The sequence below is a fragment of the Hemicordylus capensis genome, chromosome 4 (assembly GCF_027244095.1).
Source record: "Hemicordylus capensis ecotype Gifberg chromosome 4, rHemCap1.1.pri, whole genome shotgun sequence".
Lineage (NCBI taxonomy): Eukaryota > Metazoa > Chordata > Lepidosauria > Squamata > Cordylidae > Hemicordylus > Hemicordylus capensis.
Genome location: NC_069660.1, coordinates 319,846,159 through 319,914,869, shown reverse-complemented (window position 1 = coordinate 319,914,869; position 68,711 = coordinate 319,846,159). Strand labels below are relative to the sequence as shown.

Here is a 68,711-nt window from a genome sequence, read left to right as displayed (position 1 = left end):
CCATCACCCCAGCAGCCACCAAGGCCAGAGGGATGGTGGGAGTTGTAGTCCAACCACAGAGGGAGAGCCTTGGGTGGGCCACCCCTGACGAGGCCATGCAAAGCCACCCGAGCAATCCCTTGGAGAGTCAGGCAGAAGTGCAGCTGCAGCAGGCGGCAACCACTGGCCATGTCACCACAGAGGCTGCTGCTGGGTCTACCTAGCTCAGGACTGTCTACACAGACTGGCAGCGGCTCCTCCAAGGTTGCAGGCAAGAATCTCTCTTGCCCTATCTTGGAGATGCTGCCAGGGAGGGAACTTGGAAACGTACTGTATGCTTTGGTAGTTTGTTGGTTCAATTAAAAAATCTTGTCCTATTTAAAAAATATATATCTTGTCCTATCTTGGAGATGCTGCCAGGGAGGGAACCTAGATGCTCTTCCCAGAGTGGCTCCATCCCCTGCTGAGGGGAATCTCTTCCAGTGCTCACACTTCTAGTCTCCCATTCATATGCAACCAGGGTGGACCCTGCTTAGCTAAGGGGACAAGTCATGAGATTCCTATTAGAGGATGATATTGCCAGAAAGCTATGTTTCAGGGTCATGCTGCAAAGCACCCCTCTATCAGATGCCTCAAGAGAACTGGATCATGGAATCCTGCTCCTTTGTGAACTTTTCACCCTGCCCAGTCAAGAGGACTTGGCTTAAAACAGGTTGTTAGCACAGGCTATGCTGGTCTCATGCTCCTAGGTCCAGCGGACAGACAGACCAAAACCGGACCTGCTTGTGCCTTGTGAAAGATGTATGGCCAAAGCTAGGCAGACCCATTGAAACGGAAGGAACCTCCCCACTTAAAAAATAACATGAACAGCTCTAAGGCAAGAGCAAGATAGGTGGCACATTTCCCAACCCTTCTATGTGAACAAATTGGCTGATGAAGACAAGGAAAGGGCATCCTTAGCAAGCTATCTGAGCATCTCTCTGCACCTGGAAGGTGCGGGATAAGTCCACACACACAGGAGCCTACCAAGCTCATGCCCACATTTGCACAGCTACTGCTCAACTCCTGCCTGTGGCTTCCAGCGGCATCTGGTGGGTCACTGTGTGGAGCAGGATGCTGGACTAGATCGGCCTCCTTGGGCCTGATCCAGCAGGGCTGTTCTTATGTTCTTTCTCTTGCATTTGTTTGAGGAGATACTGTGTCAGAGTGATTGCATCCAGCCAGCCATAGACACTTTTGGTATGCAGAGGAACTCCTTGCCCTCCAGGGCAGGAGAAGACTCCTGAGTGAGTCAGTATTTGCCATTTCTGGATACAGAAGATATCCCAGCCAAGCCACAATGTCTAAGCTCAGAGGAAAGGCGAGAAAGGACTGCCGGATGCTGGAAGATTCGGGCTGTAACTTTACCTGGGCTCTACTGAGTCCCACAAACGAGCTGTGGTTGCTGCTGCCCACCTTGCTCTTTCTCCCCATTTCTATCCCACGCTACACCCCAGAAAGAGGCACATTTGCTCAGCCATTGCCCATCGAAACACGCCTAGGAAGGATCAGTAATAACTAGGAAAAGAGGAACACAGGAAGCTGTCGTATACTGAGTCAGACCACTGGTCTAGCTAGCTCAGTATTGTCTTCACAGACTGGCAGCGGCTTCTCCAAGGCTGCAGGCAGGAATCTCTCTCAGCCCGATCTTGGAGATGCTGCCAGGGAGGGAACCTGGAACCTTCTGCGCTTCCCAGAGCAGCTCCATCCCCTGAGGGGAATATGTTACAGTTCTGCTCACACCTCAAGTCTCCCATTCAGATGCAACCAGGGCGGACTCTGCTTAGCTAAGGGGACAAGTCATGCTTGCTACCACCAGACCTGCTCTCCTCTCCAACTCCTTGCCTCCCTCTAAGCTCTCCCTCACTTCTCTTTCTGCCTCTCTTCCTTTCTCTTCAGGCACTTTTGCATCGCAGGCCTTTAAGCAGGCTTTGATTTGGAACTCAAGCCAAATTGCTACAAGTCTTTACTACGGCTCTCATTTAGAACTTGAGCTAAATTGTTTATATTGCCTTGCTTAACCAAACTCTCCTTTTCCCTTCTGTAATCCCCATTTTACCTTTAATAGAGCTTTGAACTGCAACTACATATCCTCATTTCCCCCAATACACCAAACTGGCTTAAACTGATACACAAGCCAAACTGCTCCCCAAGCCAAGCTAATTTCCCCACTTTAAACAAAAAGCATCGTCAAGGTGTCTTGCCAGCACCTCGGGGGAGTTCTGATCCAAGCGATCTGTCCTGGGACCGGTGCTTTTTAATTTATTCATAAATGATCTAGAAACAGGGGTAAGAAGCGAGGTGGCCAAATTTGCAGATGATACCAAACTCTTTCGTGTAGCAAAATCCAAAACGGATTATGAGAAGCTCCAAAAGGATCTCTCCAAACTGGGGGAGTGGGCGACAAAGTGGCAAATGCAGTTCAGTGTTGGCAAGTGTCAAGTGATGCACATTGGGACGAAGAACCCAACTTCAAGTATATGCTGATGGGACCTGAACTGTCGGTGACTGACCAGGAGAGGGATCTTGGGGTCCTGGTGGACAGCTCGTTGAAAGTGTCGACTCAATGTGCGGCAGCTGTGAAAAAGGCCAATTCCATGCTAGGGATCATTAGGAAGGGGATGGAAAGTAAAACAGCTAATATTATAATGCCCTTATACAAAACTATGGTGCGGCCACACCGGGAGTACTGCGTACAATTCTGGTCACCACATCTAAAGAAGGACATTGTAGAACTGGAGAAGGTGCAGAAGAGGGCAACCAAGATGATCAGGGGCCTAGAGCACCTTCCTTATGAGGCAAGGCTACAACACCTGGGGCTTTTTAGTTTAGAAAAAAGATGACTGCGGGGAGACATGATAGAGGTCTATAAAATCATGCATGATGTGGAGAAAATGGACAGAGAGAAATTCTTCTCCCTCTCAAATAACAGTAAAACCAGGGGTCATCCCATGAAATTGATTGCCAGGAAATTTAGGACCAGCAAATGGAAGTACTTTTTCACACAAAGCATAATCAACTTGTGGAATTCTCTGCCACAAGATGTGGTGACAGCCAACAACTTGGATGGCTTTAAGAGGGGTTTGGACAACTTCACGGAGGAGAGGTCTATCAATGGCTACTAGTCAGAGGCCAGCCTCAGAGGCAGGATGCCTCTGAGTACCAGTTGCAGGGGAGTAACAGCAGGAGGGAGGGCATGCCCTCAACTCCTGCCTGTGCCTTCCTGCGGCATCTGGTGGGCCACTGTGTGAAACAGGATGCTGGACTAGATGGGCCTCCTTGAGCCTGATCCACCAGGGCTGTTCTTATGTTGGAAACAATGGGGCTGTTCTGGGAAGAGCACCTGCTTGCTCGCATGCAGAAGGTTCCAAGTTCCCTCCCTGGCAGCATCTCCAAGACATGGCTGAGAGAGATTCCTGCCTGCACCCTTGGAGAAGCCGCTGCCAGTCTGTGTAGACAATCCTGAGCTAGACGGACCGATGGACCAGTTCAGTAGAAGGCAGCTTCCTTTGTTCCAGGGGAGAGAAGTTTCGCTTGCCCAGATTCTCACTTCTCTTTGATGCCTTCAGTTCCAAGCAAGCTCACCTGCTGGCAGCCTCCTCCTCTCCTTCCTGCCCCCCATCTCAGCGCCTTCTGCCCCTCAGCCCCTTGCCCACACGCCTCCCCTGCCAGCGGACCCTCCCTCTCCCCTGCTCTCAGGAGTCTCGGGTCCCTTGCTTGCTCCTGGCCTCCATTCGCGTCCTGTCAGCCTAGCAGCATCCTATAGCCACTCCACCACGGCCACCCTGCCAAGTTGTGCACAGCGCCTGACACACTAAATCGGGGCTCAACCAGCAGCACGTGAGGAGTGAGGAGCAGCAGTGCGTCTGCCAACCACAGAGGATGGATGGCCATATGGAGGAGCCAATTCCGGCCCCAAAGTCAGGAGCCAGAGAAGGGGTTATGGCCTGGGGACATTTGCTGGGACCCGCTGAGAAGAAACGCCACCAGACGGAGCTCTCCAGCCACAGCCTGCTGTGCCCTGCCCACCCCACCACCACCACCACGTTCCCAGAGGGCATGCATGGGCGTCCCACCAGAGCGGCACCACTCACTTCATGTGCTTCTCGTGAGCAAGGAACTGCACCAGCCCCTCCTCGTCAGGCTCCCGCCACTCCAGCGCCACCTGGCTCGGGTCAGCCACCTCTGGCCGCAGGAAGAGCCGGCGGGTCTCCTCCAAGGGCCAGTGGTCAGGCCGTGGGTGTCTCTGCAAAGAGGAGGGCACGGGGGGGCCTTGAGTGGGAGCCTGCCCGAAGGAAGCCCCGTGCCCTTCACACACGCACACACACACACACACACACGCTCAGCAGCCCCCAAGGCTAGCCACGACCACCACGCACAAGGGCTGCACGGACGGGCAATGGGTCTCCCCACCACCACCACCACATTTCCACTCACAGCAAACGACGCTTTTTTCTGTGACAAGCACAGACTACGAAGCCTATGATGCTCTGGGTTGGCCTCTGGCAAGCTGTGTGCGTGAAGGAACAGGTGCAGAGTGGCCAGGGGCATTTGCAGGACCAGGGTCAGGGGAATCCGCCTCAGAGGGCATTAGAGACAAGGGGGGGGGGACAGGGGAGAAGAGTGGGATCCTGGGATCATGGCCGCGGAGGGGTCTCAGAAATGCCAGAAACCCTCCATAGCGGAACTGTGGAGTGGACTCCCTCTAAGGCAGGAGTCCTCAACCTCTTGTTGGATACAACAGCCTTCTTGCATGTAGGGATGGTGGGATTTGTAGTCTGAAGACCCCGGCTTCAAGGCCTTCCTGGGCATCATCGGGCCCTGTGCCCATGACCAGGAACCATGGCCAGTCCTGGTGCTGCTCTGGACATACCTGGGTGATCTCCACTTCCAAACAGGAGTCTGCCTCATTTTGACAATCACATTTTATCATATGATATATCCTGAAGGTTGTGGGGGGGTTTTCAGTGTACATTTAAAAAAAAGCAACGTCTGAATCAAGCCTTTGGCTCACACACTGAAAAAGGACTTATGGTGCCAGTATATTTAGAGCTGTAAGCTTTGGTGGTTGGTCCGTTTTATACATCATATTTTAATGTTCTGGTGCTGTGACTTGTTTTAAGGTGTTTTGCTTTCCCCCTTCCGTTTCATGCTCAGAGTTTTTAGCCTTGAAGGAAAACAGTCTAGAAGTCTTTCAAATTGATTGTTTACTAGCCCTGCTTTTATATGTTCACCCATAGCCCGACTGACACACTCAGCTGCCACGTTTCTGTGGGTCAGCCAAGCTGCTGCTAAAGCATGGGAATGGGTCAAACAAGGTGGGCGAGCATCCCAGACTTCCCCTTCACAGAGGGCCAGGGGAGAAGATGGCGGTAGAGGGGCTCATGAGGGACCAAAGAAGCAGCCCCAGCAGCATTACCTGAGGATTGACGCTCTTCAGGACCTGCTCGATGTTCCCGTGTTGCTGCAGCAGCTTCAGGGCCTTCTTGGGGCCAAGTCCCCGGATCTTCTCACAATAATCACAGCCCAGCATGATGCAGAGGTCCACAAACTACATTCAGGGAAAGGAGGAGGCCAAGCTGGTGGGATGAGGTGGGAGGGCATGGAGAGGAGAGAGAGAGAAAGCACTGCTCCTTTTCTCTCCACCTCTGTGTCTTGCTGCACCCTCCTCCCCCCACACTCAACCCAACCAGTGGGGGTTTGGGAGGAAACTACAGACCACACAGTTAAGTAATACTCAAAGAAGATGAAAAAACTGGATGTCATCTGCATAAATGCAATAATTCAGCCTGAAGGAAGGAATTCACCAGCAAGAAGGAAAGTGGAGAAAAAGAAAGACAGTTGACCCAGGAGTGAGTCCTTTGAATCACCAGGGCACTCTCTGATCCAGTTTCCCATCCACAAAAAGATGCACGGAAGGCAAATTGACCAGCCGGGTGTGTGAATTCCCCAGCCCATGTCAGCACTGCCATCAGGCCATGCAGCATTCTGGCCAGCCAGACCCACCTCCAGCTCTGCTTAAAAGGCCAGCCACTGCATCAAGGAATATAACAACAGAGAAAGGACAGCTGCCCCTGGGAGGCAAGAAGAAGAGAGAGCAACGGAACTGCGAGGGAATCAAGGGAAGAACCCCCAAACAGTGGGATTACCGCCTTGGACTGGGTCCTAGTCAACCCTGCGGGAGTCTAAAGGATCTTCTCTTTCCTTTCCCCAATTCAGTTGGGCTAACTGAATTGAGCAAGTGGAGCTCCCAAGAGGAAAGGAATCGCTTCCCCGGTTCCCCAACCAATGCCTCTCACCTGCTCCTGAGTCATATCCAGCTTCTGCAGAACTACAGGCAAGGAGATCTCTTCCAAGTCACTGGAGGAGAAAGAGCAAAGAGCACGGGGGCGATTTATGCCTTGGGAAGGGGCAGGCTGAGAACTGTCCCTCTTCCCTATCCCAGGACGTAAGCCAAAGAAACCCCCATCCAGCAGCACAGGGGTTCTCAAGCTTGGGTCCCCAGAGGTGGCTGGACTACAACTCCCATCATCCCCAGCCCCTCGGAAGGCCATTGTGGCTGGGAGTTGTAGCTCCACAGTACCTGGGGACCCAACTTTGAGAACTGCTGCTGCTGCAACAAGAGCGTATTCCACTGAAGGCTTCACTTAGAGCTGAGCTACCCAACATACGGCCCCGTGTAGCCAGATGTAAGCCATGCTCTGAAGGCTCAAAATACAAAGGGGGGCGGGGCGGGGAGTAACCACCCCATACAAGAAATATACAAATGAATAAACTTCTTAAATCGCTTCATAAATATAAGTCACCACTTATATTATATAGAACCACTTTCAAAATTTTTTTACTTAGTAAAGAATAATTCAGTCCCCATGTAATCCTGCATGGTATGGACTTATCTTTGGTCTGAAATAGACATCTCCTCCATCATATTTAAAAGATAATTTACCTTATGGGCAGTTCCTCAGATTAAAAAGAAACAACACCCTGGACTCTGATTAGAAGAAATCTGCCAGGACGCTTGAGGTACAATTGCTGAATAGGGATTGTCCTTGGCATATTATTAAGAGAGAGAGAGACAACGTGCAGACAGCATTCAGAGGAGATGTCTATTTCAGACCAAAGATATGTCCATACCACGCAGGATTACATGGGGACTGAATTATTCTTTACTAAGTAATAAAATTTAAAAAGTGGTTCTCAAATATTGGCCATTGGTTAATACTATTCCAGGTTGTGAGGAACCACCGCTGATTGGCTTCAGGAAAAATATAAGTTTGTTTAACTATTTGATACACTCTGATATGCCACAGGAGAGGTTAGTTATGTCAAGGGTTAAGGGCCATTTCAAATGTGGGATGTGTGCTGCGTGCAAGTTTTCATTGTCCACTAAAGTCTTTCCACATCCTACTGGCCAGCCTTTGGAAGAATTCTCCAACTGTAATTCTGCTTATGCCATATATGTTATTATATGCCCATGTTTAAAGTTATATGTTGGCTGCACCACACGTCCAGTTAAAAAACATATTTTAGAACATTACTACAAAATAAAAAATGGAGTATTAGAGGCACCACTCACTGAACACTTTTTGCTAGCTGGTCATCAGCCTGATGACTTTAAATTTGTGGTGATTTCCACCTTTAGAAAAGAAACATTTAGATACTGTAAGGTTGATGCAGTAAGATGGTTAAACAGACAAGAATTGTTTTATATACACAGATTAAATTCCCTGTCACATTATGGTTTAAACATGAATTTAGACTTATCTTGTTTTTTTGTAATTGTGGTGCCCTAATTAAGCATGAAGAGTGCCAGATAGTGGCTGATTAGGAGTTTAGCAGCTGAGAATGACTGAGAGTGTTATAAAGCTGTAGTAAGACAGCTTGATACGACTGGGTGTCAGCTTGGGCTGCAGTTTGTGAACTGTTGCACCTTTGGGGTAATTATCTTTGATGTTAACATATGAATTTCAGTATGTTGTATATGTTTTCTCTCATGTTTTGCAAATGTTTTCTTTTATGTATGGTTTGTGTTTTGTATTTAGAAGGACTCTGTCTAACTCCCTTGGAGAAATCTATGAATGTTGATACAACCTACACTCCCTTTGGAGGAGTTGAAGAAACATTTTTGAAGGATACTTTGAAGAACTCCATACACCAGGGAGGATGTAAAGTTTATCACGTTTGGGACATAACAATTCCACTTCTGAGGAAGCTCCTTGGGAAACAAGGACTTATCATCGTGAAACCTTGTCAAGTGATTCATGTATATTCAGTGTTTTATTATAAGTGACTTAAGTGATTCATGTATAATAAGTGACTTGTATTTATGAAGTGATTTAAGAAGTTCATTCATTTGTATATTTCTTGTATTGAGTGGTTACTTTTTCCCCCCTTTGTATTTTGAGTAGCACCACTCTCCATATATATGGATTCTGGAGACTCCACAGGCACACACACAAACAGTCATGGGCCACCAATTCCTCCCTCAAGGGCTTATCCATTTGCTTCTTATCTGTCTTGTTGGCCTAAGGCTAGCCCTGCAAACCTTTTCTGGTTAAAAACAACAGGATCTTTGGCATCTTAAAAACCATCAGAGTATTGTAACAGAATGCTGATTTCATTCATCAGATGACAAAGATCTGATAAAGTAAACCATAAGCTTCTGCTATCATTGCAAGAGTCCTTAAGGTGTGACAAGTCGCCTTGTTTTTTTTTCTGTCTTCGTTGTCCTTCAGCTAAGTCCATCAACAACCACAGAATCATTGTTGCCTGTCAATCATCCCCCTCGCACTATCAAGGGGAAATGAGCTCCAAAGCAGAGATAAGATAAGCACACACAGAAAGAGAGGCCTAGATCCCCTCAAGCTTTCTCTGTTTGTCTTGTGGGGAGGCTTCAGAGCTCTTAATAGTGTCAGATTTATTTGCACATCTATCTCTCTATTTAAACACATTTGTATACTGCCCAAAACGCAAGTCTCTGGGCAGTTTACAACAAAACAATAAAAACAACAAATAAAAAGTTTAAGACATTAAAACTATTAAAAACACAGTTAAAACAGTATCACATGGCTTCTTTTCACACAATGTCCAGTTACCCCCCAAAACTCTGGGCACTGTTACTCCTGCTAAGTGCTAGCTGGACAAAGCGGCACCTTTGAGAGGAGAGCTGGTCTTGTGGAAGCAAGCCTGACTTGTCCCCTTAGCTAAGCAGGGTCTGCCTGGTTGCATATGAAAGGGAGACCAGAAGTGTGAGCACTGTGAGAGATTCCCCTCAGGGGATGGAGCTGCTCTGGGAAGAGCACAAGGTTCCAAGTTCCCTCCCTGGCAGCATCTCCAAGATTGGGCTGAGAGAGAGACTCCTGCCTGCAACCTTGGAGAAGCCGCTGCCAGGCTGTGGAGACAATCCTGAGCTAGATGGGCCAAAGGTCTGGTTCAGTGAAGCAATTCTCACAGTCACTGGAAAGCTGGCTAAGGGAGCTTAGCCCGCTTTCCAGGGATCGTAGGAACCACCGGGCTCACGAACCCAGTGCGCCCAACGCAGCTAGCCCTTGAAGCCAGCATAGTGTAGTGGTTAGAGTGCTGGACTAGGACCGGGGAGACCCGAGTTCAAATCCCCATTCAGCCATGAGACTTGCTGGGTGACTCTGGGCCAGTCACATCTCTCTCCGCCTAACCTACTTCACAGGGTTGTTGTGAAAGAGAAACTCAAGTACGTAGTACACCGCTCTGGGCTCCTTGGAGGAAGAGCAGGATATAAATGTAACATAAATTAAAAAATAAAATAAATAAATAAAACAGCCCACCTAATTCCCCCTCCCCTTAAATGAGATTAACAGAGCGAGCGGTCCATTAACCTCATTTTCTTGCTCTTGTGTTGCCACGGTGCACGGCGACACACAGGTAGACCCCCAACCAGCAGGCTGCAAGCCGCCTCCTGGGCTCAGGGGTCTCTCCAGGATGCCCTGAGCGCTTGCCACGCAGCCCCCGATCCCTGCAGCCCCCGCCCGCTCCGTGACAGTGGTGGCAGTTGTGTGGGTGGCCAATCCAGCCGCCCAGGGCTGCCTTTTGATGGTCTGCAGGGAGAAGTGTGCCAAGCCCATGGCTAAGCCCTCTCTCCCCACAGAACCCCTTGAGGCACTTCACACCAGTTGTGTGAAGCACCTCATGATGTGGCAGCTTCCTATGTTCCTGCGTTTGTAAGTGGTGGCTTTCTTTATACTAATCAGAGGGAGAGCACTCACAGTACAGCGTCATAGGAAGACAGGCAGCTGCCTTCTACCGAGTCAGACCATCGGTCCATCTAGCTCAGTATTGGCTACCCAGGCTGGCAGTGGCTTCTCCAAGGCTGCAAGTGAGAGTCTCTCCCAGCCCTGCTTGGAGAAGCTGCCAGGGAAGGACCTTGGAATCTTCTGCATGCAAGCAGACAGGTGCTCTTCCCAGAACCGCCCCATCCCCTAAGGGGAATACCTGACAATGCTCACTTATGTAGTCTCCCATTCAAATGCAAGCCACGGCACACCCTGCTTAGCAAAGGGGGCAATTCTTGTTTGCGGCCACAAGCCCAGCTCTTCTATGCCTCCAGTGGCTGTTGCTGGTGTCACCCTTGTATTTATTTTTAAACTGTAAGCAGGCACTGGAGGGAACCCTCTTCTTATTTATTATTATGATTTTCCTAAGTAAACAGCTTTGAGAACTTTTTTGTTGAAAAGCAAGATATGATTTATTATACAGAAAGCAATATAATCATTACTAGGATTATAAATAAATCATATAAATAAACCCTAGCAATCGTAATTATAAATAATCCAAGTAATAGTAATTGTAGCAATAATGTGATGCATGCTATAAGTTGCCGGGCTCTTACAGGCCGTTCACACAACCCAGTTAACCCGCGAATGCCCACCTGAGCGGGAACCAGCTTTGGTCCCTCAGCGATGGAGGATCGGAAGCCAGCCCGTACCCGAAAGAGAGGCTGCTCTCCCTTCCCACCTCCCGGGGGGCTCCCACCACATCTGGCCTGGAGTGCTCACCCCCGCTTGGCGCTCAGATGCCGGAGAAGGCGCAGACTCCCAAAGGGCAGCGCGTCCAGGTCTTCCGTGGCCGTGCACCAGGCCACCCCGGACTTCACCAGCGCCGCACAAGTGGCTTCTGCCTCCGCTGGAGCCTAGTCCCAGAGAGAGAGAGGGAGCAGCAGGGGAGAGAGAGAGGGGGGCCCTCTGCAGTATAAAGACAACATCACATGGTATCAAGAGTTGCCCAGATATTGTTGGCGGACTACAACTCTCATCATCCCTGGCCACAGTGGCCAAAGAAGGGGACGATGGGCACTGTAGTCCAATGACATCTGCGGATCCAAGAGCGAGAACCCCGGCTGTATTCGATACGGCAATGGGTTTGGTTTTTATCAGTGTCCTTGGGTTTGTTCTGATCCTGGGACTCCCCCAGCAGAGAGGCGGGGGCAGAGAGCCGCCTGCTCCGAGGAGGCCTCAACCCCCCCACACGGTGGGCTCCAGCCACAGACTGACTTCTCCCCACAGGGACCTGGGAACAGGGGGGAAGAAGGAAGCCCCCCCCACCCTCAGAGGAGCATGGCTTCCCCCGGCAGCTCCCCTCCGGCTCTTACCTGCACACAGGGGACCCCCAGGTGGCCCAAAAGGGTCTCTGAGTCTCGTCTGGGGAGCCGCTGAGAAGCATCACCTCCTGTGGCAGAACCTGAAAGTGGGGCGGGGGGGGGACAGGGGTGGGTCCTCTCCTCCTCCTCCTCCTCCTCCTCCTCCTCCTCCTCCGAGCCGGGCCACATGCGGAGCCCTGGCCAGAGTGGGAAGCAGGTGACCCACCCGAGGGGCAAAGGGGGCCCCCACCAAAGGCTCTCACCTGCAGCTTCCCTCCTGGCTGAAGCGACTGCAGCCCGTTTGGCCAACTGCAGGGAGAGGGAGCAGAGTTGGGGGGGGGGAAGGGTTACGGAATCACCTTCCACTCTCAGTCCTTGTTGGCCCCACAGACCCCTGAGGGCAGCTGGAGCCCCTTCCTTGGGCGCAGGGTGGCCAACTGGAGGCTTCCAGCGGCTGTCGGACTACAACTCCCATGATCCCATCACCTACAGCTGCAATTATTGAGGCTGGGGGTGATGGGAGTTGTCGGTCAGCAGCAGCTGCAAGCCGCAGCTTGGCCTGAAGCGGAGCCTTCTGATGCTGCCCAACCCCACAGCGTCCTCTGTTGCTTGACAGGCTCCACTGCCTTACAGACAGCATCCCCACTTGTGCCCCCCCACATCCCTTGTGGCAGAAGCAGCCCTGGGGTTGGGGTTGGGGGGCTCCTCCTCCTCCCCAGGCACAGCAGGAGTTCCCACTTAGGCATCTCCCCCCCCATAGACGACTACGGGGAGACATGATAGACGGATATAAAATCATGCGTGGAGCTTGGATGGCTTTAAAAGGGGCTTAGACAAATTCATGGAGGCCAGGTCTATTAACGGCTACTAGTCTGGTGGCTATGGGCCCCCTCCAGCCTCAGAGGCAAGACGCCTCTCAGGACCAGATGCAGCAGGGGAGGCACAGCAGCAGGAGAGAGGGACTGCCCTCCCCTCTTGCCTGTGGGCTTCCCAGGGGCACCTGGTGGGCCACTGTGGGAAACCGGAGGCTGGACTGGGTGGGCCTCCTTGGGCCTGACCCCGCAGCAGGGCTGTTCTGATGTTCTGTTCTGAGCACGAACCAACGGCTGCTTGAGGTCCGGGGGCCGCCCGTCAAAGACAAAGACCGGTCTGATGCCATTTTCCAGGAGGTGCAGCGTCTGGTAAAAGAGCCCCTGCAAGGGACTGAAAGAGAAAGTGAAGCAGCCAGTGGAGCAGAGCCCGGCAGCGCAACACAGCCGGAACTCGGTTTGCGGGCAGGGCTGGTACCAGCGGGTGGAAACTCAGGAAGTTGACTTGGGCTAGACACGAAGGAGAATTCCCCGGCTGCAAGAGCTGCTAAGAGAGCAGAGCAGCCGGCCTCGTGCCGGAGTGGGCTCTCCTTCACTGCTGCTGGAGGAGTCCCAACAGAGGTTGGGCAGCCATCTGTCAGGGAAGGTGCAGCCGTGTCCTGCTCTGCGTGGCGGGCTGGATTAGCAGACCTCCCAGGTCCCTTCCGGCCACTGTCCCCTCTCACAGGGATTCCCAGATGTGGTTGACTACAACTCCCAGAATGCCCAGCTGCAATGGCTTTGGCTTGGGGATTCTGGACGTAAGAGCTAGCATGGTGCAGTGGTTAGAGTGCTGGACTAGGACTGGGGAGACTCGAGTTCAAATCTCCATTCAGCCAGGAGACTTGCTGGGTGACTCTGGGCCAGTCACTTCACTCTCTGCCTAGCCTACTTCACAGGGTTGTTGTGAAAGAGAAACTCAAGCATGTAGTACACCGCTCTGGGCTCCTTGGAGGAAGAGCGGGATATAAATGTAATAATAGTAATAATAACAACAACAACATCTGGGAATCCCTGTGAGAGGGGACACTGCTTCCGACTCTTAACATTCTACAGAAATACTGGGGCTGGAAGAGGGGTGCAGCATCACAGAGACAGGCAAAGTTCTGAAGAGTGGGCCAACAACCTGCCTAAGCACTGTGGAAACGGGCCAAGAGGAGGGAAGTGAAAAGGACCCTGCCTACCAGCGTTCCCTCTAACAGGGATTCCCAGATGTGGTTGACTACAACTCCCACAATCCCCAAGCCAAAGCCATTGCAGCTGGGCATTCTGGGAGTTGTAGTCAACCACATCTGGGGATCCCTGTGAGAGGGACCACAGCTGCCCACTCCCTGGGGCAACCTCCACGGCCCTGGAAGCCCACTTGCTAGCAGCCAGCCGCGGACAGAGCGAGCAGTTTTGCTCCTTTGCAAAGACTTGGCCTGTTCTTCAGCTGCCCACCTGATATTCTGCCCGTGGCGGTTGAAGAGCGTTGGCATACCCATGCGGAACTGGTAGACGGCCACAGAAGCATCCACGGCCACCACGCAATCTGAGCCAAGCCAGGAGAGAAAGAAAAGGCAAACCGTCATGATGGGAGGGGCTGGGTGGCGCTGGGAGGTGTCCTCCGACATCTTCTGGGGATCCAGTGTCCAGTGCTGACCTAGCCTGCTCCTCCTGCTGGGCAGACCCCTTGCCCTGCTCCCACTCCACCAGGTGGCCACGGTGGCCAGGAGGCCTCTTTGCCCAGCTCCAGCCTGCCAGGTCTCCAGCTGAGCTCCTCCTTCCTTGGGAAAGCAGAGCTGGCTGCAGCTACCTGTGCTTGGATCATCACATCAGGCCCGGGGAGTGCAGTGTGTGTGTGTGTGTGTGTGTGATTCTATAAGCCCTCCATGGCAAGGGCTGCAGCACTGTCTGGTGGCGGATCTGTTGCCGGATCCAGTCCACGGTGCCGCCGGCTGCCATCTTGACAGCCCTTCACGGCCTGCGTGCCAGAGCTGCCAACTGTGCGCTTTTCGCCCGGGACACGGAGCGGGAGCAGCAGCTGCTGCCCCTCAGAGCCCGGCCCTCTCTCGGGGAGGCTGCCGGGCAGGGCGCGTTCCCTTCCGCCCTGCGCCCTGCTCTTGCTGGGTCCTTGGGAGCGCCGCCGCCGCCGCCGCCGCCGCGGGTCCCCCCGAGCTGCGCAGCGGCGCAGGGCGCACAGCTGAGTCCGGGGAGGTCGCCTGCCCGCCTGCCCACTCGCCCTCACCGCGGTAGTGGCCAAGCGGGACGGAGCTGACGGCCTCGGGCGCCTCCTCCTTGATCAGCTCGGCCAGCTTGACGATGCCCATGGCGAGCGGCGCGCCCTCCCCCGCCGGCACCCACCCACCCACCCGCCGCGCCGCGCCGCGCCGCGCCCGCCTTCCTTTCGCCGGGCTGCAGCGGCGGGGAGCGCGGCTGGAGGAGGATCAGGAAGGAAGCGCACCGAGGCGGAGCCAGCCATCCTCCCGTCCCGCGGGGCCAGCCGGCCAGCCGGCCGACGCCCCACCCGGCTTCTCGCCCTCAGTGTCCGCGCCCCCGCTCCAAGGCGTGGAGTGGGGGGGCTTTGAATGTGTGCAAAATGCCGCGCGTTCCTATCAATATTTGCGGGCGGGGCGAGGGCAGGTCGCTTGGTGTGTCCCCCTCCCCCTGTAAGGTGACCGAGCGAGTAGCAGAAAGCAAGGCAGGGTAGCTCCCTTCCCCTTTTCCCTGGAGCAGGGAGTCCCCCAGATGGTGTGGACTCCGACTCCCAGCCTCCCCAGCTGCGAAGGCCTTTGGCCATAGGACATAAAACATAGCAAGCTGCCATCGACTGAGTCAGACCCTTGGTCCCTCTAGCTCAGTAATGTCTTCACAGACTGGCAGAGGCTTCTCCCAGGTTGCAGGCAGGAGTCTCTCTCAGCCCTCTCTTGGAGATGCTGCCAGGGAGGGGACTTGGAACCTTCTGCTCTTCCCAGAGCGGCTCCATCCCCTAAGGTGGGGAATAGCTTACCGTGCTCACACTTTTAGTCTCCCTTTCATATGCAACCAGAACAGACCCTGCTTAGCTGCTTGCTACCACAAGACCAGCTCTCCATAGGTAGATGTTGTTTGTACATGTTGATGGTGGTGTTGTTGGTGGTAGTGATAAAGGGAAGCAGGGTGCTTGTACTAAGGGGCTTTCCTTCACGTCACCACACCCACCTGTCCAGGTTTGCCCCTTCTCCACCCCTGCAGGTAAATATGCTCTGAAAAGGAAAAGAGAGGGCAGGAGAAAGAGGACTGGCAGACCTCTTTAGCATGAAGAAAGCAGAGAGCCCCCCTGTGACTCTGCCTGGGAAACTGGCAGCCACCTCCCCTGTTCCAAGCCTTCCATGTACATTTCTTTTTTGGCAAATAATGTTCTATTGTGGCACAGAGGATATATGTGCCACAGTTTTACTAAGCTTTTTGTTACCACTATTCAGCCTCATTTAAGATTTCTTTACTTCATGAGCTGAGCTTCAGTGAGGGGGGGCATTTTAAAATCTTGTCTCTGGGCCCACTCCAACCTTGCTATGCCCCAGATAATTACAGTGGTCCCTCGACTTACGAACTACTCGACATAAGTATTTTTCGAGTTACAAACGGCAGTTTTAGATCCGGTTTTAGATGCGGTTTTTTCGACTTACAAATTTTTAGATGGGGTTTCCTCGACTTACGAATTTTACATGCAGTTTCCTTGACTTGCCTGCCTGTTTACTGCCTGTTTATTCTTGAAAAGAAATGTTCCTGTGCAGTTTGCAAGCCTTACTGGGGGTCTGGGTCTTTTTTCTAGGCTCCGGAACGCATTAATCCGTTCCCAATGCATTCCTATGGGAAACCGCTTTTCGACTTACGAACTTTTCGACTTACAAATGTGCATTCGGAACGGATTAATTTCGTAAGTAGAGGGACCACTGTACCTAAATAAATGTATGCCAAATAACCTCAGATTTAACAAAAACCAAATCTTGGGTGTTGGTGTAAACCTTGTGCTACATTATAATTTATGAAAGGTGCCCAAGATGCCCAGAATGTTTCATCTGTGTTATTCCTAAAGTAAGCTGTGACTTTAGTCATTGAAGCATACACCCATATCTTTAATGTCCATTCATCCAGTGTCAGAAGTATCTGGGAGCGCCAATTTGCCGCATAAAGAATCCTTGCTGCCGTAATCATGTATAGAGATAACTCAGTGTATTTATGCGGTACGGAAGGTTTAGTCATATTTAACCAAAAAAGCCCAGGTAAGGATTTTCTGCATTGTAGCATGAATTTTTTCCCAGAATTGTTGCACTTTATCACAAGTCCACCACATATGATAACATTTCATGTAAGCGTGCTTTGAAAGCATGGCCAGCAGTTCAGCACCTGGCAGCTCCAGGAAGAGAAAATGCCGAGATTTTCTTGCTCCAAGGTAAAGTGTGCCTTCGAGTCAGTGTCGACTCCTGGAGCCCACAGAGCCTCGTGGTTGTTTTTGGTAGAATACAGGAGGGGTTTCCCATTGCCTCCTCCTGCACAGTATGAGATGATGCCTTTCAGCATCTTCCTATATCACTGCTGCTTGATATAGGTGCTTTCATAGTCTGGGAAGCACACCAGCAGGGATTCGAACCAGCAATCTCATGCTTGTATAAATAGTCACATTGGACTAGACAAGTAGTAGCCAAACTGAGGCTCTCCAGCTGTTGTTGGATTACAACTCCCAGCATCCACAGCTGTGATGTATTGTGCCTGGGGACGATGGGTCCTGTAGTACAACAGCTAGAGAGTCTGGGTTTGACTATCCTGGACTAGGATAGGGGGAAACCCCGGTTCAGATGCCTGCTCAGCCCTGAAGACAGGACTTTCCTTCAAGAACGTGGAGCCGAAGGCAAATCTCCCAGCTAATTTTTAATGGAGATTAAAAGAGCAGGGCAAAGTGGCCGCCCTACGTGCCCTGTCCTAAGGACAGCCCTGCCTGAAGCTGTCTAGGTGACCTTGGGCCAATTGTTCTCTCTCAACCTAGCTTACCTCACAGGGTTGTTGGGTGAGGATTAAAGGGGGTGGTGGTGGAAAAATCACCTACACCAGCCTGACTCCTTGGAGGAAAGAGGGAGACAAAATGTAGCCATTTAACCCATTATTAATATTAATCATCGTTCCCACATACCTGGGCTGAAGACAGGCTGCACAACTTTGGGCCTCCAGCTGTTGCTGGACTACAACTCCCATCTTCCCCAGTCATTGTGACTGGGGATGATGGGTGCTGCTCGAGTACAACATCTGCAGAAGAGCCAAAGTCGGGCAGCCCTGGCTTGGGAGAAGGGCTTTTCCGACCCCGCCCGCTCGGAAAGGGGCTGAGACTCCCTGAGCAGGCTTCCCAAGACCCGCCCCCACTCTCCTCCCTGACGTCACACAACCAGAGTTTATTTTTGAGCAGCAACTAAGTTTTCCTCTACTATCGGGCGGTACTGCGCACGCTCAAGGGCCCCTGAGGCTGCCAGTGCCCTTTTCTCGCCCTCAATAGGCGGTGCATTTAACGGAAGTGGGTTTGCCGCCCCGCCTTTCTGCCCCAGGCCTTTAAGGCTTATCTTTGCCTCTCTAGGCTATGTCGCTCTATGGCCTCCACTTCCTCTCCGCGCTCGCTTGTGCTGCTCTAGCCGAGCTGTCGAAGGCTTGGAGGACCCGGTAGGGCGCGGAGGCTTAGCAGGGGCGGGCGGGGCGGCTGCAGCGACCCCCTCCCTGGGGGGATCGCCTGGCCCCGAAGTGGGGTCCACCGCCATCCCTGGCGTCCTTCCCTGGCCTGCCTACGGGGACTCCGCGGGTGTGCCCATCGCCGTGGCCTCTGGGCTCCTCCCAAAGCCCCCTTTCAGGCCGGGGTGTCCGCAGTCGGCCCCAGAGCCCCCCCTGCTGTGCTGCTGGCATGTAGTGCTTTAAACTGCTTTTATACTAACTATAGCCTCATTCACAGGTTATGTCCAGCACATAAAGCAAGTGTCCCGTGCAACCAGGTCCAGTTATTCACAGAGGTAGGTACAGCAGCACACTTTCTGTCTGCATCATGCCTTTGTACCCAGGGTTAGGAACAGGGGGACAGACGGAGCTGCCCTCTACCGAGTCAGACCCTTGGTCCATCTCGTTCAGTATTGTCTGCATACACAGACTGGCAGCGGCTCCTCCAAGGTTGCAGGCAGGAGTCGCTCTCAGCCCCATCTTGGAGATGCTGCCAGGGAGGGAACTTGAAGCCTTCTGCTCTTCCCAGAGCGGCCCCATCCTCTGATGGGAATGTCTCACAGTGCTCACACTTGGAGTCTCCCATCCACATGCAAACCAGGGCAGACCCTGCTTAGCAAATGGTACAGTTCATGCTTGCTGCCACAAGACCAGCTCTCCTCCTATAGACCTTGAATGCAGGTACAGCCATTCACACAAAAACACATCTGTACACTCGTACAACACAATAGCCCTCTTCAGACATTAGAGATGTCTGTATACTTGTACATGTGTTTCCTTGAATGACTGTACCTGCATTCATTTAAAAAGTGCACCTGGGTGCAAGCCCACAAATGCCTGATACAAATAGGATGTGTAATGTGTACATAAGAACAGCCCAGCTGGATCAGGCCCAAGGCCTATCTAGTTCAGCACCCTGTTTCCCACCAGATGCCTTTGACAAGGCCACAGGCAAGAGGTGAGGGCATTCATTCTCTCTTGCTGTTGTTCCCCTGCAACGGGTATTTAGAGGCATCTTGCCTTTCAGGCTGGAGGTGGCCCATCGCCAGCAGAATACAATCTGTTTGCTTAAGAGTTCCATCTTCCTGGTTCATAACCTAAACCACTAAAGACAGCAGACATTAAAAAGTTTAAAGGACAATCATAACACAGTAAAAAGCAAGGCTGCAGCTTAAAAGCTACAAAATCAAGGACTATAAGACCCAGCAAAGAACAGCTAAAAGCAAAAAAACAAACTGAAGGCTTTCAAAAGTGTTATTTGTTTTCTTATTTATTCATCATATCTTATTTGTTTTATTTCTCTTTGTAAACCGCCCTGAGCCATTTTTGGAAGGGCGGTATAAAAATTGAATTAATAATAATAATAATAATAATAATAATAAGTGATGTGAAATGGCACCAGAAGGGAAGCCAAATAGGTTTCCTGAGGCAGGGAGTTTCAAAGGCTGGGTGCTACCAATGAGAAGCTCCTCGTATACATCCCTGTCAATTACGTCAGATGCAGGGACTCCTTAGATGCCTTCAGTGGATCGGCTAGATTGCAAAGGACGAGAAGGTCCTTGGGGATAGGGATGTGCACGGAACCACAGAGGCGTGGTCCGGCACTGGGGGGCATGTAGCTTTAAGGGGGGGTAGTACTTCCCCCCCCCCCGCCGCTCTTCCCCCTCCGGCGCTGGTGCGTTTAAAAATCTAGGCGCGGCAGAGTTCCTCCCTGCCGCCCCTGCCCCCATCGTTGTCCTTCAAAGCCTTCAACGGAGTACAGCTAGCAGTGCGCATGTGCGCTGCGCAGTGCGCGCACTCGTCTTCGCCGCTGGTGCGCTCCGTGATGTATGCGGCGCGTGCACACCAGCAGCGCAGACGAGCGCGCCGCGCAGGGCGCATGTGCACCGCTAGCTGTACTCCGTTGAAGGCTTTGAAGGACAACGATGGGGGCAGGGAGGAACTCTGCCGCCCCAAGAAGATTTTTAAACGCACCAGCACCGGAGGGGGAAGAGCGGCGGGGGGGGGGGTAAGTACTACCACCACCCCCTTAAAGCTACATGCCCCCGCCCCTCCGGACCGCCGGACTTCTGAACCGGTCCAGAGGTCTTTAATATAGTGCCCGAACCGAACCATGCACACTCCTACTTGGGGATGGAGTTTGTCTTGCCACATGTAAGCTTCAAGTGGAGCATGAAATAATCCACTCTCTGCCTTCCATACGAACATAGGAAGCTGCCATATACTGAGTCAGACCGTTGGTCCATCTAGCTCAGTATTGTCTTCACAGACTGGCAGCGGCTTCTCCAAGGTTGCAGGCAGGAATTAATCTCAGCCCGATCTTGGAGATACTACCAGGGAGGGGACTTGGAACCTCAGATGCTCTTCCCAGAGCGGCAGCTTCATCCCCTGAGTGAGGGGAAGATCTTCCAGTGCTCACACTCTTAGTCTCCCATTCATATGCCACCAGGGCAGACCCTGCTTAGCTAAGGGGACAAGGCATGCTTGCTGCCACCAGACCAGCTCTCCTCTCTTGCAGAGTCTCTGCCCTGATGCCTGGCAGGTGTGATGAGGTGGCTGGTGTGCTCTCCAACGCCTTGCTGTGTACGGTGTGCCTGGGGGCCGCTGTGCAGACCTTCCAGGTGAGAAATGGGTGGGGGGTCCTGTCTGTCCTCCAGCTCCCCAGCTTTTCCTAGAGCAGGGAGGCAGTCATGAGAGCTGCTGAGCCACAGCATCATCTGGGGACTCCAGGTCGGGAATCCCGGCGGTGCTAGAGTGATGTGTTGGAACGGAGGGGCTAGTCAGTCTATCCCCTCCTGTGAGATCTAGTGGATCAGGGAGCTCCCTTTTGCCCCTTGGCGATGGAGGGGCTGGTGGTGCCCTCGCTGGGGGCTTTTCCCTCCCGAGAGGGAGCTGCTGACGGTTGCCACCTTGCCACTCACCGTGCCCTGCCTGCCTGTGCTTGCAGATCAACCGGGGGGCGGCAGCCGGCTTCCTCCTCCAGGCCCTCGTGCCGCTCATGGAAACCGCCGCCCTCCTAGCCGCGCCCCTTGGGCTCAGCCTGGATGCCAGACCCCCAGACGACAGCTGGGTCTCCACCGTGGTCGGGCTCCCCCTGCTGGTCTTTGGCTTCCACTGGCTGAACGGGGACTGCTCCACCGCCAACCTCCTCCTGGGAGGAGCGCTGCTGCTGACGGCAAGTTCGGGCTACTTCACCGAGGAAGGCAAGGCCGTGGTGGCCCACTCGGTCACCCTGCTGGCCTCCATCACCATCCTGATCGTTTCTGTCTTTACTGGGAACGTCTGTGGGGTTGTGGGCAGCCTTCTGGTGGGCACGGCGGGCCTGCTGGAGGGAGCCACGCTGCAGCGGCTGCTGCTGCTCCGGAAGAAGGACCTCCTCCGGGCTCTCATGGCAGCAGCCCACCTGGCTCTGCAGTGGGCTCTCCAGAGGCAGCACCAAGAACTGGAGCAAGGGCCTGTGGGGCTGGGGGCGGAGGCGTCCGGCTGATGCGGTGGCAGGGTGGGGCGTGCTGCTCGCTAGGCGGGGGCCTGAAGAGTCTGCAGAATGCAGTCGGAGGGGCGGGAGGATGAGAGCCTTGGGGAAAGCTCTAGTGGGGGCCGGGAGGCAACGCTGGGCTTCCGGAGGCTGCAAGGGATCGTGGCGTGTCCCTCTCGGACTTCTTCTTCACTGGAATCTGACTTGTGCAGCTGCAGACCTGCAGCACCCAGAGGAGCCGGGCTCTGGACTGGGAGTGCCTGTCCTGTCAACCAGTCTCGGGCTGGGGGGCAGCGGTCTTGCATCCCTGGGCTGCCATTCAAGGTGGATCCGGCAGCATTCACTTTCCTTGCTAATGTCCAGTGGAAAATGCTGCGCACAATGCAGTAGAAGGCGCCGCTGTGCAAGCGCCGGGGAAATGAATGGGGAGCTTGACCCTCTGCCTGCCTGCCTGCCTGCCTGGCTCCCCAAACATTCTGCAGCAGACACCAGCAAAATGTGGGGAGCGGGCAAAAGAATGGCTCCACATCCAATGGAATGGGAAACCATTCCCTTCATTATTGTGTGCGTTTGGCTGTATGGAGCCAATGTACACAGAGCATAGTCGCAGCTGTAGATACCTACAGGTCTCTGCCCCAAACAGCTTACAGTCTGAAGCAGTTCTGCAGAACGTGTGACCTAGCAAGCCAAGCACAGCCCGCCAGCCCTCTTTTGAGTGGCCAACCTCGTGTTTGACAACCACCCTGTTTATCCCAGGCAGGCAGCAACACCAGAAAGCTTCTTTAGTCCCCTGTGGGCTGGTGAGCTGCCTTCTGCCTGGCCTGAGGTTTGCATGCAGGACAGGGAGTTGTATGGTTCCAACACCACCGCCGCCTTCTCCGTGGATGCCACTGCCCTGCAAGGAGTCCACGTGTCGCCCTGGGTCCATGGGCAGGGGCATGGAGACCTGCCAGCGACCAGCTGTGTGCCAAATCATGGGATGCAAAGGCGGCTTGTGCAGGCGGGCGGGGAGGCCTCTCCCCAGGGTGAGGTGGTGCCTGCTGCCCCATCCCGGCCTGGCTCCACCCCTGAGGCGGCCTCAAGAGCCCTCCTCTGTACTTTGCCCTCAAGCTGGAGTCGGGCAGTGCGAGAGGCCAGAGCACAAGGGGGCCTGGAGTGGAGTCTTCCTGGATGCGGAAGCGAAACAAGGGAGTGCCGTGGGTGAGGGCCGGAGCCGGGTGGAGGACCTGGACTGAATCAATAAACCCGTCTCCATCCCGTGCCTCACCGTGCAGAGCGATGGGGTCATGGTGTCCCAGTGTGGAGTCCCTGGTGATTGTCCTGCTCCTTGCCGTCCTCTGTCGGAAGCAGGAAGCGGCTGGGTTGGGGAAGGGTGGCCGGAGCCGTCCTTGGCAGGGAGCACCTCTCTCCACCCCAGACGCTCCCCGAGGCGTTCCTGCCCAGCCCTCCTGCCTGCTTGGCACGCAGCGTGACTTGCATGTGACTGCTGGGATGAGGCGGCTGCTGGAGTGTCGGCCCCGGCGGGGAGCCCTCGGAGCAGCCCAGCCACTGGCCAGCTGTGCAACCCACGCCGGCCCTGCGAGGACAGCCTGAGTTTGCCCGGGGCAAGGTAGAGACGTGGGTGCCTTGGCCACGACACCCACAAGGAGCGCCAGGCACCAAAGGGGAGGCAGGCCTGTCGGCCGGCCAAGGAGCTGGGGCAGGGTGGGGTGCAGGCCAGTGTGCTCTCCTCATTGTTCCCCATCCGTGTGCTGAATGAGTTTGCTCTGGGCTACAGGATCAAGGCAGTGCGCGCGCACATGTGCATTCAGGGTGGGGCCTTCCTGATTCAGCCTGAGCAGGATCTACAATGACCTGAGTGGAGATGAGGAAACACGTGCGCATGCCTTAGAGGGGACAGTGATGCTGACCCCGGGTTCCAGCCCCCAGAGCCAAGGAAGTCCCCTTTCGGGTCCTGCGGGGGGGGTGCTCTTGGCCGGAAGGGCGCAGTGGTGCCAGGGGCCACCAAGCCACGAGGAGATGTCTTTTCCCTTCTGGGCCCTCTGAAGCCCCTCTGTGGTGCCGGGCTAGGTAGGGTGGAGGGACAGCAGCCTGCAGCAGATGGAGAGGTCTGGGGTCCCTGGAGTGGCCCCTCTGCTCATGGGCCGCCGCTCAGTACGTGAACATAAGAGCAGCCCTGCTGGATCAGGCCCAAGGAGGCCCAACTAGTCCAGCATCCACTTTCACACAGTAGCCCACCAGATGCCGCTGGAAGCCTATAGGCAGGAGATGAAAGGGGCCTGCCCTCTCTCCTGCTGTTACTCCCTTGCAACTGGTACTCAGAGGCATCCTGCCTTGGAGGCTGGAGGTGGCCCGCAGCCCTCCGACTAGTCGCCGATGATAGGCCTCTCCTCCAGGAAGTTCTCCAAACCCCTCTTCAAGCCATCCAGCTGGTTGGCTGTCACCACAGCTTGTGGCAGAGAATTCCACAAGTGGATTATGCCTTGTGTGAAAAAGTACTTCCCTTTGTTGGTCCTAAATTTCCCAGCAATCAATTTCATGGGGTGACCCCTGGCTCTAATGTTGTGTGAAAGGGAGAAGAATTTCTCTGTCATGTCTCCCCGCAGTTGTCTTTTTTCTAAACTAAAGAGCCTCATACGTGGAGTCTCTGCTTTGCATGAGAAGCTCCCAGGTCCCGTCCCAGGCTGCACCTCCCACTAAAAGGGTCTTCGGCTGCAGAGTTGCTGCTAGCCAATCCTGGGCTGGTGGGCCAGTGGCCCGACTCGGCAGCAGCTAGCTTCCAACGCTCATGGTCGAATCGCCCTGATGAGGACATCTGTGCTCTTCAAGAGCACCCAGCAGCAGCATTTGACTCAAAACACAGGTTGGATGGCAGAGGCGGCCCTTTCTGAAAAGTCCCTCGCCTGTGTGGCTGACTCACAGAGATACTGTCCGAGGACACGTTATGTGGATCGCATGTAATGGGCAAAGGGTCAAACGGGAAGGAGGGCCAATTCAAGGCTTGCCGTACAGTGCAGGCTCTGCACAACAGAAAAGGGAAAGGATTTCCTTGGGCTGTGGTTTTCATTTGTTCAAGGACGCCGTACCAAAACCATGCTCTGTGTTGCCAGGAGCAGAACAGAAAAGGCCAAGAGTGTAACAGGATCTCTTTATTTGCCCGGGGGGTGAGCAGGCAGGTGGTCGAATGTGCGTTTTAAGACAGGCATTGAAGGAGGCACATTAGGCCTGGTCCTTCCAAACACCAGGTGAAGTGCTGGTGAGCTTCTGACTGCACCTTTCCACATTAGACTGCAGGTGGGCTGACAGGGTGGGCTCCGGCTCCTCCTCCCTGCACGCAGAAAACTAGCAGGTCAGTAAGAAGGCTGGGCTACAGCCACCCTCAGTGGCATGGCATTCTTGCAAGGGGCTGAGTGAGGGGTTTTTGTGAATATGAAGGAGCATCCAGTTAGATAGTTCCCATCTAAAGTTTTGGAGAGGAAAGCTAGCCTAGTGAGCATGAATTGTCCCCTTTGCTAAGCAGGGTCTGCCTTGGTTTGCATTTGGATAGGAGACCACATGTGAGTGCAGTGAGATACTCTACCATAGCTCAGAGGTAGAGCATTTGCTGACCTTGCAGAAGGTTCCCAGTCCAATCCCTGAGCTGGGAGAGACTCCTTCCTGTCACCCTGGAGAAGCTGCTGCCAGTCAGTGTAGACAAGACTGAGCTGGATGGACCAAAAGTCTAACTCGGTAGGAGGCCACTTCATCTGTTCCTATGAGGCAGGACAGGGATGATACCTGCATGTCATCTCAAAGGTGGCATCTGGTTGGCTCCTGTGGGCAGCAAGGCTTTTCGGGGATGGAGGCTAAAGAACTGAGTCAGAGAGAAGTGACAAGAGATGATGTTCTAAACTGTCTGGAAAAACGGAAAACTAGCAAATCTCCAGGGCCAGATGGCATCTATCCAAGAGTCCTCAAAGAACTCAAATGTGAAATTGTTGACCTCCATGCTAAAATATTTAACTTATCCCTGAAATCAGGCTCTGTACCAGAGGACTGGAGAGTAGCAAATGTAACACTGATTTTCAAAAAGGGATCCAGGGGCGATCTGGGATATTACAGGCCGGTTAGCTTAACGTCCATTCCGGGCAAATTGATGGAAAGCATCCTCAAGGATAAAATTGTAAAGCACCTAGAAGAACAGGCCCTGCTGGGAGTGAGCCAGCATGGCTTCCGCAAAGGTGAATCTTGCCTCACCAACCTTTTGGACTTCTTTGAGAGTGTCAACGAGTGTGTGGATCAAGGTGATCCAGTTGACATAATATACTTGGACTTCCAAAAAGCTTCTGACAAACTTCCTCATCAAAGACTCCTGAGGAAACTTAGCGGTCATGGGATAAGGGGACAAGTACATGTGTGGATTGCTAACTGGTTGAAAGACAGGAAACAGAGGGTAGGTATCAATGGAGAGTTTTCACACTGGAGGGAAGTAAGAAGTGGGGTCCCCCAGGGATCTGTACTGGGACCGGTGCTTTTTAATTTATTCATAATGATCTAGAAGTTGGAGTAAGCAGCGAAGTGGCCAAATTTGCAGATGATACCAAACTCTTTCGTGTAGCAAAATCCAAAACGGATTATGAGAAGCTCCAAAAGGATCTCTCCAAACTGGGGGAGTGGGCGACAAAGTGGCAAATGCAGTTCAGTGTTGGCAAGTGTCAAGTGATGCACATTGGGACGAAGAACCCAACTTCAAGTATATGCTGATGGGACCTGAACTGTCGGTGACTGACCAGGAGAGGGATCTTGGGGTCCTGGTGGACAGCTCGTTGAAAGTGTCGACTCAATGTGCGGCAGCTGTGAAAAAGGCCAATTCCATGCTAGGGATCATTAGGAAGGGGATTGAAAATAAAACGGCTAATATTATAATGCCCTTGTACAAAACTATGGTGCAGCCACACCTGGAGTACTGCATAAAATTCTGGTCACCACATGTAAAAAAAGGACATTGTAGAACTGGGAAAGGTACAGAAGAGGGCAACCAAGATGATCAGGGGCCTAGAGCACCGTCCTTATGAGGCAAGGCTACAACACCTGGGGCTTTCTAGGTTAGAAAAAAGCCGACTCTGGGGAGACATGAGAGAGGTCTATAAAATCATGCTTGGAGTGGAGAAATTGGAAAGAAATTCTTCTCCCCCTCACATAACACTAGAACCAGGGGTCATCCCATGAAATTGATAGCCGGGAAATTTAGGACCAACAAAGGGAAGTACTTTTTCACACAACGCATAATCAACTTGTGGAATTCTCTGCCACAAGCTGTGGTGACAGCCAACCAGCTGGATGGCTTGAGGAGGGGCTTGGATAACTTCATGGAGGAGAGGTCTATCATCGGCGACTAGTCAGAGGGCTATAGGCCACCTCCAGCCTCAGAGGCAGGATGCCTCTGAGTACTAGTTGCAGGGGAGCAACAGCAGGAGAGAGGGCATGCCCTTATCCTCCTCTTGCCTGTGGGCTTCCTAGAGGCATCTGGTGGGCCACTGTGTGAAACAGGATGCTGGACTAGATGGGCCTCCTTGGGCCCGATCCAGCAGGGCTATTCTTATATTCTTAAGGTGCTGGACTAGAGGGGTTCAGCAGCAGCAGCAGCCAGGCTCATTGGATGTCTTGGTGTGAACCTGGCCTCCTTCTGGACTGGGTCCCTCCCTGATCCTGCCCAGGCCCAAGAGGCTTCCTTCCTTCCTTCCTTTCTCCCTCCAGCGGCAACTTTGCAGGAGCCCCCCAGAGGCTCGGCTTGCCTTAGCTGGGTCGATGGTCCTCCTGCTGCCCTCCAGGCACTGGGTGGCCTACCACTAGGGGAGCAGAGCGCCCTGCCCAGAGGACCCCTGCTGCAATGGCAGCTGCCTCCAGCCCCAAGTTCAAGCTGATTCTTCTGGGGGACTTTGGGGTGGGGAAGACCACCCTCTTCCACCGTATCCGGACAGGGCACTTCCTGGAACACGCCCACACCCTCGGCCAGCACATGGACACATGTGAGAAAACCCTGTCACTGAAACACCATCGCAGCCACCTCCAGGTGCAGGTAGGAGCCTCTTTCCCAGACGAAGCAGCCAGCCACGGGGGTGGTGGGTGGGTGCCTCACCGCTGGAACTCTCTGCCTCAGAAGGGCATGGCAGGAAACAGCTCGTGCACTGCAGCAAGGGGCCTTGGACCACCTGAGGCCCTTTGCTCCGCAGTGCATCTGCCCCCTGATTGTGGCGCACCACCATGGTCTGGGCGGCGGGCGGGGGGGCGGGCTCCATCTCGGGGTGGGAAGTGCTGGAGTCCATTTATGATTTTGTTAATAGGGGAGGGGCAGCAACGCACTTTTCTGGGAGCCAGACTCCGTGCTCAAGAAGCTGTGGTCATCACCCAGGCTAAAGCATTCGAACTCAGTGCTGAGCACTTCGCATGGACAGAAGTCCTCTCCAGTTCCACCTCTCTTTGAAAGTGAGATTGGTTGGGAAACGAGGGAGGGCCTTTCCTGTTGTGGCAGTCACCCAGGGTCGCCACACCCAGAGAGGTCTCCTCAGCCGTTTCTGTGTCCTCTGCACTGAGAGACCAACGCTGGCGGGGGGGGGCGGGAGGGGGGGCGACATAAAATCTTTCTCTGAGTGTTGCTGCTGCTGCTGCTGCTGCCTGTTTTCTTGTCTTGCTGCTGCTTGTCAAGAAATGGATTCTAGCGGGTGTCTTTTCTCCTGTTTCTTAATCATGTGTTTTGTATTGCCTTTTTTTCTTTAGTGATTTCTAATACAGCAAATTGCTATGCTGGGTTTTTAATAGTTGTGAAACAAGCATACTGTTGTTATCTTTATTATTATTTAAATTTAGTTGTCCCCTTTCATCTCAGACGATGAAATTGTGTGGGTGTGAGAGATTGATTGATTGATCGATTGATTGATTGATTGTGGGGGCAGGGAGGCCTCTTTTGTAAAATGGTCCTTGCCACCTGCAATGTTAAAGGCAAGAATTGCTTTCAAATCATGACTGCATTTGGCTGTGAGCAATAAAGGGTGACAAAAACAGTACATGTATATTAATCTGTGGTCCACTTAATCAGAGGCGCCTTTTTAATTGATTAAACTCCATCTCCCATTGCCTGGTAAAAGGTAAAGTTGTAAATAGGTAAAGTTGTGCCATCAAGTCGGTGTCGACTCCTGGCACCCACAGAGCCCTGTGGTTGACTTTGGTAGAATACAGGAGGGGTTGACCATCGCCTCCTCCCACGCAGTGTGAGATGATGCTTTTCAGCATCTTCCTAGATCGCTGCTGCCCGATATCGGTGTATAGCCCCATAGACTGGGAAACATACCAGCGGGGATTCAAACCAGCAACCTCTTGCTCCCTAGGCAAGTTACTTCCCCGCGGCACCATTAGGTGACTTCTCCCATTGCCTGAGGTTAGGAAAATTCTGCTTTTCATCATAAGCCTGCAAATCAGGGTACCCAGAAAGATTTCCCACATTTGTAACCAAGGAACATTTCATACTTCTAAGCACGATCTCCTCCAAATCAACTCTGTTGTACAAATAGATGGAAATAGGTTGCCTCTTTGCAAAACAAGTCCGGCTGCAGAATTTGTCTTGCCATAGGTGGGTCCTGGTGGGCAATCAGGAGGAAGCAGGGTGGGCCCCTTGGGGGATGGAGGAGCTTTCGGAAGCTGCCTTCTGCAGAGTCAGACTCTGGGTCCATCTAGCTCAGTATTGTCTACACTGACTGGCAGCGGCTCTCCAGGGTTTCGGGCAGGGCTTTTCCCCTAGCCATGCCAGTAGATGCCCGGGACAGAACCTGGGACCAGACCAAGCGAGGCAAGTGCTCATCCCCTTCGTTGCAGCCCCATCCACCTAGATGGAGATGCTGTGCCAGTCCTGCTCTCGAAAGTCATTGATAAAAGGTGAAACCGATAGCTGAGCCAAGGCTGACTACAGGGTAGGCTCCGTATTTTTACTGAGTATTACTTTTAACTAGCTGACCTGGCACAGAGCATCTGCACCCCTAGTTCTCCCTGTCTCCCCCCCATCACTTCAGCCGTTCTCCCCACTCCCCTTCAGCCCCAGTTCGTCCCCCCCCCACTTCAGCCCCAGTTTGTTCTCACTGGCTGGGTGGCCTGGGCACCACTTTCTCTCGCTGGTCGCTCACCTTCCTCTCCCCCTCCCCTTGCTTATGAAATCTTGCGAGAGCTGCCACACATGGAATTAGCAACGGGTATGCCTTAGAGAACTATATATATAGATTATTGCACATTATTTTTCGATTCTCCTGAGAAACCACACAGATGTTCAAAATGCATTGGGCAACCTAATAACCAATGTGTTCACAAATAAATCTTTGCCTTTTCCTCCACTCTTCTGCCTGTTTCGAGTCCTGCTCCCAAGCAGAGTCTTTGATATCAGCTGGGGTGTTCCATGGGGTAGTGAGTTCCCCTGGGTCCCCCCCCAATCACGGCACTTTTTTTGCCTCTGCAGATCTCCCTGTGGGACACAGCTGGTGAGGAGCGCTTCCTGTCTCTGAGCAGCTGCTACTATCGAGATGCGGACGCAGTGCTGCTGGTGTATAGCATCCCCGGCCCCGTCTCCTTCGACAACCTCTCACACTGGCTCTGCGTGGCCAGGCAATACTGTGCTGATGGTAGGCAAGGGAAGTGTGTGGGTGAGGTTGCCACTTCTTCTCTGCCTTTGCTCCTCCGCCCTTAACAGCAGCCACACACAAAGCAATTGGGCAGGCAAACCCTTCTGCACCATTTATCTTCATGCCAGGAAGTATATCTCCTGCTCAGTGTCTGTTTGTCTCATGCAGATGTTACAGGGCTCCAGTTAAAACAGGGAGACCCTCTTGGCAGACGCAGGGGTGCAGATAAGCATTGGGGGATTTCCCCCATTGTACTGAACTGCCCCACAAAGCATACCCCTCCCCCCAGTGCTTTCCTCTCCCCCAAAACACTCGAAGTGAGAAGCTGCTCCTCAGACTTCCCGGCAGAAAGGTGGGCTGATGGCCTAGACTCCAAGCAGGAACCCAAGAACTGTCAGCCCAAGATCGGAGTCTGGGCAAAAGGCAGGACTGTCTTTCCTCCTCCAAGGAGGAGGGGGGTGGGGGTGGGGGGAGAGTGTCAGGCCATGGCCAGGCTCCGGCGCAGGCTGCATCTGATGGGGGAGTGCAGAACGGGCAGGGGGAGAGTCCAGGGGATCAACGAGGGGGGGGGCAGCAGATACAGCCAGGGTAGACTGGTGCCAAGTGCCCGATCAGTCCGTCAAAGAGCAGGAGGGCCAGAGCCAGGAGCCACAGCCAAGCAGGTGGCCAAGGACCAGCAGGGCAAGGCAAGTAGGTGCCATTGCTCTGTCAAATTACATTGCTCAGGTTGAAGAACCAAGTCTGCAGCAAGGCTCTCAACCTTGGGCCCCCAGACCAAGGGAGCTGATGGGAGTTGCAGTCCGGCAACATCTGGGGAGCCCCCAGGTTTTGGGAACCCCTGAGAGAGAGGGCCAGCAGGGCTCTCGCTGGTTCCTCAGGTCCCCTGGGTTAGGAGGAGCTGCAGTACCAGTACCAGCCTCGAAGCGGGTGGCGCTGCAGCACAGCAGAGAGCCGGCTGGTTGAAACCCTTCTGCCCTGCCTGGGAATGGCTACCATAGCACAAGGACGAAGGGACCAGGACTTCTGCCAGTGGCTCTGCTCCAAGAGCCCTGGGGCTTTACAGCAAGATGCAAGGGCAGTTCACACCGTCAGGAGGAGGGCAGGACAAGCATCCCCTACCCAGGCTCAGGAGTAGTTTGCACTCCCATTTTGTGATTGCGTGGGAGTCAAGAACAGGGCAAGGGGAGTCGGCAGGGATGGCCAGCTCGCCTGCTGGGTAGAAGAATGCCCCCCCCCCCTTTCATTCAGCAACTGGGCACTGCTGCAGGGGAGCCCCTTTACCCAGCTGCCACTGAGCAGACCATCCCTACCCGTGCCTCCTACCTTGTTTGTTAGACTAGACTAGACTAGACTAGACTAGACTAGACTAAACTAAACTAAACTAAACATCTGTCCCTGCCTCTCATATTTATATATCACCTGACATGTATATCTCTAGGTGATGTACCCAATTTAAAACCCAACAAATATAAGACGGAGTAAAAATTAAAACAATATTATGAGATAAAATCAATTAAACAATTTAAAATTAATTTCAGTTGAAAGCCTGAGGAAACAGGTGTGTCTTGAGGGTCTTTTTAAAAACAGTCATTCTGTACCAATTGTAGTTTCTGGACTATGTACAAAGGCAGCCCCATGTAGAGGGCATTACAGTAGTCAAGCCTTTCTCTGCATTATGTGCCACTGTTTTAAGGTCAAGGTACCTTGTGTTTTACTCGCACATGATCAATTGCACACAGCTCTAGGACGTGGGTAGGATGCTGCTTCTACCCTATTTCTGATTGTGTGAACTTCCTTAAAGAAACGTGATGAGGCAGAAGAGGATGTATGGACGTAGGGAGGATATGATGCAGGCGATGAGGGAGAGTCAGCAAGGGCACAGATGCTCTACTCCATGAATGATGGAGCCAGCCGTTTGTAAGCACTGCCTGCATGCACTGGAATCCAACCTTCCAAATACCGTCCCTTCCACAGGTGTCCTTTTCTCTGGAACTGCCAGCATCTGCTTGTTTTTGAAGAAAATACAGACAACATCCTTGGCAAATGATTGCATCCCAATGTTTTCTGGTCTGCCCTCCTCCCCAGACCTGATTTGTTCCCTGCCCCCCACCTTAATATACAATTGTAGTACCAGTCTCTCTGGTGCAGACAAAGTGCTGTTGAGGCTTTTAAGGGCTACCATGCCTTTAATTGTAAGCTTTTTCCTTGTACGGTCTGCCCTTGTTATGCCTTCTTGTTTCATGCAGCTGGAGGATTCGTGATGAACTGCCCCCTTAGTAGTCAGGTTCTGTTGTGTGATAGTACTATCTTGATATATAAGGGAAAAGGCAAAAGGATCCCAGTAATTAATCCTTTTTCCCTACAAGGAATAGAAGGAGACTAATTAAGGAACAGCTCGTCAATTATGAGGGCTGAAATGGGCTTTTAGATTATACTTGTAGGTAAGGACCATCATTGACCGGACGAAGTCATTTTGCGAAAGTTACACTGATAGGAAAGTTCAAGAAATTAAATATACGTTATAGAGTTTTTTGTTGAAGTGCCTGCAAAGGGGAAGTAAAGAACAGTTTTGAATGTGTAGGATTTCAAGTTCAAACATCATTTGTTTTATTGAATAATTACCATACATAGTAAATTTGAAACACAGTAAATTTGAACCTGAGAAAAAGCTTGTGCTTCTCTTGGGCATAATGTCATGTTTGAATTATTGGTCTGATTATTGAGTGTTAAAATCTGTTGATTAACAGTTAAAATATGATTATTATAGTCAGAATTTGTTCTAAAAACACACAAAGAAAATCATTTAAACTTTTCACTGAGTGTACTCTGGTGTGAAAGATAGTGTATCCAGCTAATTTAATTTAAGTGGCAGGAATGTTCATGCAAAATGTGGTCTCTCTCTCTGTAGGTAATTGGGAAGTATGACTTTATTTTGCTCAAACACACCCACAAACAAACAATACTTTTCAAAATATATATTATCCTCCCATGCCTTTTAAAGTTTTGGTTTTCAACTGCCAGTTTTAATTGCTGATATTGTTCTATTTGTGAACCACCTTGGGACATTTCTGTGCCCCCAGGCTGTCTAGAAATCCCCTAAATAAATAAATAAATAACCCCCTGAAATGCGAACGTGAAGAATCCAAATCCAAATCCTGCAGCAGAAGCTGGGCCTTTTTTTTTAACCACTGTGTGAACACCTCCCTCCCCGATGTACACAGAGAGTTGCTTCCTCCTGCTCTCCTGACAGGTCTGTGCCTTGGCCAGAAACGCCAGACCTCCCAGCCTCCTCCTGTATTTTCTCCCAATTCTTCCCTTCCAGCCGATATCTTCCTGCTGGGCAACAAGAGTGACCTGGAGCCTTGCGTCTCCGAGGAGAAGGCCGAGAGGTTTGCTGTGGAGCACTGTGCCTCTGGGAAGTACAAGGTGTCGGCCAAGACAGGTAGGACCCGACAGCCTTGCCTTTCCAGCTGCCCCGGCTAGACGGGCCCAGAGGGGAGGGGGCCGTGCTGCAGGCTTGGGAATAAATCACTGGCAGCACCAGAACAGGTCAATGCAAGAAATGCAGAATGACAAATAGGGGCTTAGTGGATGTCCTCTCCTCCGCCTTGGCCTCAGCAGCACAGGGGAGATGGAAGGACGGGGGTTTCCGTGCAGGTGTGGGGCCCCTGCCTCAGCTCACTCCCGGCCATAGGGATGAGCAAGGAGAGCCCACTTGCCTCCAGGGCAACTGGGCAAGCAGCTCACATGTGGCCATCATCCATGCAAGAATTCTCACATCTGAGCCCCAAATGCTCTCTACACAGGCCTGAGTCCTTTTAGAGGGGCCCCAACATCACAACTGCCTCAGGCCCCATAAATCCTCTGGGCAGCCCAGTTCCAATGCCTCTCTTGTCCGCCTCTTTCAATCCGATGGGCAGCTTCCCTCGGCCCCTCTCCAGTCACCCAGTCCCCGGGGGCTGGGGATGATGGGCTTTGTAGTCCAACAATAGCCAGAGAGAACTCCAGCTTGGCCACTGACTTGTGAATCATAATGGAGAACTTTTTTCATTTGCCCTGCAGAAGTGAACAGGCTTGTCAGCTGTTTCCCCCCGGCTTTAGCAGTTGTATGACAAGCAGAAATTCAACATCGCAAAAGTGCAAAAATTGCTCCTTAAGAAAGTCTAATAGCCAGTGCAAAGTCAAGAAATCTGTAATAAATGCTTCCCTCCACCCTGACTCCCCCCATCTGCTACAAATACTTGCTGACAGGCTGGGTGAGCTGCTGCAAGAGAGAGGCGAGTAGGGCTTGGTGGACCCCCCCCCCGCCCATCCTCACCCTTGTACCTGAAAAGGCTCCTGTCCCACTGAGGGGTGGGAGCACTCTGTGTCCTCCCCCACAAGGGGCAAGGAGACCACGGGGCTTAGAAGGGGGCCTATTGGCTACCCTGGCGCTCCAAGGTTCTCTTCCCCACCCTCATTCTATCATCAATAGATGGACACGAGTCTACAGGGAACTGCTCTTTTAAACTTTGGTATAAGAGAAGGGCCAAAAGGCTCCCCAATTCCTTCAAGTGGGATCTAGCAATGAGGGGACAGGAGAAGGGGTGCGCTCCCTGACCTAGGGGGGCACTTGCTTCCTCACTTCCTCCCCCCTCCCACCGCAGCTACCTTTGGAACAAGAATGGAATCAGTTGTTTTAAAGTCTGAACTGTGTCAGATAGAGGGGACGATGTTCTAAACTGTCTGGAAAAATTAAAATGTAACCATTTTCCAGGGCCAGAAGGCATCCACCCAAGAGTCCTTAAAGAGCTCAGATTTGCCAGATTTGCAGATTTATTTACTAATTTATTCACTATTTAGGGTTGTGAAATCCAAAAGAGATTGTGAGGAGCTCCAAAAGCATCTCTCCAAACTGGGGGGTGGGGGGGCGACAAAATGGCAGATGCGTTCAGTGTTAGCAAGTGTAAAGTGATTTTATTTTATTTTATTTATTTATTTTTACATTTCTATACCGCCTTTCGTTAAAAAGAAAACCCCAAGGCGGTTTACAAAAATTAAAACATACAATAAAAGCAGTAAAAACATCAAGCTAAAAACATATAAACAAGCATAAAAACACGATAACAGATAACAGATGATGCATATTGGGGCAAAAAAAACCCAGAAGATATTCACATATAAGCTGATGGGATCTGAGCTCTCAGTGACTGAACAGGAGAGGGATCTTGGGGTCCTGGTGGGCAAGAACTCGAAAGTGTTGCCTCAATGTGCGTCAGCTGTGAAAAAGGTCAATTCCCTGCAAGGGATCATTAGGAAGAGGATTGAAAATAAAACTGCTAATATTATAATGCCCTTATACAAAACTATGGTGCAGCCATACCAGGAGCACTGTGTACAATTCTGGCCACCACATCTAAAAAAGGACATTGTAGAACGGGAAAAGGTACAGAAGAGGGCAACCAAGATGATCAGGGGCTTAGAGCACCTTCCTTATGAGGCAGGGCTACAACACCTGGAGCTTTTTAGTTTAGAAAAAAGACGAGTGCGGGGAGACATGATAGAAGTCAATAAAATCATGCATGGTGTGGAGGAAGTGGATAGAGACAAATATTTTCTCTCACACACATAGCAGTAGAACCAGGGGTCATCCCATGAAATTGGTCGCCAGGAAATTTAGGACCAACAAAAGGAAGTCCTTTTTCACACAGCACATAATTAATCTATGGAATCCTCTGCCACCACAGGATGTGGTGATGGCCACCAGCTTGGACAGCTTTAGAAGGGTCTTAGACAGATTCATGGAGGACAGGTCTATCACTGGCTACTAGTCTGGTGGCTGTGGGCCACCTTAAGCCCAAGAGGCAAGATGCCTTTCAATCCCAGTGGTAGGGGGGCAACAGCAGGAGAGAGGGCAGGCCCCTCTGAGGGCATTTCACTGTGTGAAATGGGCTGCAGGCCTAGATGGGCCTCCTTGGGCCTGATCCAGCAGGGCTGTTCCAATGTTTTTAATGTTGATTCATAGGCAAAGTATTAGGCACTGTGGGAAAATTTTGAGACATTTGAACAAAAACTATTAGAACAAGGGAGTAGAATCTATCTAACCTTATCCATCTATCTCTCCATCTCTAAGGCGTATCCATCACTAATCCCATGCATGGCAGCTCTCGTGAGAGTTCTCAAGTGAGCTGCTGGCAGGGGGAGAGGAAAGCAGCAGTGCCAGCAGGCAAGGCAGGAAACAAAACAGCAGTGGGGGAGAAAATGGTGCGGTGCGGGGGGGGGAGAATGAGACTGTGGGGGGGGAGAAAATGGTGGTGGCGGGCATCTGGGAGGGGAAAAAACAGCAGCAGCGGGCAGGTTGGAGGGGAAGAAAACAGCGCCTGGCGGGCAGTGAAAGAAAATGGGGGCGGCAGGCAGGTGGGCAAAGAAATCAGCAGCGGGAGATGGGCAGGCGGGGGAAACGAGAGGTGCAGATGCTCTGCGCCCAGCCCAGCTAGTATTAATTAATATAGAATAATATCAGATTATTTGGCTTGCAATTTAACAGTATAACATGAGTACAATAACTATTTAATTTAAGTGAAATATACATTTGGTTTTTAAACTGCTTGTTTTTTAATATGGGGGGGGGACTACATACAATAGGATGCAAAGCAGGAAAATAAAAACATCAGTTTTATTTATTTATCAAATTTGTACACCGCCCCAAACTTTCGTCGCTGGGCGGTTTTGCAGTTGAGAACTTTGTGTTTGATTTTGAGCCATGTATTTTGAGCCAGTTTCCACATTTTATGTTTAGGGGTTCAAGCCCAGTTCACTGAAAAATCCTCTCTGAGCTAGTTTTTGTGTTTGGAGGTCAGGATCAGTTCAACTCCCTGCCGACCCCCAGACATGGACCTGCTGAATTTCAGCAACATGGCTGTCTCCTATGTGCTTGGCTAGAGCCTTGGCGGGGGGGGCGCTATATTGGTGCACTTCAGGCAGAGACTGACATTAAGAAAAGAGGGGACTACTCTAGACTGGAGTCACACAGACACACCCCCCCCCCCACACACACACAAACCCCTCTCTAGTCCATTGATGTTGGCGTCACACTAACACTTTCTGTGATCTGTCCAGAGACACATTTTCTCCGTCATCCAGAGCTCTGCATCTCCCAGAATCTGGTGGCCCCATTCTGGGAGCAAGTGGTCTGCACGGCTGAAACAGAGGCCCCGGACTGAGTGGCCTCTGTAGTTGCCGTCAGCCTTTCTGAGGCACGGCAACAGCACACGCTTGAAGCAGCACGAGTGTGAGCTGGCACAGGCCCTCTGTGTGTCTGCAGAATTTGCGCTAGGCAGGCAGGTGCTGATTATCCATCGGGCAGCCAAGCCTCAGCCAAGCTGGGTCATGAAGTGCTATTAACCCTGTTTGGCTGGGAAAGGGAGGGAGCAGCCACGTGTGGGGTGGTTTGCAAAAGGGTGGCCCAGACTGCTGAAGGAATGGGCTGTCTCCAGGCGAAAATAATGAATGGGTGGAGAACAGGTTCCCTTTCCGGTCTGACCGGCCCCACAAAGGAGGATGCTTTTCTGCCCTGTGCAGCGGCAGCTGGGCATTTGGGGCGTGTTGCGGCATTGCTGACCCTGCCACAAGCTCCCCTCGCTGTGGGGCACACTCTGCCTCCTCCCTGCTGCGTTCAGCCTGCTTCGTATTTCTTGGCTGAGAACATGGTCTACTTATCTGATTGGATCCCCTGTTCTTGAGTTGGGGCAGAACTTCACAGCCACTGTTGCAGTTTTGAAGCAACAGTAAAAACATTATGTGACGGCACAGCCGACTTCCGAAGATGGTGGGTCCTGGAGAAGAGCTTCTGCAGACACCAACTGCAGCATATAGGCAGGTTTCTGTGGGTGCAGGAAGCTGCTTTCGGCTGAGTCCGGCCGTGGTTCCATCTAGCTTCGCATTATCTACGCTGAAATTGAATCTGAAATCAATGAAATTGATTGCCATGAGGTCTTGGACCAACAAACGGAAGTATTTTTTCACACAACGCGTAATCAACTTGTGGAATTCTCTGCCACAAGATGTGGTGACATCCAACAACCTGGATGGCTTTAAGAAGGGTTTGGATGACTTCATGGAGGAAAGGTCTATCATTGGCTACTAGTCGGAGGGCTACAGGCCACCTCCAGCCTCAAAGGCAGGATGCCTCTGAGTCCCAGTGGCAGGGGAGCCACAGCAGGAGGGAGGGCATGCCCCCTTCAACTCCTGCCTGTGGCTTCCAGCAGCATCTGGTGGGCCACTGTGTGAAAAAGGATGCTGGACTAGATGGGCCTCCTTGGGCCTGATCCAGCCGGGCTGTTCTTATGTACTCTGACTGGCAGTGACTCTCCAGGGTTTCAGGCAGGAGTCTTGCCCAGCCCTCACTGGAGACGCTGCCAAGGATTCACTGGACCGGGAATGTTCTGCATACACAGCAGATGCCCTGCCACTGAGTGAAGGCTCTGCCACGCGGGGGGGGGGGGTGGCAGGGGGGGCAGTCCTCCAGACACCCAGGTCCCACAACAGAAAAGGCTTGGAAGTCTGAATTGTGCTTGGAGGCAGGCCAGAAACAGCAAGAGATGTTCCCTTTGGCAGGTCCGAGGCCTGGATTCTGGACCAAGTGAAGACCAACAGGCTCCCTACCTGATTTCAAGGCTGATCTCTGCTTCTCCTCCAGTCTGTCTCCTGACTTTGCCTTTCACTCTGCCCCCCGTTTCGCCTTTGTGGTGGTTGCCTGCAATGTTATCAGCTGAGGAATCTTGCCCCAGAGTTGAGCTGAACTTGCTCAATATGTCTCGACTCAGCTGCCTGCAAAAGGTAGCGGCTCATCCCACCATCTGAGGCGCAGCGGTCTCTGATGAGCAGCAGTCCGGGGGCTCCCCTCTCTCCCCACACTCCACTCCCAGTGGCAAATACCACCTCCTTACAGGACTAGCCCCCTGAGCTGGAGGCAGAGAGTGCAGAGGCCCGCAAACCTGGGTCTCCAGATGTCGCTAGACTACAGCTCCCATCAGACCCAGCCATAACGGGGAGGGCCAAAGGCCAAAGTGGCTGCGGAGAGGAGAGCTGGGATGGCGGTTGCAGGCAGGACTGGTCCCCTGAGCTAAGCAGGGTCTGCCCTGGTTGCAGATGAATGGGAGACTTGATGTGTGAGCAGTGCCAGAGATTCCCCTTCTTAGGGGATGGAGCCGCTCTGGGAAGAGCATCTACAGGTTCCCAGTTCCCTCCCTGGCAGCAGCATCTCCAAGAGAGGGTTGAGAGAGAGTCCTGCCTGCAACCTGGGAGAAGCCGCTGCCAGTCTGTGGAGACAATATTGAGCTAGATAGACCAAGGGTCTGACTCAGTATATGGCAGCTTCCCAGAGCCGTAACTATAACAGGGCAAGGGGAGACAGTTGTCTGGGGGCCACTGCCTTGGGGGGCCCTCCAGAGGCAAGTCACATGACTGACTCCCCCAGCCGCGCACCCGCCCAGGCTCCCTTCAGTTGTATTCATCTATTCATCCTCCAAAACTGATGTGAGTGTTAAGACCTGGAGCTACCTGAACAGCACGTCTTTCTCCAGTACCATTCAATGACTTGCATCGTCCACAATTGACAAAACCTTTTTAAAAAATAATTTAGGATGGTGTTCTATAGTGGCACGTAGGTGTTTATACGTTTTACTCTGCTTTTTGTTACTACTATTCAGCCTCATTTAAGATTTCTTTACTTCATGAGCTGAGCTTCAGTGGGGGGGGGCATTTTAAAATCTTGTCTCTGGGCCCCCTCCAACCTTGCTAAGCCCCTGCAACTTCCTATGTTCCTATGATGGGAGTTGTAGTCCAACAACATCCGTGGACCCAGGTTTGAGAGCCCTTGAGATAATGGATGCAGATCAGGCAAAATGTTATCCAGAAGACGAAACAGAGAACTGGGGGGGGGGTTTGATGTGGGGAGACTAGAAGAAGGTACATCAAGCCAGACAACCACTCAGGTTCTCAAAGATGGCAGTAAAGGGGTGGGAAAGAGGCGAGGCAGCATGACTATTCCTACTGGCTGCCCAGGTCACCTGGCCTGGCTGGCAGCCAATCGGCCGCTCCCTCTCCAGCCATCATCTGGGCAGCACTGCGGCTCAGATAGCCAATAACTCCTTTTGCTTGAGAGGTGCAGGGATAAGGCACCTGGGCCCAGCTGTTGAAGAACAACATCTGGCCACATGATGTGAATGTGCAAAAAATCAGGACATCCTTCCTGATGTCCTGTCTATGCTGTCATCCTCGGTAGATTGCAGGGAGAAATGGCCAGAGGCATCCAGAGTCAGGGACAAATCCTCGACTGCTGCTCCTCGTGCAGAGTTTGAAAATTTGGCAAGCAGCCATCTATAGCAGGGGTGGCAACTGTGGCTGAGGATGATGGGAGTTGTAGTCCAGCCACAGCTGGAGAGAGCCACAGGCTGGCCATGCCTGATCCATGGTTGATGCGGAGCAGCTGTGCCTGCATGCCCACTTCCGGGCTGCTCTCCAACCTGACTGATGCTCCTTCTCCTCTTCCCTTTAGGCGAGAACGTGGACCAGTGCCTGCAGGAAATGGTGGAGAGGCTCCTCCGCAAGAAGGAATTCCAGCGCAGCGGCTTCCACCCACCCCTGCAAGAAGTGGGCTACTACAGCCACTGTGGGTGCTGAGAGCTGGGCTGGGCCTCCCCGACAAGGCCCCCTCCCTGCTTTGGCATGAAAGGAATAGCCGCCACACAGGCGCACTGTGGCATGCACACACACACCCCACCCGGGAGCCTTTCCCTGCGCCCTGCGTCAGATCTGGACTGGCACCCTCTGTTTGGAGCAAGCATGCTGCCGCCAGTGGTGCTCTCGGCTGAATGGTGGTCTCTCATGCTTCCCCTTTAACAAGGTGCTGGTATCCACATTGCTGTGGGTGTCATGGCCGAGGAGGACAGCCCTCGGGGACAGCCTTTTCTGCAGCTCTGGAGGCTGCAGCCATGCCGGGGCAGGGACAGCTTCTGCTGGTGCCTGTCGAGCGAGCGGGCACACCCCTCCGGATGCCAGCCCATCATAGTCCTGCAGGCCCTCTCTCTCTCTCTGGGCAAGGCTGCGTTCCTTCATCCCAGGAGTGGCCAGCCCCCACTGTCCCCAGCTGCAACTCTGTGGCCTCTTCTGCGAGTGACCTTGCACCAGTCTTGGGCTTTCTCAAGATGGCTGCCTGCCTGAGAGGAAGGCAAAGCAAAGCTCCCCACTGAGCTCCCAAAGCCTGGATTCCAGGAGTTCTCAGCCTTGGGGCCCCCTGCTGTTGTTGGACGGTGACTCTGCTCATCCCCAGCCACAATGGCCTCAGTGGCTGTGGGTGATAGGAGTTGTAGTCCAACACCCAAAGGGACCCAAGGCTGAGAAGCCCTGCTGTGTCTTAAAGGGCATTTGCCAGGGTCGAGGAGTCCGGGGGTGGGTGCGAGGGGGTGGTCTGTGCTGCAGTGCATGGGGGGGGTGTGTGTGGGGAATGCAAGGATGTGTGGAGTAGGGGATGGGAAGCTCTGCAAATTGGGCACGAAGCGGGCTGTTGCCATAGGAACAGCGTCAAGAGGTGTGATACTCAAGCCTCTAGATCCTTTTCTGTGGGATTTAGGAGCAGCTCCTGTTGATGCTGGCTTGGAGGGGGCACCATGACAGTTAAAATGAAAACACTTCTATAACATTAGAGGAAATCATTTGCTTTTATTCGCGGATATGTGCCATGATTAAAAATAGATTTCCAGGTATAGAGATGCAGATGTATTTTATATTGCAGGGACAAATCCTACATGCCATTTGTGCATCAGCATTATGAAAGGGAGTTGAGATGCCACAAACCAGGGAAAAGCTTGCAGCCATGGCTCTGATATAATTAATTAACTTATAAAACTAATCTAGTCATGCTGAAAGGTTTAAAACACACAATATGATAAAAAGTTAAGAAGGAATTTCCTCCCCAGCTGAAACTGTTACCTAAGTAGGAACAAAGTACAATTAAGTTTACACAGGAAATGAAATGAAAAGATACTGTTATCATGTATTAAAGAGATTACTTGCCTATGTGATCTGTAATCTATAAAAATCTGTTGTAAATGATGATCGGGGTTCTGGAATTTGGGCACTAGCCGGCCAGAACCTTTGCTTCTGCAGAGCAAATAAAGCCTTTTAAAAACTTCTCCGCTGGTGATGTTCTTTGGCTCGCTGACCCAGTAAAAGACCCATTTGGATGGTATAGCAGCTCCTCAGATGTTGTTAGGCTACAACTCCCATCACCCCCTGCCACGGTGCCAGGTTTCTTAGTTTGGATCTGGGAGTAAGGTAGAGGGTTTGCCCTGCAGTCACACTGGACCTCCCAAGCTGGGCAAGAGCCTCTCCCACCTTTGGGCAGTTTGGGGGCAGTCACAAACTTTGGTGAACGACCCAGGCCAGCCAGAACGCTGGATCTTCTAGCCACAAAATAAGGGATGCACAAAGAGAGTTTGAGGAGCATCTAGCTGGAAGTGTTGGGCGGCTGGGGTGGGGCGGGGAAGGGGATAACAAAAACTTCTTTAAATAGATCAGAAGCAGAAAACATGCCACAGAGGCAGTTGGACCCTTAGATTATGAGGGTGTGAAAGGGATTATTAAGGAGGATCAGGAGATGGCAGAGAAACTAAACAAGTTATTTGTTCTTCTCGACAGAGGATACTGACCCACTCTGGAACTGAGCTTCTCAGGCTTGGAGGCTGAAGAACTGGGCCAACTTGAGGTGACGGAAGAAGATGTTCTAAAATGTCTTGAGAAATTAAAAATTAACAAATTGCCAGGGCCAGATGGCATCCACCCAAGAGTTCTAAAGGAACTCAAACGTGAAATTGCTGATCTCCTAGCAGAAATATGTAACTTGTCCCTACAATCAGGCTCGGTGCCAGAGGACTGGAAAGTAGCCAATATGATTCCGATTTTCAAAAAGGGATTCGGGGGGGATCTGGGAAATTACAGGGCAGTTAGCTTAACTTCTGTGCTGAGTAAATTGATGGAAAGCATACTTAAGGACAAAATTGTCAAAAATAGAAGAGAAAGAGAAGTCCCCCTTGCTGAAGGAGAACCAAGATAGCTTCTGCAAAGGAAAGTCTTGCCTCACTAACCTTTTGGAGTTCTTTGAGAGTGTCAACAGGCATGTGGATAAAGGTGAGCCGGTTGACATTGTATACTTGGACTTCCAAAAAGCTTTTGATAAAGTTCCTCATTAAATATGCTTGCATAAACTTAGCAGTCATGGGATAAAGGGACAGGTTCATGTGTGGACTGGTAACTGGTTGAAGGACAGGAAATAGAGGGTAGGAATAAATGGACACAGTGGCAGGAGGAAGTAACAAGTGGGGTCTCTAAATTATCTGTACTGGGACGAGTGCTTTTTAGTTTATTCTATGATTTCATAGTCTATTCTATGATTTAGAAGTTGTGATAAGCAGTGAGTTGGCCAGATTTGCAGATGACCTTAAACTATTTAGGGTAGCAAAATCCAGAATGGATTGTGAGAAGCCCCAAAAGGATCTCTCCAAACTGGAGGAGTGGGCAACAAAATGGCAAATGCGGTTCAATGTAAGCAAGTCTAAAGTGATGCACATTGGGGCAAAAAAAACCCCCACATATATGCTAATGGACTGTCGACCAGGAAAGGGATCTTGGAGTTGTGGCAGACAGCTCATTGAAGCTGTTGACTCAGAGTTCAGCAGCTGTGAAAAAGGCAAATTCCATGCTAGGGATCATTAGGAAGGGGATTGAAAATTAAAAGGCTCACATTATAATGCCACACTGGGAGTACTGCTTGCAGTTCTGGTCACCGTATCTTAAGAAGGACATTATAGAACTGGAAAAGGTGCAGAAGAGGGCAACCAAGATGATCAGGGGCCTGGAGCACATGAGGCAAGGCTACAGCATTTGGGACCTTTTAGTCTGGAAAAGTGGCAAGTATTGGGAGACACAATAGAGGTTTATAAAATTATGCATGGAATAGAGTGAGTGCACAGGGAGGAATTTTTCACCCTCTCTCACAGCACTAGAACCTGGCCTGGGGTCATCCCATGAAACCGAAAGCTGGAAATTTCAGGACCAACAAAAGGAAGTACTTCTTCACATGGCGTGTAATCTATGGAATTCTTTGCCACGGGATGTGGTGATGGCCACCAGCTTGGATGGCTTTAAAAGGGGCTTAGACAAATTCATGGAGGATAGGTCTATCAATGGCTACTAGTCTGGTGGCTATAGGCCATCTCCCGTTTCGGAGGCAAGATGCCTCTAAATACCAGATTCAGGGGAGCCACAGCAGGAGAGATGGCATGCCCTCCCCTCTTGCCTGTGGGCTTCTCAGAGGCATCTGGTGGGCCACTGCGGGAAACAGGGTGCTGGACTGGATGGGCCTGATCCAACAGGACTGTTCTTATGAAAGACAGAGAAGATGGCAGTAGCCCTATGATGCCCTCCTGGGCAGCAGCACATGGTTGTAAAGTTGCAGGAGAAGGACTGTATGGTCCTGCTAACTGAGCAAAGAAGCACCTTTCAAAGTCGTTATTTTCTTATATTTAGCAGTGGGAGAGCAACCGGCCCTATCCATCCCCAGCACAGCATCCCTCCAGTGGCTGCTGCTGGTGTCTACCTTAAGCTTCTTTTTAGCCTTTGGGGATAGGGATCCATCATTACATTATTATTGTTTGCTCTGTGTAAAACGCTTTGGGAACGTTTGTCGAAAAGTGGTATATAAATATTTGTTTGTATTTCTTCACGCTAAACGTGGTTATCGCTTTTGAATGCTTTGATGTGTTTAAAAAGCAACAACACTCCCTGCAAGCAGAAAGGTAGCAGAGCAGGTAAGAGACCGACTTGCCCTGTGAGCACTGAAAGAAAGAAAGCAGCTCCTCCGCCAGTCAGTTATACCACTCCATAGTGCTGCACGTGTGGCTGCAGTCTCGTTTTCTAGGCAAGCAGCAGAGCCCAGCTCACTCGCCTTCTCACGTAATAGAGCGTGGCCGTGTAGCCGGGCTGGAGCGCCAAGGCGCCTCCCGGGGAAACAAGCAAGCAGGCCGCAGGCGTTCCCTCGCTGACGTCACCTCTCCCTTCTTGCCCCGCCCTCTTCTAGCGAGCAGCAGAGCCTCCAGCAGACATCCGCTGCCCACCCTTCGACACGTCTTTTGTGCGGCGGCGACGGCAGCTGCTAGCGGCGGCTCCGCCTTCTCCGCGAGGAGGCCCGCCCTCTGTGAACGGCGATTGGCGAGGCTGCCGTCGCTTGCGCTCAGTAGGCATTTCAGCTGTCTATCTTGAGGACCGGGCAGCAGCGATTGGAGCAGGCGGCCGCCGGTCTTTATGCGCAGCCCCTCGCGTCGCCATTGGCGGGCGGGGGAGGGCCTTGGCGGCCCGCCTGTCTGGGGCGAGGGAGGCGCGCGCGGATTGGCCCAGCGGGGCGGTGGGCGTGGCCTGGAGGCGGCCGGCTGCTGGGGGGGGGGCGGCGGGGAAGGAGCGAAGAGGCCAAACAAAGATGGCGGCGCCTGAGGCGGGCAGGCCGGGTCTGCAGGCGGCCGGCTGAAGCGAGCAGCCCAGCCCAAGTCACTAGCCAGCCGGCCAGCCAGACGGACGGAGCATGTCGGGGCCTGACGAGCGGGAGCCCGGCAGCGGCGGCGGGGTGGCCGCGGCGGCTGGCGCCGGGGGGGCGCTGGCGCTAGGGGAGGCGGCGGGGCCCGGCCCGGGGGGCGCGGAGGAGCCGGGGCCGCCGCTCGGGGCTGGCGGGGCGGGAGCGGGGGGTGGCGGCGGCGGCGGCGCCCGTCAGGGGCAGCCCGAACCCGGCGGCGACCGAGACTCCGAAGCGCCGCCCAAGAAGCGACTCAAGCTGCCGGGCGGGGCCGAGGGAGGCGGCGGCGGCGTCAAGCTGGAGGAGCGGCTCTACTCGGTGCTCTGCTGCACGGTGTGCCTCGACCTGCCCAAGGCCTCCGTCTACCAGGTGCGCGGCGGCGGCAGCGGCGGCGGCCTCCCTTCTCGCGCGGGGCGTGCTGGCTGGGTGTCAGGGCGCCTCCACACGTTGCGTGCCCCGGGGCCGCCGAGGCTGGCCCCTCTGCGCGCGCCCCCACGGGACTGCGCGGGGCCGGCCTCCCCCGCGTCTGCGGAGAGCGGGCGGCGCCGACACGCGTCGCGTGGGGATGCCAGGGGCGCGGCAGGGAGAGCCCGGAGGGGCCTCCGCCTCGCCCTGCCAGGGGCTTGAAAGGGAGCGAGGGAGGGAGCCCTTCCCCGGCAAGCTCAGCCTCCTAGCTGGCCCCAGGGTGCTGCTGCTGATAATGGCCTCCACTGAAGCTCAGGTCTGGTGCAAAAGCTTGCCCGCCCCTGCGAGGATGACAAGGTGGGATTGCGGAGAGAGTAGCCTTCGTGGAGAGCGGGCTGTGGAAGTGCCTTTTGTTCCTGCTGGAGCAGCAGCAGCAGCAGCAGCACTCCCTTGCACGGGTGACTGTCTGAGTGTGAGAAAAGGCGGGTGGTGTGGTTGGGTCACCCTTCAGTGCCGACAATGCCTGGGCAGCTGGTTCTCTCTCTGCTACCACTGTAAGTACAGAGCCTTACTGGAGAGTGGTATTGCTTCAACTGGAGAGGGTAAGAAGAGTACAGCCAGGCATGTCTGGCGCTAGTTGTACTGTTCTTGCCTTTCCCCTGCGCAGTCTCCCCCCTCCAAATATATATAGGCAGACCTTACACATACTCTGCTGCCCACTGGCCACCGCACTGCAGCCCTGTAAACAGAGCTGGGAAAGACCCTAAAGTGGCTGGCCAACCTGAGATTCTCCAGCTGTTGTTGGACTACAACTGCCATCATCCCCAGCCACAATAAATTGCTGCTGGGAGTGATGGGAGTTGTAGTGCTGCAGCAGCAGCTGCAGAGCCTCAGGTTGGCTTCCCCTGCCCTAAATTGTGATGGTGGCTCCCAGGAATTAGAAAATAATCTCCTCTTCTATAAAGCCACCATTCCTTCTACCTGGCTTTGTCCGAGGTCTCCAAGAGTTTGACCACGGTCAGCTTCTGCCTTTCTTTCTCTTCCTGGTCCAGTCATTCCTCTCTGTTGGGTCTTCTTCCTAATAGGTGCCTGTCCATTGCCTCCCATCCCATACAACCCCTGTTCTGCAGGCCTTTAGCTCAAGAGATTTGGTCCGGCTGATGGCATCTTGTTCTGTTTCCTTCCCTCCCTCCCTCCCCAGCTAATATTTGTGCTGAGATTCTTGAAGGAAGGGTGGGTTGTAAATAATAAACTGAGTGTGAGCTATTGCATGTGTGTCCCCCCCCCCCGCCGGTATGCTATAACTTGTGCATGGTTTTTGCCCTGAAATCGGGTTCAGAACTATCTTACGTAGAGTAATGCAAGTCCTAGGTGGGCACCACTCAGTGCACCTGCTCCTCTCGCAGCCACTGGCTCCATTGTCCTAGCTGCTGTGTTTTCTTTGCATGCATATGCCCACCACTAGAATTTCTATGCACGTTTTGCTACCTTTTTGCACTGTGAATGTCTGCATGAGTACTAGGAGGCATGGCAGTTGTGACTGGAGTTTTGGGATGGGGAAAAGGGTTGTTAACAGACAACCAGAGTGTGGAATTGCAACAGACAAAGAGGATCTGATCTATCCTACAGGTTGGTTGCCAAGCCCCTCAAGAACTTTACTCTCGATCCCAAATGCCTGATGTGCCAGTATAGCAAGGCAGGTTTTTGAGTCTTCCCCCACAGTGTTATAGTTTGTACAATCCTGCCAGATGGGGCCTAGTTCTTTCTGCATGTATCTCTCCCTTATTTTCTGTTCTGTTTTTATTCTTTTTCCTTCCATCTGTCCTCCAATGCTACGCCAACCCAAGGTTGTATGTTTCCTTCTGGGTAGCTAAGTGGAAACCAGGCTAGAAGATCCAGTAATTTGCTCCACTTTACAAACACATGGAATATTAGACTTGACTGCTAGGTGCTGAAATGGGGGTTTGACATTTGTCAAATCCATGAGCCCTGGAACCTTAAAAAAAATTTTTTTAGATAGCTCTCCCCTTAAGGAGATTTAAATAAATAAATAAGTAGAGAGAGAGAGTGTGTGTGTGTGTGTGTGTAAATGCCTTGTATTTTTTAAATGTTTGGTTCTCACCAGAGGAAAAGTAGGGATGTATCTTAAGCCCCCCCCCCCAACATCTTGTTCATGAGGAGGTCTGGTGTGTGCAGATGCTGGCTGGCCGTCCTGTCCTGCTCTGCTGACCAGAGGAGCAGGTGCCTTCTGGGCTTCATGGTCCCCTGGTGTCCCTTGAGGGATTGTCCTTGCCAGGATGGTCTTTGTTTCCAGGGCTCTTCGTCTGTGCTTGACAGAGAGGAGTTTTGCGGTGCCATGGGCTAGTCTGCCAAGACTTGGAGGTGCCCCACTGCGACTGTTCTGCAAGTAGCTCTCTTGAGCACCAGTTTGTTCTCTTCTTGCATGAGCAGGAAATGGGTTCCTCCTTTTCTCAGTTGCGCTCCAGTGAATTCTTGCAAGCATTTTGGGGCAAAGAAGCCACAGAGGGCTCTTCAGGCAAGCCAGCCAACAATCAAATGGACTTTTGCCCAGCTGTGCCTCTGATGACTGCTTTGCTGCATGAAAGCAGTCTCTCCTCTCCTCCCCCGCCCCCCAATGTTTGCACTTAATTGGTGCGGAACAGGGACTTGAACGGAAAGAAACCGAGTGAGGACCAGAAGCACGGAGCATGTGATGGCAGCATGTGACTTGCATTAGTTAAGTCCCTAAATGCAAAGGTCATTGCCTTGGTGATGTTACACTTTGGTGGTTGCACCCTAATAATATCTGCATCGCGTTTTGTGCTCAGTGGTAGCATAAATAGATGGCAGAGTGGTGCCATCTCCATAATCCTGTGCTAAAAGACAGGACAGGAACTGTGCTTTGTTCTTGGTTGAGCAGGATCACTGTTAAATATTACCAGCTTGAGAGATGTAGCATTGTTAGCAGGTCTGTGTGAGGAGAAGCGTACAGGCAATCAAACTGAGTCAATGCTGAGAGTGGGAGTGCTTTGTGTTCATGCAGCGTCTCTGTTTGCCACTGTTCTTGGGCTGCAGGCTTGCATGAGACTCCCCATTTGACAAGAGTGCTCTAAAACTACTTGGGCGTTTAAACCAGTGCAAAATGCAGCTGTGCACATCTCATCATTAGGTATTGTGAGGTGTGTGTATTCATTCAGCCTGTTCTGTGCCAGTCCTGCTGCTTCCCAGGTTGTTTCCAGGCCCAGTGCAAAGTGCTGGTTTCAACCTGGAAAGCCCTGCATAGCCTCAGACCTTGGGGGTCACCTTTCTTTATGTTAGTCAACAGGCAACTCCTGTGTTTGCAGCAGATCAGGATGGCAAGGGTTAGAAGGAGAACCTTGGCAGTCATGACTCCCAAAGCCTGGAACCTTCTTAATGAGATCAGGAAATCTGCCTTTTTACTAGGTTTATGGGGACCTTTGGCTAGTCTGTATTTTTCTTACTTGTAGCTTTCTCTCATCATTTTTATTTGATTCTCTTATTGCATTTTTTTGTTGTATACTGTTTTGAGGTATTTTGGAAACACCGTATCTTAAACCAATTTTTAAAACTGCCTCTTGCCTTGGTTGAACAGTGGACCTCAGAATTCATTTCCATAGATCTGTAAAATCTGTGGCTTCTGTTTAATGGGAAAAGCAAGTAAAAGCTGCTTATTCTCTCTGATGCTGTTGGGGTAGAAATGTGAGCAGCAGAGGACAATGGCTGTTATTGATAGACGCATTTAAGGGCGAGGACACTTTATGGCTTGTGTTACAGGTTACCAGAGGAAGCAGGGCTTTGATGTCTTGGAAAAGCCAGTTCCAAGCAGTCTGTTGGGTTTTCTTGCAGGCTTGACTAGGGAAGGCCCCAATTTCTTGAAGCTTGTGTCCAGGCTGCTGAGAAAATGCCCTGCTGAACCTCATTTCAACATTCTGTTGAGACTTTTGTCAGTGACCTTGTGGAAAGTATCATATGAAAAATAATGTAGGAACTTGTCTGCTCAGTTGCTTTTTTACATACAGCATGCAGCAGCTTGAATTGAATCCATACATAGCTATAAGTTTTGAATTGGGTATTGGGGCTTGTGGAAAGTTCATTTAGTGTCTAGTAATTTCTTAGCTTGATATTTCTTAGCTATTGAAGTTGTGTTCTGCAGTGTTTTTAAGAGGGCTTTATTCTTGGATTCCTCTATTGGTAGGAGGCTTGGGAATCCCGATACCTGCTAGTAAGCATTCAGATCTACTGTGTGTGCCATATTCTAACTTTTCAGGACTAATTGCTATTGTTTGTAAGTGGCTAACGAATGTTGGAGGGATGTGTGATTTTTTAAAAACTACTGCTGTCATGTAAAATAGAATAGGAACAGAGTTACACCGTGGTTCAACATGACTATAATCACTTTCATTTAACTGTTTTATTTAACTGTTTAATGGATCTCTGAGATCTGTTTACCATACCACAGAGTACCCTTGAAAGAAGGCTTTTTGAAGTACCTGCTGGTTTGGCCAGCTCCATATTCAAGGGCCAGTTGATTAATCTTGGTGTGATGGACAAGGACCCTGCCAGAAAGCCCCTGTTCGGTCAAGCTGTAGTACTTGTATGGTTTTATTTGTTTATTCAATTTCTATACCGCTCTTCCAAATATGGCTCAGGGCGGTTTATACAGAGAAACAACAAATAAATAAGATGGATCCCTGTCCCCAAAGGGCTCACAATCTCAAAAGAAACATAAGATAGACACCAGCAACAGCCACTGGAGGGTTGCTGTGCTGGGGGTGGAGAGGTCCAGTTACTCTTCCCCTGCTAAATAAAGAGAATCACCACGTTAAAAGGTGCCTTGATGTTTTAACACTTCCCCCACAGTGTTATAACTCGTACATTAAGGCAGGGGTTCCCAACCTTGGTTCCCCAGATGTTTTGGGAATACAACTCCTGTCATCCCCAACCACAGTGGTCTTTGTGCTCTGCTGTGCTCTGTCCTGATGTTCACTTTTTGCAAGTTTCTAGGTAAGCCAGGATACCCTTAACCCTACAGGCAGTGCAAAAGGCTGGTTGTGATCAGATAAGGGCTCATATGTCCCCATGAACAGGAGAGACCGAGTAGAGGGAGAACATGACCCTGCAGGTTGACAACCGGGAGCAGGATGACCCTAATGCAGGGGTTCCGGGTATCCTGGCTTACCTAGAAACTTGCAAAAAGTGCACATCAGGACAGAGCACAGCAGTTTTTTAGAAATGAGAGACTGGGCATTCAGAACTGGCTGCAATTCCTGATGACCATCAGTAATGTGTCAGTCTGCTTTACAGTATAGATAAAATGGCCAGAGAGGCTGTGGAACATGGAGAGCTCAAGAGAGGAAGAGGATTACGCCATGCTACTATTTCTCTTGTGAGTTGTGTAACTTGGTCCAAAAGACACAACTTGTAAGTAGGAAGGGGTGTACTTCAAGTGTGTAAACAAATTAATTGCAGGGTATAATCCTGAAAGCCATGTATGCTGTGAGCATTCAGGAAAGGCTGTCTTTCCAGAGATTCCGGCTGTCTTAAATAATTATATTAAATACTTACCATTAATATAATATGTCAGATGTGTGACATGCTCTGTAATTGTGTTTACCTTCAAAACCTTCCTAAGAGTTAGGCTTCCATCTTACAAACTGAAGAAGTGATGCTGAACTTGCCCAACAGGAGCCTATGGGATTTGAACCTATTTCTGAACCAAGCCCAGTGGCCATCATGCACCAGCCAGGGTGCTCAGACTTGGTCTTAGCTTACTAGCCAGTCCATCATTTGTCACCTCTGAATTCTTACCTTAAATTTTCTTGTACCTGAGAAAATGTAACTTGAGGGAATGGAGATAGATCTCCTCACATGCTGGGTTTTGGAGTAGATAAGAGCTCCTGCTCGGTGCCTGTTGGGGAGGGTTTTTCTTCTAACATGCTGGACTTGGCGTTGGCAGAAGCAATATGATATGGGGAATCTTCTGCATTGACTAGAGAGAGAGGAAGAGAAGTTTCCTGCAGCATGAGCAGGGGCCTTACCTCTTGGCAGGCTGGGTTCATAGAGTCCTGTGCATGTGGGCTGGGAACTTCCTAGCACTGTTCCCTCTAAGGTGTGCACACATGCGTGCGTTCACAGGTTTTTGGATGTCCGCTCAGTTCATTTTAGATCCCGCTCAGGTTGAATCAGGAAGGCCCTATTCTGAATGCAGGTGCACACAGATTCTCTTAATACTGCTGCCCAGAACATTCTGCACACAGATGAAAAAAATTAGAGGGACCACTGGTGTATTAGACCCATCATGTCTCTGAAGTGTATTTTCTTGAGTGCTGTAGCTCTTCTGCTCTGCCTTGTTGTCAAAGTTTAACTTGAGCTTCCTGGAGGCCACTGAAAGGTCCCCACAACTACTAGGAGCAGCTTTGATTTTACATCAAGTGTCTGAGGACAGTGTGTCATGGATGAACATAGTCAGTTTCCCCTTATTTGCCCTGTTGCTCTGATTAGTTGTTAGCATTGTGCAGCAAGATTTGCTTGTTTGGGCTATGTATGGTTTTTTGCCTTTTTCTTCTCTGGTTTGTTGTATACCCAGGTTTTTCTGACTGCTTTGATCTGTTTCCATGCCATTCCAAAACACGAAAGAAGAACTGGCATCTAATGAAGAGATGGCATTAAAGGCTATGGGCTTGTAATGAACTGTTTCTGCTTTCATTTATTCATGGCACTTATATTCTTCCCTTCTCCCAAGTGGTTGTTTAGCTACACCACAACCCTGTGAGGTAGACTGGCTCAAGATAATGATTGGCCAAAGGCACTGGAGTGGAGCTTTGAACGTGGGCTTCCCACAGCCAGCCCTACTACCCCAGAGCTATGCAGTTTTGAACCTCTAGCTGCTGTTGGATTACAACTCACCCCGACTATTGGCCACTGTGACTGTAGATGGTGGGAGCTGTAGGCCAACATCTGTACATTTTTGCATTACACCCTCCTGGTTCATCTGTGGCTGTCTCCTGGCCTTCACTTCCTCTTCCTAGCTCTTTCAGTGATGCCATCCCTGAGGATTTGCTTGTGCACTATACTTGGCCACCTTTAGCTTTTCAGGACTACCCTAGTTCACTAGTTGCTGTTGCCCCAGAAAGATCAAAGCTAGTGTCTGTTTCTCATCTGTCTCGTTCAAAATCCCTGAGTGGATGTCAAAAGGCCAGCCTTGTTGTGAGCCACCTCCCTGTGGTGCACTATGTACTTCTTCTTACTCCTCTTTGTGACAACATTGCCGACAGGATTTCCATGGGTGGGGTGAGATTGCAAAGATAACCCTTGGTCATCGTCATCACAGTCACATTATTCACTGGACCTAATTTGTGTTTACATCCGCCGATACATAACTGAGCTTCTCTGGTTCCTTTTCCTTCTCTGGAACACACTAGGGCTGCTGACCTCTGCTTTGATTTTGGCCCCAGTTTTAACAGCAGACTTGTGCCACTCTTAAATCTAATGGACAGTGTGATTGTGCAGAAGGAGTTTACAGAGAAAAGCAGCTTGGACCTTACAAGCCTTGTAAACACACGAGTTTGAGGGGGGAACATGGACATAGGCACAGACATGGTGATTTCATATAAGCAGACCCCTTTGGAAAGTCGGCTGAAAATCCAGAGTGCCAATATTTCTTGTATTCTGCTATAATGTCAAGGTTCATATTTTAAGGTGCTTGTGCACAGGAGCAGCAGTCCTTAATGATGAGCCAAAAATAGTCCAAGGTGAAAGCAGCAGGTGGTGGTGAGGCTCTGCTGGGAGGAGGCTGGGCTCCTTTTCCTTACAGGGTCACAGTTTGATTCCTTCTGGTCCTTTCCAGGCCAGCAATCTGGTATAGTCCCACTTGCACTTAGCGTAGTGTGTGGCCAGGAAAACAAGTGGCTAAAGGAGGCAACGCCATGGTAGTTTATGGCTTAGTGGCTTATGGCTTATGGTTTAGTGGCTCTAGAGTTCAGAGGTGGTTGCAGGTCTGAACTTGGTCTCATCATCCTAGTGACTTGCTTGTTGCTGCTACAGGTAAAAACCCAGTTCTTGTTTTGATACTTTGGTCTGGCTACATCTAGTTTTCTCTGTGTAAAGTGCTGTCTGCAAGTAAACAAGAAATGTCAGCCTCTTGTTTCCCAAGCCATCTATCTCCCCATCATAAGGACCACCTGCAAAGGTAAAGGGTGGATCGGGAATGTTAGATGTGATCCCCAAACCTGATGCTTCTCGAAACGTAGTCCTGCTTCTGTTTCTTACACACCAATTCTGAGACTCTTTTGGCTTGCCGGCTACTGTTCTTCACCTGATGTTGTGGTAGAGAGGGGAAGTATAGTGACATGCATGTGCTATGATAGAAAATATAAAATGATGTTAATGATTGACCTCTAGAATCTAAAAAAAACCCCAACCCTGCAAGTAGTTAAATAATTGGGTGACACTTCCCTGCTGCTCCTTAAGACACTGTCACATTTTGACTGCTGCTTTGGCTCTTTGTGTCAATCTTGCTGTAGTGAAATTGTTCAACAGGGTTTGTGTCTCTCTCTCCACCTGCTTTATTTAAGAGAGGCAATGATGGCAGGGAGTGGAGAAGACTCCTGCATTCTGTTTCTAACGTCACCCTAAACTTTGAATGAAACGCTCTTTGTACTGCTGTACCTGAATTCTGTTACTCTAGCCAAGGAGTTGGCCTGCCCCTATTGCCTCCAGCTTCAAGTAATCAGAGCCAGAGCTTGTGCTTGTTTGAGGTTTTTAAAGGGTAGGCTTTTAATCTAAACACATTAGGCTCAGATTGGTGTATGTTCCTTTATGTAACATGTGGTAGTTGGAGTGCCAGCCAATTCTAGGAGCATCTCAACTTAATGTCAGATGGTCTGTGGAGGCAGTTCTTCTTGGGACAGGCTCTGTTCCTGAGTGAGTGAAAGGTGGACAGGAACTTCTCTTGAGGTGGGACTTGAATGTAACGAGAGATTAATCACAGCAGCCAAATTTCAGATTGTTTGATAAACAAGAAACCTCCTTGAATTAGAGCTTGATATTCAAAGGTGTGGGGTGCTGCAACGATGGATGAGATTTCCACTCTGTTAAAGATGTAAAATCCCAAGTATCCTAATGATTTCTTAGGAAAATTGTCCACTTTTCTGATATGGATGGATATTGTAAAAATCTTTTGTAAAAGACTATTGAAATTCTGCTCTATACTTCTAAATTGAGGATTATTGTCAGTGTATGTGTGTCTTTAACCAATAAGAGCCAAGCTACTCTAGTCAAAAGACACTACTTGTGAACAAGCATCTGATAAAATTGTAATCTATTTTCTAATTTTATCAGTGTTAAAAGTTGATTAGTTCTGTTTTTTGGAACTGTGATGAAAATTGATAAAGGCAAACTTAAAAGTTAGGAACATAGGAAGCTGCCTTATATGGAGTCAGGCCACCTAGCTCAGGATTGTCTATGCTGACTGGCAGTGGCCCTCCAGAATTCCAGGCAGGGCTCTTTTCTAGGCCTATCTAGAGATGCCAGGGAATGAACCTGTGATGCATGCAAAGCAGACGCTCTACCACTGAGCGATGACCCCATCCCTAGTTGATGAGGTCATGGAAGATGGAGAAAAGAGGGAGGTCTCTTGAGGATGCTTTTGATGTGGGATGTTCTGTACTTTATTAGATTATTGTTGTAGTCCTTTTCAGCTCTGCATTCAATGCCTTTGAACTGAGACTTGGGAGCCTGAAGTTTGTCTATTGCCATTGAACAGCAAACTGGTTTTTTAAAAAACTGTTTTCCCAGTTTGCTGTCCATCTTCCTTGCCTCAGGGGCTGCTCACAAAACCATTCTTAACTCCTCTACTTGATAGAGGGTCTGAAAGCAAAACAGTCCTTCAGTGTGAAATGAGAGCTTTTAAAGTCTTTGCTTCAGTTCTTGAACAGTCTAGGTTTTAGCCTCTTGAGCCTGCAGAGTGGCTGAGTTTGAAGCAAGGGCATTGAACTTGGGCCATGATTGCTCACATGGAAAGAAGGGCTGCCTTCTGGATACCTTGCTTCTTCCCAGTCCCTTCCTCATGAAATATAGCAACCCCTCCTTTTTTGACTAACACTTGTAGCTTGTACAGGTGAATGGATTGGGAATGCAGTAGTGGGCTTTATTGAGAAGTGGTTTTGAAAAATAAAGACCTGGTTATTATTTATCTTATTTTATTTATCAAGTTTGTACACCATCCCAAACTTTTGTCTCTGGGCATTGCCTGACTTGCAGAGCCCTGAGCTTTCCAAGAAAGGGTGGAGATGTAGGCATATATACAATAAGCTAGTTAGAACTCAGAAAGGTGGGGTGGAATGTACCCTTTGTGATGCTCTTTCTAGAAGGCCTCTGAATTCTTATTTTCTTCTTTCCACAGTGTACCAATGGACACTTGATGTGTGCTGGATGTTTCATCCACTTGCTGGCAGATGCCCGGCTGAAGGAGGAGCAGGCTACGTGTCCCAATTGTCGCTGTGAAATCAGCAAGAGCCTCTGCTGCCGAAATCTGGCTGTAGAAAAAGCAGTGAGCGAGCTGCCGTCGGAGTGTGGCTTCTGCATGCGTCAGTTTCCTCGCTCGCTTCTGGAGAGGCACCAGAAAGAAGAATGCCAGGACAGGTAAAGAGCCCTACTCGTCTCTTGCTCAGGTGGCTCAGGCTGGCTGCTTTAACTGACTACAGCTTTAGCGAGCTGGATTGGGCAGTTCTTGGAGTGGTGGTGCCAGGAAAATGGGGAGTCGCTTCTAGTCGTCAGTGGGTTTAGAGTAGACTCTGTGGCCAAGGGCCTTTGGTCTGATCTGGAAAGGGTAGTTCCTGTGAGCTCTTAGCTTAATGTCTGTTCGTGTGTTTGAGTGGTGCCGCCTCTTTGGAATGTACTTGAGAATCAGGTACAGGTGAACCCTGTTATCCATGGGGGGTTCCATTGTCAGCTAGAACTGCAGATAACAGGGCATTAAAGTCAATGGGATTGGGGAGGGGGTTAGGTTCCTGGGCTAAAGAAAGGGGGCAAAATGCAGAAAAAGGGCAAATAAAGTGTCCTACCATGCTCTGCCAGTCTCCAGCTGTCTAGCCCCCCCCCCCCCCGCCCGCCACCAAATTCCCCATTTTCCCATGAAACATCACCCGGGGGTGTGTGCCTTTTTTTAACCAAATGACCACAAAATGGCAGCTGGAAATTACCATCAAGGTCATTTCCAGCCATCCTGAAACAATGGATATGTGTATTTTAACCCTTTTGTATCCACAAATAATGAGGTTTGGTGTCAATTAGGTGCCCATGGATATGCAGAACCATGAATAATGAGGTCCACCTGTATTTACTATGTGTGGTCCTATGGGTACTATTTACTATGGGTGGTGCAAGGTAACTGCTGCTTTCTGTCCTACAAAATCCTGCATTTCATAGTTTTGTGGAATTCATAATCTTATTAATGGCACTGAGGCTGAACAGAGTCTGATTTCTAGGTGCCTAGATTTTCCCCACTAGCCCTGACAAACCTTCAAGTGTGTGGTGTTCCCCATAGGCAAGGGTCTTTTCCTTTTGTTTGCTATGTGCTCATTGATTAAGCGCACACCCTTTGCAGAAAAGGTTGTAATCTGCATGCTACGGGCACTAAGTTTTCATAGAAAGTTGGGGTGGTGCGGGGGACGTGATGGGAAGAGGAGCTGAGGTAAAGTATGAGGCTACTCTTTATCAAGCTTTGATGTTCTGTGATGTAACATTTTACTTATTTAGAATTGTCAGCCTTGTTAACTGCCACCATCCCAATGAGGGTCACTGCATCTTTATTGTCCTGATGCCTTTTAACATCTGTGCTGAGAAGCTCTGGTCACTCAGGACATGCATCAGAAGAGCAGTCCTCCTTGGGAGGAAAGGTCATCTGGCATTTGTGGATCTGGAGGATCTGAATCCAGAACTTCAGGGCTTGGGTTCTCCTGCACCTTAGCAGTGTTTTCATTGCCCAGGGCTTTGAGGTACAGAATATGGCCTCTGCATCCTGCTCAAGCCGGTACTTATTTGAGTTCTGCGGTTGTTTTCAACTGCAGGGTCACTCGATGCAAGTACAAGCGGATTGGGTGCCCATGGCAAGGTCCTTACCATGAGCTGACTGTACACGAAGCAGAGTGCACGCACCCAGCCAAGACGGGGAATGAACTAATGGAGATTCTGGATGAAATGGACCAAACACATAAAAAGGAGATGCAGCTATACAACAGCATCTTTGGCCTGCTCAGCTTTGAGAAGATTGGCTATACAGGTAATTGTTGGGGCTTGGCTAGGCTGTAGACAAAAAGAGCAGCTTTGACTGTTGGACGGTTTTTATTGCTTGATTTTCTCTTCACATATTGGTATTCCTTCTCTGTTGATGGACTTGTTTCTCTTGTGCAACATGCAGCAATTCTTCCTCTAGACCAGAAGAGCTGGACTTTGCTGGGCAGGCAGGGGGGTCCTTAAATGTCCACCCCAAGAAACCTCCTGGCCTGGTTGAGTGTCCATGGCCAAGGGTAGAGCTGGGTGGGTACTGGTGTCTAAAACGTTATGCTTGTTGCCGTGGGACTGGGAGGAAAAGTCGCAGGGATCTTAAGTCACAAAGGCAACACACAGCCTCCGGCGCTCAGACTGCTGGCTCAGAGGCATCCTGGGTTCTTTGGCATTTGTTCTCTGCTGATTAGTCCACTGGGCAGCATTGATGTCATGTGGAAGAAGGACCCTTCCTAGCAGCAGGTAAGGTCTGTAGCTGCATTGGATGGGCTAACAGTCAAGCCAAGGACTAAGATTAAAATCAGTGTTGCTTTTCCTCCTCTAAGGGGTATGTTGGTCTTGAGCTCTTTGTCAGTGGTTGGGAATCTGGCATATGAATAAATAGCATGCAGTTGGGTGGTTAATTCTCTACACATACAAAACCTTTCTCGTGGAATAAAGCACGGTGGCACTTCCAGCTTGGGTCTTGATTCCTGTCCGTGTGGTTGCTATAAGTGTGTTGACAGTCTTGGGTCCTGTACCTCCCCCACTACCACCCCAAACAGTCCATAATTTTCTGGTGTTAAGTACTTTCCATCCCCGGTCAAGTGCCAAGTGTTTCATTTTTTTCTGAGCATGGGACTATAAAGGTAAAGAGAGCTGGGGAGCAAACCAGCTGCCCTTTGCCCTGATGGAGCTCCATTGCTTCTGCAGGTAAGTCTCCAACTCCTCGGTATGGACCTGGAAGTGGGTTTCAAAGCACGTTCGGTAGAATGTGTGGGGAAACTCTTCACTTGTGGAGGACTTGAAGGTGGGAGGGAGAAGAGCTCCTGAAAGCCACTTTCTCTTGCTGTAAATGTTAACCTTTCCTACAGGAAGACTCTGCTTGGATTTTAGCTGCTGTCTCCAGCCTTGGGGAGCAGTGAATTCTCCCCTTGGTGCTGCAACCTGAAAGGATGCTTGTGCTTGTCTTAGCTGAGTTAACGGAGGTGCTTACTTAGACCTTAAAAAGCAAAGCAAAATGGAGTCCTGGTGAACTCTGGTTATGAAGCAAAGTGACCAGCTGCCTCCCTGCTGAGAAGTTCATTGCTACTAGTGGGTACCTGCAAAGCAGCTAGATCTGAGTGCCCTGAGAGAGAGAGGCTCCAGGCAGCCGGGCAGTGCTGAGGGAGCAGGGTGGAGTTGGGGCTCAACCTGCATGGGTTGACCGCTGGGTGCAGGGTGGGGGGTGTTTGCTCATCCAGTGTTCCTGAACACTGTGCAGCCTCTGCCCCCGAGAGAAGAGGGGTGGAGAACTTTGCTCTTCTATAGAAAAGAGATGGCCTCTAGCCGGAGAGGCCGTTGCTGCTTGGCCTGGAGAGATCAAAAGTGCTAAGTCGGGCTGATTGTGTGGCTTGAATAACTCCGTCGCCTCCTTTGTCCAGGTGTTGCTGCCGTGCCCTCCTAGCGGTCCTCTGGAAACACGGAAGAATGCATAAATGTACACAGAGGTTCCCTGTCCTTGAGGTTGTGCTGTGAGATTCCATGGGTTTTGTACACCAAAGACTTTAAAACACTGAGCCAACAATCTTGATAAACTTGAACAAAACAAAACACTTCGTTGCACTGTGGACTCTACAGGAGAAGGGTTTTAACAGATTGACAGTGGACTGTGCTAAACATTTTGGGTCTCAAATTGGATAGAGCCTTGAATGATTCAGTGTATTGTTTTTTGTCTTTATGTATCTAACCCCAGGATTTTCTGCACTCTGTGAAACCCTGAAGGTCTCTTTTTCCCATGCCTTGTTTCTGGTTTTACACTGTGGTGATCCATAACTGTGCCTTGCTACTCTATAGATCTGTATTGTTGATACCATTAAAATAAAGGTGCCATGTTACATGAACTGCATTGTCTGACTTTGTTTTTATGCACCCCCCTGGTGTGGACGCCTGTCATGAATCCAGAACCAACTGCCTCTCTCCTGCAAGGCTGAATGAGTATGTACCTGCTTCTACTGCCTGTCAGTGTCCCAAGAGGCCTTAAGCTGGTCCTCGAGAGGTCTCCAACTTGCTGTTCTTGAGGGCCTAACCTTGTAACACAAGTCTGAATGTCAGAGCTGTGATATGATTGGGCACTGCGAGCTAATGTTGGTGGCTTGTTGAGGAAGTGCTCTTGATGCAGCATACCATTCTATCATGCAAGGCACCATTGATGCAAAGAATTAAATGGGAGGCAAAGAAGACTGAAGACGCTTCAGTGAGAACAGCTTCATGGCCCTCTGGAGAAACCATTGTGGGATAGAAATCCTCCTGCTTCCAGACATAAGCCTGTCACTGAGTGTTGATTCCTGGATTGGCTCCATGCAGCATTGCTGCTGCCGCCGCCGCCGCCACCTTTCTCTGTGGCCAGAGGCTCTGTGGCACCAGACGGTGGCTTGCAGTTGCAGTGGTCCCTCGAACCATATCTGAGCTCCACCACTGCTTCACTCTCCACACAAAGCTTTAGCAATGATGAAACTGTGTCGTGTCTAAGTGATAAAAAATGCATTGATGTGTTTATCTCCTTCTCTCCCCTGCTCCCCCTCCCTCCAAAAAGCCAAGTTGCTTCTTCCCCCTCCTAGCTCTGAATGGCCACTCTCACCCTTGTCTCCTTGCGTCCTGGCAAAGAAGGCCCCACACAGTAGCTACAGGTAACTCGAGCTTTGTTTTTTCTTGCTAGCAACTTCTTTGGTTTAACTGGCTTTTCCCTTTCTTCCATCCCTTGTCCCCTCCTTGCTCTTCTGCAGAGGTTCAGTTCCGTCCTTACCGAACCGATGACTTCATCACACGCCTCTACTACGAAACTCCGAGGTTCACCGTGCTGAACCAGACCTGGGTGTTGAAGGCCCGGGTGAACGACTCGGAGCGCAACCCCAACCTGTCCTGTAAGCGGACCCTCTCCTTCCAGCTCATTCTCAAGAGCAAGATCAACTCCCCCATGGAGTGCTCGTTCCTGCTGCTCAAGGGACCTTATGACGATGTGAAAATCAACCCTGTGATCTATCACTTTGTCTTTACCAACGAGAACAACGAAACAGATTATGTGCCGCTCCCCATCATAGACTCTGTGGAATGTAACAAATTGCTGGCAGCCAAGAACATCAATCTGCGTCTGTTTATATTCCAGATACAGAAGTAAGCGTAAGCAAAGCTTGCTTTTCAGGAGTGACCGAGAGAGAGAGAGCACCACTGAACCAGAGTTACCTCGTATGGCTGCCTCGGCCCCTTTTGTGATTCCACAATTATTTGATTATTTTAAAGAGAACGTTTTTGCATGTGTGGTATACAACAGCTTTGAGCGGTCGCTGCCTGCCTTGTCTCGCTCCATCTCCGCCAGGCGCAGGCGACTGGGGAGTCGGCTTGATGCAGGGAGCTAACGAGGCCTGAGAGGGTCTGGAGGGGAAGCTGGCAACCACTACTCAATACATGGTGAAAAAAGCTGCATTTGTGTCCATGGTTGTGTGTGTGATCTCCACAATGTAGTGTCAAGATGGTTGGAGAAGGGGTGCTGGGGTCCTTGTGTCTTCTTGCCCTGGTGGGTGGCATCCTGCCTTGATCCTAATAGACATCATGTAGAATCTGGAAGTGGTAGGTTCGGTCTTCGTTTTATCCATAAAATGAATGTGGGATTCTCAAGTAGGCAGGACATCTTCAGGGGCTCCAAACAGAGGGATTGTGCCAGGCTAGCTGGGCTGAAATGCCACATTCCAAGGGAAACAAGTTTGTAGAGAGGGGTGAATCTGTGTGCTGGGTGCTTCATGGCATGGGCAAGCAGCAAGCACTGCCGTTTTCCATTGGTGTACCAGTATTCCAAATAATTCCCCCTCTCAGCTTTTCATTGTGGCTGAGCTGGTGACTGGTGTGTAGAAGCATTTGGAAGGAAGTCAGGAGAACAGAAGGCTAATGGCAGCTGGATCGTAAGAAGTAGCTGGCCTTTCCTTTCTAGCAGGAAACTGCACCCTCGATTTTCATGGCTTGTATTGCACTTCACAAAGACGGGCCCCCAAGGTCCCCTTCCCAACATGGCCCCAATTGTCCTGTTTTCTCCCCACACCCCCCACCAATAGGCTTGAGATCTGGGAGACTAGATGAGAACCTCCACAGAACTGACCGAAATCAGTGCAGACTTCTCGGAACGCAGGGTGATTTTCTGTCCGTTTGGGGAACTTTCCCAATACTTTAAAAAACTTTTTTTTTCCCCTTGTGCAAATGGATTGCAGGCTCTTCTAGTAATTATGCAATTTTACAATGTGATTTTATGTATGTAAAAAAATTATATATGAATATATATATAGCAGGTTTATGGATGGGGACAGTGGGGCCGTTCACCAAATTTCAACGAGATCTACAGGGATATTTTGCTTGATGCTCTTAATCATATTTTAATCTGGGGAGTTGGTGGTGGATGAAGGACTGTATCATGAGGAACTCATGTGCTATAGATTATTCTCTTTCCAGATGATTTGCTTTCCTTTCCCTTCTGTCCCTACTACCCCCATCCTCACCCTACTTCTTCTAAAAGGAAGCTATGTTTGGCAATTAGTACTTTATATGGACTAACGGGATCAGGTATGTTCTTGTAAGATACATGAGGATTTGCTGCTGCAGCTGTCCCCGCTGGGACTCTGTGCTGTTAAATAGTAACAAAGCTAGTTCCTTGGCTTTCATAACTCCCTTTCTGCGGTAACTCCCCGATCATTTTAACAGTGGTCAACACGCATTTTGAGAAATGAGTCTGTGTTTCCCCTGGGAGGAGACAGCAGGTCACAAATGGTGCAGTCCCCAGACAAGCTCAGCCCACCAGCTTTGTGTCCTGTCCCACCAGGTGCTTGACATCCCACCTACCTGTTTCTGTCATCACAGGCACAGCAGCAAAAACTTCTAGCTGGCAGTGTTGGAAGACGGGCTATGTTCAGCTTGATGGGTCACAATTTGTGCAGGTCTGGAGTGGGGCTCATTTTAGCATGTCTTCTAGAAGCAGCAAGTTCTGGGCAGAGCTAGAACAGAGGCTTGGCAAGCCCAAGGAAACCCTGAGGAGTTTCCGGGAAGTTCAGCTGCTGGTGTGTGAAGCAGTTTTGCAGAGGACTCGGGAGGAGTGAATGTCCTTCAGTCAGCTCTTCCAGATGCTGTGCCTGGCCTTTGAAACTTGAGGGTAGAGCCTCTGCTGTTAGAAGCCTGAGTTAAAGACATGATGTATCTTGCCTTGTGTAGTAAGTTAAGCAGCTGTGAGCTTCAGAAGATGAACTTGTCAGCCCCTTCAGTCAGCAACTGATTGATGAATGGTTGAGAGAGACTAGGTAAGACTTATTACTGGGCCAGGATGGTCATAGCCCAACACGTCTGCCTCTGATCCTCCTGCCCTGCAGTGTCTCTGAACCACTTGATGCCGACGAAGCAGGCTGCATGCTACAGTCCTCTCCTGTGACATGCACTTCCTGAGATCAGGTGACCTGCAAGATAAACTTTCTAAAGGGTTCTGTGGTGGGCAGTATGCTTCCTTCATGCCCGGGCCCAGAAAGCCCCATGGGTGCGTGAAGCCATCTTCCTTGTATCTGGGAACTCAAAAGCTGGCACCCACCTTATTTTGTGCGTCTGGAACCAAGGTGTGCCATTACCTAGGATCAAGCCCACACATGCACATCATGATAGCTTGCAGGCCTGTCTAGACGTGGATGGCAGAGAGCTACAGCAGGCAAGAGACCTCCTTTTCCTGAGAAGCAAAGGCTTGATGTGATGGATCTCAAGGCTGCCACCTTTAGATGGTGCTTGGTATTAAAATCTTCCATTGGAGTTGGTCTAGCTGCTGCCTGGCACGTGAGACCCAAGCCCTTCCCTGCACCACCCATGTACTGTGCTTCAGAAAGAATTGTGCATGCCAGACCACTCTCTTGTAGAAAGAGCCTGCATGTAACCCAATAGATCACGCAGAAGACGGGACTCTCCTGGAGATGGTATAGGGCTTCCAGGATCTGACTTCAACAGTTAGCCTTGCTTTGAACAAAAATGTCTGAGAATGGATAAATGTCAGAAGGCGAGCTGCTGCTGGTTAGCAGCCTTTTCTGCAGCTGATTTCAGGAAGGCCACTGAGAGAGCACCAGCCATGGGTGCCTGGAGAGGACATCCCGTTCCTAGGCAAGTCACTCTTCCTTGCCTGATGCCTGTAAAAAGTTCAGTTGAGAGCCCACCAGTCTCTGCACTCGGGCACATGAGCACTACAGCGCGGATACCACCAGGGTGTTGGAGAGCTGCCACTATCGTTAAAAGAAGGGGTCCTTGGTCTGATTGGTGCTGCCACCGGCCTCTGAGCAAATGCTGCGGTGCTGCAGGTAGTCCTGCTTGCCTGTCGAGGCAAAGAGTTGATCCTGCTTGGGGAATGCTGGACTCCATATGACTGTCAGCAGCACTCTAGTCCCCTCCTGAGAAACTGGAAGTAATTTGGGAAGAGGAGATTGCAGATTTCCTAAGAGGCAGCAAGCCAAGGAACTGGAATGTCTGGGAAATGCCAGCAAGTTGGAACACCAATGGAAAGAGGGGAGCATGACATCCATATTCTGGAGCATTTTGTTCATAGAGCTTTAACACCTCGCCAAGAGGGTGGTGGTCTTCCCTTCTCTGTCTTGGGGTCCTCCCGGAGAACATCTCTCTGTGTTCTTGACCCTTCTTCTAGAACTGAGCAGTGAGGCAACCATCTCATTGAGGCATTGCGTTGTGCTAGGTCAGGTGCTTTTCCAGCACTGGCTTCTTGCTCTGGTACCTCCTTGTCGAAACTGAGTGACTTTAGCCGTTGGTCGTCTCTTCATGCCTTAGCTTCATCTTTTCAGATAACTACTTTCTTCCCTAATCTTGAAGTACTCAACACATCAATTTGTGGCAGTGGGGCAAAGCAAACCAGAACATGGCTGAAGAAGCAGGGTGTGGCTTGGCTCACCTCTTGATGGAAAGACCACAGGGTACTCTACCACATCTTGCAGCTCAGGCCAGAGTAACTGCTGGATGATGTGGTGGCTGTTAGAGTGCAGAAGCAGTTTAGGCTACAACTTTCTACACAACTGGCAGAAGAGCTCGTAGGATGGTGGCTGGATTGGGCCATGCAGGAGCTTTGGGTGAAGTGAGGTCACTTGACTGTGATCATGGCACCCTTGCACCATGCTGAAGTCACCCCCTTTTCGGATGTGGCTTATTTCCTTCTGGAGTCTCTCCTTCACTACTTGGTGTAGGTTTCCCTATCCAGGCGCTGTGATGTGGGTGTGGCGGGAGCAGATTTCCCTTTTACTTCTTAAAACCATCCTTCTGCCACATCTCTTCTTCTACAAAGGAGTTCAGTGGCTGATTATTTCAATGCAGCTGGCCCCCTTCTGGTGAAAGGTTTGTGTGTAAGTCTCCAGTTTGCAGCAGCTGATAACTTGACTTTCCCTTTTGCCTGGTCTAAAGGGCGGAAGGTGCTTCAATCCCCCATGTCACTGGTGGGATTAAATCTGCCGAGTTCCTGAGTTTCCCAGGTTATGTGAGGGATCGACCCTGACCTGAGTAATAGCAAATGGGGTGGAATTGTTCCTGTCTCCCATGTGTGGTGTTTGGGTATGATCTTATTATGGCATGGGTTCATGATAAGCCAAGGGCCAGTTGGTGTTGCCCACAGAAGTCTCCTTGGTTCTAGTGCTAAATATCTGAAAATGAAGAGAACGGCTCTGGCTACTTCAGGCCGGGAGTCTGTGTGCGAGGATAGAACGAGCATTTTGGCAGTGGATGCTGAGGAGGGGTCAGCCCTGCAGAGTTGCCAGAACTTGGCTGTTGCAAGAGCCTCTATGTTAGGGCTGGGCACACCTGGCCCTTCAGATGTTGATGGACTACAACTCCCATCACCCCCCAGCCACACTTGAGTATGGCTGGGATGGGAATTGTAGTTCAACATTATCTGGAGGGCCAGGCTTGCCCTCTCATGCTCTATGTGTAGACTTGCTGCCTTGTTAATCCCATTGGTGTCACGAGGCCTCCTTGGGCACATCTGCCAGCACTGTTGCTTCTCTCCTTCCATTCTTCTCCTCCTCCCTCTCTCCCTCCTCCTCACAAACTCCCCCTCCCAGGTTGCCCTGTCCTTGCAATGGGACTCTGTCCAACTCCTCCTTGGTAGCTGAGCCTTACCTGTCTAGTTCTGTGCTAGACACCTAAAGATTGTAGCATGCTTCTCCATGCCAGGCCCTGAGGGCTGGCAGACCACAAATCTCCTTACAGTATTCACTGTGGGCAATTTATTTAACTAGTGAATGTAGAAATTAAAATAATTTAAAGAAGAAAACTAATGGTTTGTTTGCAAGATGGTATGTCCTTTGTACTTGGCCTGATTTTCATTATTTGTGTTCTTGTTTTGTTGTGGAAAGGGGTTCTCGGTTGGATTTTGGAATCCAGTTGGAAACTTCTGCTGAATTAGAGAGAGGAAAGTGGGTGTTGGGTGGGTTTCTGTCTCCAGGCACGTTGACATCACTGCCGCCTACTGCACCACCCCCACCCCCACCACCTGCAGGCCGTCTAGAGAGACAAGGGTACACAGACCACAGCAGGGTTGCAGATGCTTCAGCATAACTGCTGGGGTGCTTGTCCATATCAGCTGCTGTTCCACCATGTGTGTGCCCCACTTTTGTGAACACTAAACATATACCTAAATGGCTTTTTAAACGAGGAATGGTTTTAATGTTGTTGGGAATGATTTCTTCTGTTCCTTTGTGGTCTGCGTTTGTTTGAAGTTCCTGTATGTAACGTAGTTTTAAAAAAAAAATTGCCAAACCCTGCTGTCTCTGTGTGCATGTGTGCTTGATCAAAGCTCAGCTTCTTTCCAGAATATCAGCGTCTGGTCAACTTGGCCTTTCAAAGAGTGGAAAGCTCATGGCACATATTCTGTACTCTGCAGAACCGTCTTCTGAAGAAACTTGCTGTTCTGAAAAATGGGGTTGTTGGCCCCTTGTTTTGTCTGACCTTGGAGGAGCCAAAAGCAAAAGGTTGCAAAGCGAAAGTGATCCTTGCCCAGATTTATTTTTTGCCTTTCCCTCTTAAATCCCCCAATATGTGTTCTAAGTATTTTGATGTCTTAAAGCCAGTCAGTAGAGTTGGCAGGCCGTTTTAACGCCCCTGTTCTTTTGAATTATCAAAACACACGAGTGTCACACCAGTATGTGGAAGGCATTGCCACTACCTCCAGCCACCTCTTTAAAGTTCCCTCCCATGTAGAGCAGTGTGATAGGTTGGCTTGAAGCTTGCAACCCCAAGGCTAACAGATGCCCTGCTCTCCATCTCTCCCTCTGGCAAGAGCCAGACCACACCAGCGCAGCCATGCAGCTATATAGCTTGTCCCCAGAACTTCACACTTTCCACAATGTTTGATCTAAAATTCCATTGGGGATTTCAAAGCATACTGTTCTCTTCCTGTTTGCTTATTTTTATTCTCTGTTGGTGGCAGGCATCCAGTGGGTTAATGCCTCTGCAGCCCCCTCGCTCCAGAAAGCAGGGTCTATGCTAATTTGCTAAGGCTTTAAGAACCAGAGGGAGAGATCCACACCCAGTTTTTCTGTCCTGCCTGTTCCAGAGACAGCCACTCCGTTCGTAATATCACCTTTTTGAGGCCTATCTCTGTTCTTCCTCTTGTGGTCCTAGTCTAACACTCTGGCCACAACACCACAGTGACTTTCAGAGCAAAGAGTGGATGCTGGTCCATGGAGTGTTTGTGGCCAAGGGCTGCCATAACTGGAAAACCGATTCCTTCAAAGACCAGAGGTGTAGACCAGAGCAGGGTTGCGGTTCTGGAGTCTCGGAACAGTTAGACCGCTTGCCTTCTGTTCATCAAAATTTAAAAAAACCTTGTCGATTGTAGAAAAGCTACATGGAT

At 50.9% G+C, this 68,711-nt stretch overlaps 4 protein-coding genes across 4 annotated transcripts in view; 3 read left to right on the top strand and 1 right to left on the bottom strand.

Moving 5' to 3' along the window:
- The window catches only part of LOC128325078 (probable flap endonuclease 1 homolog), a 21,230-nt gene extending 6,404 nt beyond the window's left edge, over positions 1–14,826 (bottom strand). The window contains exons 1-9 of the mRNA XM_053250495.1: positions 14,705–14,826; positions 13,918–14,008; positions 12,730–12,832; positions 11,893–11,938; positions 11,642–11,730; positions 11,049–11,182; positions 6,318–6,378; positions 5,438–5,569; positions 4,113–4,264 (exon numbers count right to left, since the gene is read on the bottom strand). Coding sequence (XP_053106470.1) covers positions 4,113–4,264; positions 5,438–5,569; positions 6,318–6,378; positions 11,049–11,182; positions 11,642–11,730; positions 11,893–11,938; positions 12,730–12,832; positions 13,918–14,008; positions 14,705–14,786 — 890 coding nt within the window. The 5' untranslated portion in view covers positions 14,787–14,826. The remainder of the gene's footprint in view (positions 1–4,112; positions 4,265–5,437; positions 5,570–6,317; positions 6,379–11,048; positions 11,183–11,641; positions 11,731–11,892; positions 11,939–12,729; positions 12,833–13,917; positions 14,009–14,704) is intronic.
- Positions 14,827–18,065: 3,239 nt separating this feature from the next.
- On the top strand, positions 18,066–23,864 carry TMEM276 (transmembrane protein 276). Its single transcript, XM_053243780.1, has 4 exons — positions 18,066–18,144; positions 18,428–18,485; positions 20,708–20,810; positions 21,137–23,864. The coding sequence occupies exons 3-4, from the start codon at positions 20,721–20,723 to the stop codon at positions 21,674–21,676; spliced, it is 630 nt and encodes a 209-aa protein (XP_053099755.1). The 5' UTR covers positions 18,066–18,144; positions 18,428–18,485; positions 20,708–20,720; the 3' UTR covers positions 21,677–23,864.
- Positions 23,865–27,117: 3,253 nt separating this feature from the next.
- Positions 27,118–42,479, top strand: LOC128322468 (ras-related protein Rab-13-like). Its single transcript, XM_053243781.1, has 4 exons — positions 27,118–27,722; positions 30,144–30,306; positions 33,629–33,748; positions 40,844–42,479. Exons 1-4 carry the CDS (start codon positions 27,534–27,536, stop codon positions 40,966–40,968), a joined length of 597 nt encoding a protein of 198 aa, XP_053099756.1. The 5' UTR covers positions 27,118–27,533; the 3' UTR covers positions 40,969–42,479.
- Positions 42,480–45,761: 3,282 nt separating this feature from the next.
- On the top strand, positions 45,762–67,616 carry ZFTRAF1 (zinc finger TRAF-type containing 1). Its single transcript, XM_053243779.1, has 4 exons — positions 45,762–46,276; positions 56,736–56,974; positions 58,402–58,613; positions 61,582–67,616. The coding sequence occupies exons 1-4, from the start codon at positions 45,920–45,922 to the stop codon at positions 61,971–61,973; spliced, it is 1,200 nt and encodes a 399-aa protein (XP_053099754.1). The 5' UTR covers positions 45,762–45,919; the 3' UTR covers positions 61,974–67,616.
- The last annotated feature ends 1,095 nt before the right edge of the window (positions 67,617–68,711 follow it).

Excerpts from the sequence above, each read along its gene's own strand:
- TMEM276 (XM_053243780.1), top strand. The coding sequence starts at position 20,721 with ATGCCTGGCAGGTGTGATGAGGTGGCTGGTGTGCTCTCCAACGCCTTG. Across the intron at positions 20,811-21,136 it reads CCGCTGTGCAGACCTTCCAG|ATCAACCGGGGGGCGGCAGC; the intron begins GTGAGAAATGGG and ends CTGTGCTTGCAG.
- LOC128322468 (XM_053243781.1), top strand. The coding sequence starts at position 27,534 with ATGGCAGCTGCCTCCAGCCCCAAGTTCAAGCTGATTCTTCTGGGGGAC. Across the intron at positions 30,307-33,628 it reads CAGGCAATACTGTGCTGATG|CCGATATCTTCCTGCTGGGC; the intron begins GTAGGCAAGGGA and ends CTTCCCTTCCAG. Across the intron at positions 33,749-40,843 it reads CAAGGTGTCGGCCAAGACAG|GCGAGAACGTGGACCAGTGC; the intron begins GTAGGACCCGAC and ends TCTTCCCTTTAG.
- ZFTRAF1 (XM_053243779.1), top strand. The coding sequence starts at position 45,920 with ATGTCGGGGCCTGACGAGCGGGAGCCCGGCAGCGGCGGCGGGGTGGCC. Across the intron at positions 56,975-58,401 it reads AAAGAAGAATGCCAGGACAG|GGTCACTCGATGCAAGTACA; the intron begins GTAAAGAGCCCT and ends TTTCAACTGCAG. Across the intron at positions 58,614-61,581 it reads TGAGAAGATTGGCTATACAG|AGGTTCAGTTCCGTCCTTAC; the intron begins GTAATTGTTGGG and ends GCTCTTCTGCAG.